Genomic DNA, 71,639 nt, shown 5'->3' with positions numbered 1-71,639 from the left:
GGGGACAGAGGAAAGTACGACCAGCCTGAGATCCCACCATGCTCTCTGCCTTGGTGTGGGAGATTTTCAAGACACAAATATTTAGTAGTTAAGCACCCAACTCCCTGCCTTTGAGTGGGAATTAGGCACCTCTCTGCGACCTGTTTCTTTGAATATCTCCCTCTTTATACAGGACAGTGGGTTGGTTTGTCCAATAGGACCAGAGAAAGGGGCCCTAGCTCTATCCATTCACGTAGGTGTAAATCAGGAGTATCTCCCCCAAAGTCAATGGAGTTACGCTGTTGTAAAAATGGTATAACTGACAGCACAGAGTCAATGCTTTGTGCCAGCGCACACCGTTCAAAGGCTCTGAAAAGTTTGCCAGAGCTATAAACGTTCTGCCTAAGCTATTCTATCCGTCAGTTTGTCTGTCTCTATGTACAGGTGGTGGACATGTACCCAGTAAGAGACAATCCCTGCCCTGAAGAGCTTGCAATCTAAATAGACAAGCCAGAGGGGGAAGAGCCTTGCCCATGGGCACACAGCAGGCCAGAGGCTGAGCAGGGGACAGAACCCAGCTCTCCTGAGCCCCCATGCAGTGCCCTGCCCACTAGCCCAACCCACCTCTCAGCCAAGCCCATAATATGTCAGTCCTCTGGGTGAGTGTCAAGCATCCTGAGGTTCCCCCTCCCTGTTGGGTGATGGGCTCACTAAGCTCAGTGGACACAGGGCCCCTCTGAGGGCTCCCTGCTCCTCCCTGGCATGTCTTTAGAGTCTGACCTCACACTGGCTCCTTGACCCTCTTAATGGTCCATTCAAGGGGAGGAGGGAGAGGAGGAGGAAATGCCAACGGGCCCTTGTTGTTCAATAATATCAATGGTTTGCTTGGCTTGGGGGGGTCACTGCTGATGTCATTCGGCTCAGCAGGATGTGTGCTTTTCCTGCACCAGCTCCCAGTAATTGGCTCACCAGCTGGGGCCAGGAAGAGCTGTCCCCCTACGGTATAGCCATGCACAATTAAGTACATGATAGCTGGGCTAATGCCTTCCTCTGAAGTATCCAGAATTGGCCACACTGGAGACAGGATATCAGATTAGATGGGCGATTGGTCTGACCCACCACGGCCATCAAAAGAATCAGCACCAGCCTACAGCTGGAATGGGGCTGTAAGTCATGCCCAAACACCTGAGAACCCCAAAGATAAAGGTGTGCCATGGCTAGCACATGTTAGGGCCAGTAATTTCATCCTCTGCATTAAGAGACCATAGAAAAATGTTTCAATTAGCTGTTAAGTACTGATTTATCAGCATCATTATTACTCTTTAGTTCCCTTTTCCCTTATTCTCCATCTTGCCTGAAGTTTGGTCCCAGCCTGTGAATCTGTGACATCTGGCCTGAGAGGGACTTAGGGAACATTTATAACTCTGAAAAGAATGCATATGAAACAGCAACATCAAAGCTCCTCGGGTCGCTTATCTAAGCATGTCTGACCATCCATAATCTTCTCAGCAGGCTGTAGTGCCTATATAAATAGCTCATTAAAAGAGACAGCCAGCACCGCCCCTTTCAGAGCATTCTCCTACACAGCCCCTACTCACATTCCCCAGCCCAAGGCTGCCCTTTTATAGGAACTTTTTCCCAGCATGCCTTGTTGAGGCTGGCCCTTTAAATTTGGCAGCATAGGCACCCTGGTTCAGGTAGGGGGAGTTTGTAACTGGTTTCTGTTTGTAGCAGCCTGCTCCATACCAGCTAGTAGGATAAGTTTTCCCTTTCTTCTTCTGGGGGTGGTAGGATGGTACAGTCTTATAAGAGGGTTAAAGTAAACCCCTTGAGAAGGTATGAGGAGGAAGATAAGAGGGCTTGGTGTACAGTGACAGGGGCATTTCATGGTCTAGCTCATCTCACATGGCAGATGAAGCGTTAAAGACAGCCATGAATCTAGGGAATGGTTAGAGATGCTGAAGTATAGCAGCTCCCTTGCCGGCCTAGAGCAGCTCTTCTCCTTCTCCTGAGGCGATTCTGCCAACCGGTTTGAGCCAGAAGCCAGAAGACCCCTTGTTCCCATTGCAGACTGAGCTATGGTAAGGGGAGTCACTGCTAATAGTCTGCTACGGCCTTGTGGCGAGAGCAGGGCATGGTTGGGAGCCTATGGTGGGTAAATAACTTGAACAGGTTTGGCTAGTTGGAGCAATACTGAACATCCATCGGTCTCTCTGATAGTGCTGGCTTTGCTAACGAGCTCTGACCTCCTTTCCTCATTTGCTCCTCAGATATAGCTGGCACACCTTACTTTACACCTGCAACAGTTTGATGTCACGTTCCCTGCTGGAAACTGTCACCGGCTGACTGGCCCTGTAAGCAAAATTGGGCTCAGCCTGGCCTGTGACGTAGCTGTTATCCCCCAGCTGAGCCTGATCTGGTGGCTTAATTACCACTAGTGAGCGCAGCTGTGACAGGGTGAGGGAGGATTACCTAGCAAGGGGAGTCTGTTCCTTCTCCCCCTGTCCCTGCCCCAGGAAGGGCCTGGTGAAAACAGGGAATCCCTGAGATCGGGCATGGGAAGAAGAGAAAGAAGATCCCTGAGAGAAGTTTCTGGGATCCCTGGTGAGGGGAGGCTAAGAAGCAGTAGCATAGAGGGACTCTGCAGGGCCAGGGACTAGGGCAAAGCACTTCAGCGGGGCCTGGGCAGGCAGAAGAGTTACTGGTTTGGGTTTGTATTTGGGTCTTCAGTTGATCTCTTGTTACTTCTGAAGGGGTCTGAGCTGGAAAAATGACCCAGCTGGAGGGCGAGGCCATGGGAGACATAGCCAGCGACAGACCATTGCAGGGCGAAGGGGGTGCTGTGGTGGCGAGTGGAACCTGCCACAGAAACACAATCGCTCGGCAGCAAACTAATCGTTAGGAGATAAGAGCAAGATGTTTGAGTCTTGTCATGCTGCGACCACCTCATCAGATGCTTGCAGCTGCTGCTCACAGGTGCTGGTGCTCCCAGGAATCCTTTGGGCTGTTTCTTGCGCCATCTGAAAGGTGTGCAAAGGATTGGTGCAATGGTTTATGGGTCTCTGACTGGACTGCAAGTCACTAAGCAAAGTCAGCTCAGGGCATGACCAGAGAAAGGGAATAGGCAGGGGAGGCATGAGGGAAGGTTAGGGAGTGACACAGAAGGAGAAAGACGCTAATTGTAGATGGCAAACTTTAAAGTTCACCCAGCTGCGTATTCCGAGCCAAACAGCCCCAAGAAAGGCCCATCACATGGTAAACAAGCGCCATCTATTGGCTTAAATGAGCGCTTGTGGATGCTGTCTGAGCGAGGCCGAATGCTGTACGGGCATGGCCAAATCATGCCCTAAAGTAAGTGATTGGGTTTTTCTCTGGGAACAGAACTGCTCATGTTCTGTTGATTTGTTCTCTAAGATCTGGGAAACCTGTTTCAAGTGCTGTGTATGTGCAGGTGTCTGTATAAAGGCTCAGAAGTAGGAGAATGTACTATGCCCAAATGCCTGCTCTTCTGAATGTGTCTATGAATAGGAAATTTTGTTTTCACACCTTTCAATGAAGACTCTTAAAGCCCTTAATGAACAGTGCCTCACTAGAGTGCATCCCCTCCTCCCACCCTGCATTTGAGTAAGTGGTTCAGTTTCTTTAACTTCTCCATGTCGCAGTGCAAACTTGTAGTCCAGCCATCCAAAATGATGGCTCTTGGATGTCTCTGTTTTCAGGTTTCAGAGTAGCAGCCGTGTTAGTCTGTATCCGCAAAAAGAAAAGGAGGACTTGTGTCACCTTAGAGACTAACAAATTTATTTGAGCATAAGCTTTCGTGAGCTGTAGGAAGGTGATTCTGGAGGCGATCGGCCGGGGTAGGATACACAGGCAGAGGGGCCTGCAGAGTGGAACGGAGGGTGGTGGATTGGGAATGCAGCCGGAGGCAGGAACTGGACCTTCAAGGAGAAGCACTGAGGTCTTGTTCATTACAAGAGCCCACAGGGGCTGAGGAGCAAGCCTGGAAGAAAAGCTACACTAGGAAGGAGTCCACAGAGGCAGCAGCTGCGAGTCGGATGGAACAGAGCTTGGCTGCTGATTATAGGGTCCTTGGACTGGGAACGGGGTGACTTGGATTCCCCTACCAGCTGCTGAAGAAGGTGGTGTGATGTCCCTGATGAATAAGGAAATTTAAAAGGCCTGGGACAAGAAGGTCTAAGGACTATGGGCCCAGACTGAGGGCAGACCCCCCAGATGTTAACAATTGGGACCATCACTTGTTAGACTTCTGGTTACCCCAAAAGGGGTGAGACCGAGTGACCTGGTTGGAATTAGGTAGACAGACCACTGCGGGGCCAGAGCCGCTGGTCCCAGGGTGCACTAAAGGAGAAGAGCCTGGTGTGCCACACCCAGCCACGAGACAGTACACCTATGCTGAATGCATTCTCCTATCGGTCCCTCTTACACTACCAGAGTGGTGGCAAGGGGCCTTGGTGTAAATAAAGATCAAGTGTTAGCGTTTAAAGGGACCATTATAATCATCAGAGCCAACTCCATCACTTAGCCCCATGTCTTTGCACAGAGTGTGGTACGCAGACCTATTTAAGGATATTTGCCAAAAATAAAATGCAGTTAAATTCCAGGAACTAAAGAATTTTAAACCCCCCAAATATGTCTAATGCCTCTCCCGCCGTGTCTGCTGTGGCGTGGCTGCTCTCCGTGGCTGTGTGCATTCCAGACAGCACGCTTGGCCACTGCACAAGTACACGCTCAAGTCCTTGGAAAAGTCCCCAAGGAAAGGGGGAATTAAGCCCTTCAGTTGTGTTCTGTTCTGTTTTCTCTCTGCCTGGCCTCACGCGAACAGACTGGATCCCGTACTTCAAGGATGGCAGCTTTTGTAGCTGGGGTGGGGGTGGTGGTCAGGAGCTTTGCCAGCTATGCGATAATGGGGGGAGAAAGCTTGCTCGCTCCAGCTCTTGTGTGTTTGACGCAATGAGTCAAAATCTTAATTTTTCGGTGGTAGCATCAACATCTGTGTGCGAAGCTGTCCTGCAAAGACCAGGGAGGGCAGGCTAGCTCTGTTTGGCGGCAGCTGGTACACGGGTGTCCAAGGTCCAGGAAGCATCCAAACACTCTGCTGCAGCCAGGTTCTTTGGTCTGGAACTCTTATGGGAAGAGATTTCTTAGGAGGTTTCTGCCCAGCCATGACAGGGTTGTTACTGTTCATAGGCTGAGGATTCCCGCTAAGCCATAAAGTGTGGGTGTGAGAGACTTGAGAGATTCTGTGGTCCCTACCATGAGGCGATAGCGGTTTAACTTGGCTGGGGGCGGCACCAATTCTACAAGGGTGAGAGCAGACAGTTGTGGTTGGGCAGGTCATGTCCCTGCTCTGTGCCTCAGTTTCCCAATCTGTAAAATGGGGTTCGGGCTGCTGCTTCCCAGCCTTAGCAAAGGGCTTGGTGTTGCCTAGAATACCCAACCACAGATCAGGCATTCTCTGTTTAACGTTCCGTGGTCTGGCAGGGTCCAACTGCATCTAGATCAGACCCTGAATTATTAGTTATTTCTAGGATGAGGACTCCAGTGTGCAAGGAGAGACCCTCTCCATGAGGGGAGACCTTGTGAATTTGTAATAGTTGTACTACCACAGTGAGCGAAGTCACAAACACACCAACCCAACCAACTAGACTGAACACAAAATGACCAGCACTGTGTGCATATTCACATCATCCATTGTGGGGACCAAACACCGGGAAGACAAACGATCCATGTCAGAAAGAGCCTAACAGCTTAAGCCATGGTTAATCCTTGTATAGGGTTATGTGGCCACCTTGAATATTCATGTTCAGTCCTCTCTATCCATATCTGAACTTCCACAGCCTAATCACATTGGGGTGCTCTTCTCCCATTATTTGCTATGCCGTTTACCTCAAGCTCATTAGCATGTAACTCCTTTGGTTACCATGGCACTCTTGTGGCAGAACATCAGCAGATGTTCCTATCGTAAAATATCCAAATCTAGCATCAAGTAGGATTTTGTAGCTCCCTGTCAGCACTTTGGCTACACTCGTTTGTGACAACATTCTGTCTGGAGACACCTTAGGAGCGAGGGCTGCTCCTTTGGGCTTAGGTCTCAATTAGTTTGGCTAAGCTATTGTCTTACAGGCTATGGGGACTGTAGGCTTTTTGTGTTACTGCTTTAACTGATACCTATACCTGGCCTAGCAAATAACTATGCCTATCAGCGATAGGGGAGACGTGTGGGAGGAAAGCTCTATAGGAGAGCTGAGTTTCATGACCAAGGAGGTTTGAATGGGTAGATGACCCCATGGCACCTGGGAAGAGGGAGGTTATTCCAGGCACATAGGACAACATCAGAGAAGGTATGAAGTCAAGAATAGGAGGTGGGACTCCATGTCTCTGAACTGGGACCTTCTGACAGTCCATAGCAAGGAGTATGATTGTGCCTTTTATTGGTTGTGGATGTTCTGTGGGCAAGTCAATACTTCTGTGCCCAAGCCTGCTCAGTCTGCAGTCCTTCCCCAATGCAGATGACCAGTTCATGCAGCGACGCCTGCAGTGCGGGGATGGTGGAGCAGAGCAGCCCTGTCCCATACAGGACTGGGTAATCCACACAGGAGGTCGGTCAGTGCCCTCTGTGCATGGATGTAGGAGGCAAAATTGGAGCTATTATGCTCTGGGCAAAACTTGGAGTGGAGTCTGTAGAGTCTTTTTGGGTTGTTTCAGCTCTGGGTGGGAATTCAGAGGGGACATGTCCTCAGGACACTAAAGGGGGAGAGGACTGGCTGGTATGTAGGCAGAGGTGGAGCTATATAAGAATACTGACCAAGCCTGCTGTGGGATATCATGTCCTTCCTCCACCTCCCTTGACTGAAACCAAGAAGAGCTAAGAAATGCAGATTTTCCTTTTAAATCAAGCTTATTGTTTCAGACTTGAAAAAGGGGGGGGGTGCGCACATGCGCGCACACAGATTCCCTACCTCAGCAGTCATCTCTTCCCATGCGCCCCCTCCCCGGTTTCCTACTGTACTCTCCAGGCCATTACACTGATTCTGACTGCCAAGCACAGTCTGTATAAAACCCAGTTAAACTCTACTTTAGCTAAGTAGTTTACTCTGATTATTACCTAGACAGAGGGGCCATGAGAAGACTCTTCCAGGAGGTGACTTTAATGAATACCCTTCCATCTCCCTGCAAATTTGGAGCTGAGAGGTTGGTAGAACTAAACGTGTCCAGGTCTCTCTTCTCTTCTATCAGTAGGTGTCAGCACTGATTGTCCTGCATGGAATGAGAAACAGCATGTGAGGAAGACTTTTTTGCTTTTGTGGATGGAAGCGTTTGTCTTTCATTGAAACCATGAGAACAAGGAAGCTTGTGAAATGCAGCTGTCTGTGTGGACTGAACTGTTTGAGACTAGAGTTGTCCTCAATCAGATGGACTGATCGGCTGCTATATCTGCTGCTGTTAACTTTCAGAGTAACAGCCGTGTTAGTCTGTATTCGCAAAAAGAAAAGGAGGACTTGTGGCACCTTAGAGACTAACCAATGTATTTGAGCATGAGCTTTCGTATGCATCCGATGAAGTGAGCTGTAGCTCACGAAAGCTTATGCTCAGATACATTGGTTAGTCTCTAAGGTGCCACAAGTACTCCTTTTCTTGTTGTTAACTTGCTTCTCCTGAAGTTTTAACTTGCTGCTTCACCCCAGCTGTGAGCATCATTCTGCATCTCCGGTGGGGCAGGTGACTTCACTCTTAGCACACCATGCCGGGCTGGGGCTCTGCATCAGCTGCCTGTTCACGTCTGGAGGCAGCTGGAATTGTTGATGACAATACTGAAAATGTTGAATGACCTGGGACTCTGTCACCTGGTAGATGCCGCTCCCTCTCCCCTTCTGTTTTCACGGCATTTCAGATCTGCTGGAAGGTTCTTGCTGTCAGGTCCTGGGACTGAACTGAGGTCTCTAGCTGGAAGGTGTATTTACAGAGCTCCCAGAACTCCCTGCCCCTGGAGGATCACCAGAGCCCCAGATTAGCAAATTTCAGGATGCAGTACAAGAAGCATTTATATGCTTAATTTTCAAGCAGGTTTTCCCCACTCCCCTGACAACATGGGTGCTTCTGAAACGCTAAGATTTAGGAGCAAATTCCCAAATGGGCATGCTCAGGCACTTCTGAAATCCCCACCGCCATAGGTGTTAACATGTGCAGCACTGGGTTTGAGGGACGCTCTCCAGAGAGCCTTCGAGGACTGGAGGAGAGGCTCAAGCGTCATGTGGAAAAGAAGGTACATCTTGAGAATCCTCTGGGGCAGGCTTTCTCAGGACATAGCTTACACAGCTAAATGAGAAGAGGATGCGCCAGGCTTTTTTTACTGCTATTCTTTCCTGGGCTACTTTCAAGGAAATCCCAAGGTTTTGAAGAAGTTGACTCCTTCCTCTTCAGTGATGAGCCATGTCATGTCACTGATCAGAGAGCCTGCTGTTCCCTGGCACAGCCCTTCTGAACTTTCAGCATTCCTTGCTGTAAAATCTTGAGGTGCGATTTTGAGCCTTAAGACCTTTTATTCTGTCTGGCTGTTCACGGCTTTTTGCGTTACTGAGCTGAGTACCAAGCCATCTCCCCATGTGCATGTGTCATCCTCTGCGCACACATCCATGCTCCAGGGAGAGACACCTGCTTTGACTGCTGCGAAGAGAATATTAATTACAGAGCATGTTGCTGCTAGTTGTCTGGGATCCAGTTCCAAATGGTTAATTAGGCAAACTATAACGTTTTGAAAGTTACAATAAGAGGCATTTGAACTTTGCTGTGTTCCTGCGAGTGTTGCCATCAGAAGCAAGGGGAGGACTTCCGGAGAAAGCAGTTAAGTGGCAGTTTGCATTTACTGCTCAGCACCTGCTAGTTCCATGGCTGTGCATTAGCAAATCACAAGGCTCTAATCACATCTTCTCTCGCAGGCGCCAGCCCTGGTAAACATTGCTCTCACAGTGCACATGATGGTAGGTTTTGTTAATTCCAGGATAAGAACAGCATAAGTTATGTCAGATACAAAATACTAACTTTGAATAAACTCTGCCTTTGTTCAGGAGCGCTCTCATGACAGAGGGGCCTGGGCACAAAACCTAGATCTGGATTTCCAACACTCCATAGCTTGGAAAAGTTCAGACCCAGGGGTTTGCTTCAGGTCCATCCCTAACTGTAAGGAACTCCTTGAAATGTGAATCACGTGGGGATTCCCAGAAGGGTGGGAGACTCTGGGGAAGCTTTGGGGTGTCACAAACTTTTTAATGCTGAGTTTGGTGAAATATTTTCCAGGCCTTTGTCTCTCCCTCATTAGAACCCCTGATCTTTTTTTCAAGGGAAAACTAACTCTAAAAGGTTTCTAATTGCAAGTCAAAAGAGGGTCCATTTCAGCCTTCTGCTACAGGAGCACATCTCTTATTTATTTTGGCTGTCAGGAGCATGCATCCAGAAGCATCCTAGCCCAGAGATGAATGCAACTACTTGCTCTGCTTCTAGGAGTAAACTCAGACCTACCGCAGCCCCAAATTTACATGTGTCTGAGCCAAGCAGAACTTATACTTCCAAAGTTTCAAATTTTCTTTGTCTAGAATCCATTTTTGGATGACAAATGAGTTCCCCCTTCCTTACCTGTTACCTGCTCCACCAGCCTGACTTCAGAGGCACAAGCACCCAGAACTCCTGCTGAAATAACTGGGAGATGTGAATGCTCAGAACCTGAGCTCTGGAACAAGAGGGACCTAGCCCCTTCAGAAATCCTCCTTGCTTCCTTTCTCTAGTCATGCTTTGTGCTTCCCGGGTCACTTACAAAGCAACAGGGCCTGATTGCGATCTTCCACTAGGCTCATGTTGGTGCAGTGTAATCTCCCCCGTTATCACTACAAAAGGTTTTTTCTCTCCTGTTGGTAATACCTACACGGCTGTTACTCTGAAACCTCACCTTATCACTCTCGTTACAGTGTGCATGGTAACACCCATTGTTTCATGTTCTCTGTGTATATAAAATCCCCACTGTATTTTCTACTGCATGCATCCGATGAAGTGAGCTGTAGCTCACGAAAGCTTATGCTCAAATACATTTGTCACTCTCTGAGGTGCCACGAGTCCTCCTTTCCCCCCTGTACATGAGCCATTCTGGGTGGGTTCACTAAGGCAGCATGTGCAATACTGGGATCACAATCATATTGCTTCCCTTTAATGTTCACCTCTTTACCTTTCTGGGCCTCGTTTGCATTGCCCACTTCAAGCTCCCTGTCCCACTGATTTTCTACAGCTATTGTGCTTGTCAGTCTGTCTTCAGTACCAACGTGGTGGTTTTGTCTCCTCTCATCCCTAACATGCTTATGTTTTCCTTCGCAGATTGAGAGCTTCTTAGTGCCATCTCTTGAAATATCAGATCACGTTTTCTCTTCCTTGCCAGTTGCGCATGACAATATTTGCTTGTTTCTTCCAGCAAATCATTTATTTTTCCCTGCCGGCTGGTTACGGGTGCGTTGTGTGTTTGTGTTGTAAGTTTCTAATGCAATGGGCTGTCTAACTCTAGAATGTTAATCATAGTAAATGGCCATCAGCAGAACTGAGTTTGTTCATGGCAGGGCCAGAACTTCAAATGCTTTAGCACAGGTTTTGGAACTTGTCACGCTTGCAGAGATTTTTCAGCTAGACTGTAAGCATTTTATGGATGATTATCTTTGTTATATGGGTGCGATGCCTAGCACAATGGGCTGTTGATGATTAGGGCTGCAAGCAATACACATAATAAACAGACCAAGGTCTCAAACTGCCTGCAGCAAGCAAAGCGGAAATAAATTGGATTTGTTAGAACTGCGGGCTCTTACCTCTGAAAGTTCAGCCTTAGGTGTTTCTCAGCCAGTCTCCTCTTTCTGCATGCAATCACTTGCACACATCATTTTTGTGCCCTCAGGTTTGCATATACATGAACGTAATCTTTTCCTCCCACAAGATCTTGTTTGCATGCCCAAGTGAAAAGAGGTGGGAAAGGTCATGCACAAGTGATCTGCATACCCAACACACACAGAATCCATGCTTTGAAAAATCCTCCCTAACGTCTACACTTCTACAAAGAGCCCCTCTCTAGGCCTGGTATCCGTGCTCGGTTGAGAAGACGGGAGATGTGTGTGTGGTTGGCTTTTTATATTTATAAGCAGTAAGATGTTTTTGAAAATTCTTTGTAAACAGCAACACTTTATACTGTGCAATTTACAGGCTTTGATGTGGCAGAAAAGGAGGGAGGTGAGGGTTTTGTCCCTGAGAAGCACAATCAAATAGATGGAAATGTTAATGAGCCCGCATTCCAGGGTGAGGAGCCTTGGTACAGGTGTCCTTGTAAGAGAGAGGCTCTGCTTTGTAGCAATGCACAGAGCAGAAATGGGATTTGGAAAGTCTTCAGAGGACATGCCTGAAACCTCCTTATAAAACACACAATCTGCTTGTTGGCATTAAGGCACAGCCAAGATCTGCCTGGGTCTTCAGTGAATTCTAATCAATGCTAGGGACCATCTTGGGAGGCCTGTTAATAAATAAAAGGGTGGTTCTTCTATTAAGGATCCATTGGTAAGAGTTGAAGGATGATGTGGTTGCTAGGTGTGTTAATAAATGGTTATTCCATTCATTTGGGTCCAACAGACGAATTATATTGCTTATAACAATCAACACGTGACTCACCTGTGACATGCTTATGAAATTAGACCCCTTTCTATCTATTTAACAAAGTAACATTAATGTAAAGTGTCACCAATAAGAGACCAAAATTCCCGAACCTGGCTGCCTGAACATAAGCTCCTCAGGACATAGACACTTGGGATGGGATTTCCAAAAGTTTGAGCGAATGATGTGCCTCCAAGTCCTTGAAAATCAAGGGATTTTGGCATTCGAGTCCTATTATTTCCTTCTGCAAATGCCACCCTCTAAATAAGAAGCCTCACTTCCAAAGTGCTGAGACCCACAAATTCCAGACTTCAGTGGGTTCAGTGCTGAGTTCTCACTGCATGTGAAAATCAGACTGCTTTTATTCTGGTGCTGAAATATGCCCTTGAGAGCCTATCTTCAGAAATCTTGGCCTGGGCATCCATATCCTCTGTGCAGCTGTGAAAATCCCACACATAGCACATTGTGGTGTTCACCTCCCTCTGCAGCTCTGGGGCCTCTGCAGGGCTTCTTCCTGCTGAACAAATCCTAATCTATATCCTGTTTCTTTACAGCCTCATCTTCTCTGCATCTGCTTAGCCTTCAAAGGATTCCCCATGCTGCCAAAGGTCCAGACACACTCTTAAGCTCATTTAAAGTCCCTAGAACAGAATTCACATTTTCTGAAGGGTCTGGCAATGTTAAATCCCACTAGTCAACAGGCTGGGCGAACTAAGTGGTGAAGCAACATTGCTCACATCTGACTGCTCTCAGATAGGGCAGCAAGCTGAGCAATCCTGGACTGCAATCTCAAAAGTAAAAGCACTCTGCATTCCGAGCTGGGGTGGGAAACTCATGCGGTCGTATTTCAAACCCTGCCTGTCTGTCAAAGGGTTTTTTCCTCCCATTGCTGTAATAACTAAGCACCTTCTGTTCATCAATAGCAATAACCAGCTCCTTAGTGGAGCTCTCGGTCTCATCTCCCTCCTAAGGTAAAACCTCTAGAGGTATTTCCCTTTTTTCCCTCTTTGGCTCCCTGCTTGGTTTTTTTTTAATGGGGTTTTTAACCCCTAAGGGGTCCTGTTTGGATAGGTAGGGGTCAGTGTTGAACATCTCTCTTGTACTGGCGGAAGGGGGTTTTTGAAGAGGAAGATTCTGCAATTTCTCCTACTGACAGTTGAATGCTGTGCCTGTCAAATATTTTTGTCTCCAAATATAAACATCGTTGTGGATGTTTGCCTGCTTGGATTCTGCTGCTGAGCTGGGGCTTTGTTTAAAAACCACTCCTATTGCTTTGCGAAAGTGAATCGGTGGCACCAGGCTGAGATGAGCAGAGTCACTCAAGCTGGAGTCTTAGTCGTATCAACGGGAGCTGCTGCCCATTGGTGGGGGCACAACATGGGTTTGGGATTTACTGCTCCCTTTGGTCCAAAATCGCTTGACTCAGAAGTCATCCAGGCCTGTTGCAAAGCTTCTTTCTCCAGTCACTTAGCAATGAGTGGGGAGGGCTGACTAGCTCTAAGGGTGGGTGTTGGAGCTGGAGGGGGATCTGAACGCTGGACCACAGTGACAGGGTGTCTAGTCTGACACTTGAAAACACTTGAAATGCACATCGTCTGTTCCAGACTAGTAACTCCTGGGAGCAGAGTGTGTTTGCCTCTCCAGTTTGTACAGTGCTGAGCAGACCTCCAGGACATCTCTCAGAATGAGGCAATGGCTCCATCCCCTTGTGTGACTGTCAGCAGCTCGTGCTGAGCGCCGAGGGGTACCAAAAGCGATATGAAACCCCGGCATGTTAGAACCTCAGCGAACTGTGAAACTCCCTTAATCTGAGTCCCACTTCTGAGATGATTCATAAATCTGGAGCTGGAGTGTATGTTAGCTCTCAGATGTCAGATTGCAGGGGCATGGGGCACACATAATTAGGAGTGGGTGGGAGGGTCAGGTTTAGAAGAGGCAGGTGACAAATTAATTTTCTTTGTGCGAGAGAGACACATTTCTTGCTTTTCCAGGCTCACTGAATTTCTCTTCTTCTATCACTCCAGTGCCCCCCCTCAAGCCCTGCTGTGTTAAAGATCCTCCATGGCATAATTACCAGCACCTCGTTTAAACATGAGGGTTGAATGAAGCCTGAGAGACCGAAGAAACAGGATTCCAATTCCTAAGTGACTCTTCACTCCCCCTTAGCTTGTTGTTTAAGCCTAGGTACGGCTGCCTAATTGGATCTGTTTGTCTGGCGATTTGTCCGCAGGCTGCAAGCATTGCTGAACTCACCTATAGCTAAATCCCCAGTGACTACAGGCATCTTCCACTGTCATTGACTTTACTGTCTGTGACGCCCTATCTGTCTGACTAGCAGGGAGGGGGACAGGATTTGTGTTAGCTGCTGAGGATTGGTAAATAACAAGTTCCCTTACTATTCCTCACCCAGGGGCCAGAGTGTAAAACCTAGAAATATAGACATGTAGGGCTGGAAGTGACCTCGAGGTCTTCTAGCCCATTCCCCTGTACTGATCCAGGATTAAGTATACCTAGCCCATCCCTGACCGATGCTTGTCTAACCAGATCTTGAAAACCTCCAGTGATGGGTATGACAGATATGGTAACTTCCTGCAATATCCTGGGCAAACCTTAATTTAATAAGTGTATGTCTCACTGTTGACTAGGGATCGTATGTAATTCCATGGGGAAGGGGGACTACAGCCCTCCAGGGACTAAACCATGGGGGGTGATTGGGCAAATTGACTTGGGTTGTAACACCTCCTCCAGGGGGGTACTACCACCTGGAGAGGCTCGCATATGCTGCTTGAAACTGGATTCTCTAGAGACCAACAGACCAAGAAAGGACTTTCAGTAAATAGCCTGAGTTAGAACTGACTCAGGACCTGCTTTCTGATCCACCAAATGGATAGGGCATTCTGTCCAAGGGAGGCCCCAATCCTTCCTGGGAAAGGATAGAGGGACTTGACCTATTCATGGGAGGGGGGCTTGTTTTCAGCAAAAGCTGTTATGAACTTGTAACCACAGAAGCACCCTGTTGTGGGGTTTGAAGGACTGTTGACTTGCCAGACCCTTGCTGGAAGTTGGGTGACCTCCTGGTAAGCTGTATGCATGTCGGCTCTTATCGTTTTAAGGTAAAAGCATTACAGAGAAAACATGAAGAATAAATGTGTTTGCTTAGAAAGAGTTGGGTGATGACTTCACTGTAGGCCATTAGGCTGTTTATCGCTTTTGAGGGAAAACGGCAAAGCAGACCTGCTTAAACAGTATGGCTCACTGCGGAATTCACAATATAGGCAGGAAACTGTCCAGCCATGGAAAATCCCGGCCAGGGGAGAGATGCACATCTGCCCAATTGAGGTGATGGTTGAGGAGACCAAGCCTGAGAGCAGGTGCCCTTGGTGGACCACAGAGGGGGAATATGGGTGCGATTGCTCTGAGCTGTGACAATGGGGATTCTACAACCTCCCTAGGTAACCAGTTCTAGTACTTAACTATCCTTCTAGTTAGAAAGGTTTTACCTAATGGCGAACCTCAATCTCCCTTGCTACAGATTAAGCCCATTGGTGCCGGTCCTACCTTCAGTGGACATGGAGAGTTGATCTCCATCCTCTTATAACAGCCCTTACCATGCTGGAAGACTGCTACATTTTATTTCAAACCCAAAGGCAAAAAATAAGATGCCATAGGCTGCATCCCCAGCTGGTTTAAGTCACTCCATTGACGTTGACACTGTTTGACTCCATTTTACACCAGCTGGGAATCTGACCCATGGTCTAATATGCTTCGTGATCATATCCCCTGGAGGCAGGCTCACACTCAGCTACTCACTCTGAGCAGCCCGGGGCTTTGGGGCGGCTGAATTTTTCCACTTGAGCTGATCTATAAGTTTTTTACATGATGATTTTATTTAAAAAAAATCTGTCCCTGTACTCTGGACAAAGGCGGCCAGCTCATCAAGCGCGTGACTGACTTTCTACCACCTTTCAAATGGCAGCTGCTTGCCACAGAAGCATCTTCCTCCGAGCTCGAGCTCAGTTCCTGGGCAGCAACTTGAAGAATACCCCCAAGGAGGAGCACTCTGTGCTCAAGAATTCTGTGCCCTTCAAGTGCTCCGATGAGGGGATATGCAACGATGCTTGATAGCTGTTTCTGAGGCTATGCTCTTTCCCATTGCACTAGTGTCTGTAGGCAGTGTTCCCTTCCTAGCAAAATGCAGAAGGGCTGCAAATGCCTCTTAATAAAGCATTTGCATAAAATTGCAATTGCATCAGTGTTCGGCGCACTGGAGGCTGAAATGCTCCCCTCGAAGTGATAGTGTTTCTGGCCACTTTTTCCCCCAAGGACAATTTAAAAAATAATCAGGCAGTAGCTGGCTGGCTTGGATCTTAAGGGACAATTATGCAATTCCAGAGGGAGGCACGCTTTGGGTACTTGGACATTTTTATGCACCTCTCTCAGACTTCCAAAAGGATGAAGACAATCTATCTAGAAACATTCCCCCTTGGTCTCGGGTTAGGGAATGACACTCACTGACCTTCCCAAAGTGTGACAACTCTAGCTAGGGCAATATAGACTTCCTGGGCCTGGTTTTGTTTTTTTTTCCCATATAGCAGATGAATGCTTGCACATGCTTTGGAGCCCATGCTCACACAACATTCACATGCAAATTATCTGCCCAATGCCTAAAGTGTGCAAGGTGCTGTACAGGGCAAATGGAAGGCCCCAAAGTGCTTATGATCCCTGTGTAGACAAAACCTGTTTAAGAGCAATGCTCAGTGGGAGAGGGGGAGAATAGGTCTCTTTCTGCCCCTTTTCCAGGAGTGGACCTTGGACTTTGTGGAGAGGCCTTTACAAGCCCCAGAAGAGGGAGTGCTATTGGGGACCCTCCATGTTTGGATGGGGAAGAGGAGTCAACACGCAGATATAGGGAGGCACAGTAATACAGTTCTCTTTACGCATGGCTGGGTCCAGACCATGCTGCGGTGTGTTCTTTCCTTGCTTGTGTGGATAGAAGGTTGTCATAAGTATGTGTGAGAACCATGCTATAACCCTGTTTGAGATCTGTGATATTGGTTCTGTGCCACTATTCTAATATGATTTGGCTAAAGGGCTAGATTTTCAAAGGTATTTAGGCACTAGAAATGCAGTAGGGGAAGGGGTGTTAGGTACCTGACCTGCTTAGGTTCCTAATGCAATTTCAAAAGCTCCTGTCTGCATCTTTAGGTGCCCAAATACCTTTTCCATTCCATAGTGACCAAATCTCAGTTTCACCAGGGCAGTCCTACTTTTCTATATGGTGTCCCAGGCCTTTCTCTCAAACCATCTGACATGACCCAGATTTTAATGTCATCTGCCCACACATTTGGGGTAAAATTTTCTAAAATGCCAAAGTGAGTTACGCGTCTTTCTGAAAGTGCGCCTAGGAGCTATTTAGAGTTTATTGCTTGACTGGAATTTGCTCTGTATTTACCTGGGTGGGTGGGACTGCAGTGGAACAAGTAAGTATGAGGAACAATGTTTAGGATGAAGCTGAAGGAGAGATCCTCTCAGAGCTGTTCTTTTGCTCCAACTGATTAACTGGACTTGTTCAGTGTTACATGACAAACTCATTCCGACACACAGTTACTGGGAGGTAGAAGCTATTGTTTGTGCGTGTTCTCCATTGCTCTAAGGTGACAATCTCATTTACCAGGTCCTTGCCCCTCTGGTATGATAGCCAGGTGCTGTCTTTCTAGCTGTTTTCCTGCATGCTGATCACTGTTTTGCCCTAGCTCATAGTGTTCCCCGTGTGACCTGCCAGGGTCAGAAATGTATGTTTCTCAGCTCCACAAAGACAGCCTGAACATACTGTCTAACCTCAGGTGGCTGTCATTACAGAAGCAGAGAATAAATTTGTAATTGCCTGCATTCTTGACACATTTCCAGACACTACAGGCACTGACCCAGTTTCAATGCAAGTTTTCTGTCCTGTGTCTCTCTAAAACAAAACAAACCCACAAGTGCAGAGAAGACAAGTGATCCAGTAATGCTTTATCCTTGGAAACCTGGAGTGCTGCACTAAGAGAGACTTGAGCATGTTCAATCAGCTGGGACCAAGCTGCTATTGGTAGAGATGGGTAGGTAAAACTATTCTTCCCCCTGGCCACAGCAAGTTCATGGTTAAGTGTCTGCCAACAACTCCCTGACTATCTAACCCACCAGTGCTTTCATGGGGTGTTCTCCCCACCAGCACCTCCTTGCTGCAGGGATGCTTCTTGGAAGGGTGGGTTTGAGGTGGGTGTTTCTCACGCTGTCATGATGAACGCCCCAGATGTCCAGCAGTGTTAACAACGTGATGTGTGCTCCATGAGGGCCCAAAGGCCCCGCTCAAGGATAAGGGCCCCTTGGTGTAGGAGCTGTACAAACATCTGTCCCTTCAGTTGAGGACTAGACTTTCAATCTAGCTCAGGACATTGGGCTATAGGTGTCACAATGGGAGCTGCTGGGGGCTGAATCTGAACTGGAGTTTGACGCCACGGCCGCTAACACACATGACTGCCACTGTCCTGTTCTCAGCCCTAGATCTCCATGAAGACACTACACCGATGTCCCCTTTTCGTTGTCCCCATTTCCAGAGGGATAGTCAGGCACAGAGAGGCTAAAGATGTTGCTACAGTTGGAAAAATTAATCTGAATTAACCAACAGTGGATTAGTTAAACTGTGTTAAACCCTTGTGTGGATATTCTTTGTTCAGAATTAAAGTGGCCTTAATTTGGTTCAGTTTAATTCGCTTTGAATTAAGGTGACTTTAATTCTGAATAAGAGGGTCCACACAGGCTTAAGAGGTGGAAATGAGGTTTAACTAATCTGCTTTTAAAAGTTAATTTAGATTAATTTTCCTGAGTGTCCTTGGCAGTTAAGAATGAAACCTTGCTCCGCTGCCTATCTGTCCCCTGCCCTATTCGTGGGCCCTAGCACGCCCACGTTGACACATCTGACACGTTCCCAGCTTGCTGCTTGCATTGATTCACTGTGCATTCTGCATCTGCCTTGCAGTGAAAACTCTTCGCTGCTTCCCCCTTCCTCCGTGACCCCAGGTTTCTAGCAAGTATGATGTCCTCTGCCTCCACTTTACCCCTGAGGACTGAGCAGTGAGGCGCTTCCACCTAGATCCCCCTCGTTCTCTCTTAGAGCACCTGGCCAATCATACTGTAATCTTTTGCTCTTTCTCATCTCTCCGTCTAAGTATTTCTACAGCTCCTATCACTGTGGTATCTAAGCTCTGGAGTCCCACCCTTCCCCTTCCCCCCAGCCCCCGGTTGGCACTGCTGGGAATTATTTTAAATCACAGTAGGAAACACAGGTTTCATGTCTCCCACAGCCTCCTCTCTGGCCAAGTAATGACAAAAGTAGTAAACTGTTTAGGGTGATTCTCTGTTACACTGGGGTAGTGTAAAAGGGCCTTAAACTGGCTGCAAACGCTATGTCAGTCATATTGGACAGCTCCCTCTTCAAAGCCACAGTACCAGCTGTTCTCTACAGTGAACTGAGAACAGCAGCATGGGAAGGGAGGAAGAGGCAGTATGCCATAGCCATGCAGCCTATTCTGTTCTGTGACACATCTAATTACCAGGGCTCTTCACTGAAAGCCCCTTCTTGGAGTGAGTCACTGGAAAGCATGAAGAGGAAAACTGCGAGTGCGAAAAGATTCCAGGCTGTTGCCACACCTCTCATAAGCAGAAGTGAGGCTCCCTTTGGCAGTGACTGCATTTCAGTGGAAGGGGCAGGCTGCACAGATGCTCAGCGCCCTGCCATTGGACTCTTTACCAGGGACCAGAGTTTCGCTGTGCTCTGGAAGTCATGGACCCAGGCACGTGCCCTCTTGACCATTAATTTAGTGGCTGTCAGGGAAATTCCTGCATTCAAAGGGTTGATTATTTTGGAATTTTGTTTAAGACATGCAGACACAGCCTGACCACTAGCGGCATATCACTGCTTCCAGGGGAATGGGCCTTGCCTGGCTACCCAAGGAAACTGCTCTCAGGAGCTGAAGAGAGTGATCAGAAGAAGCCCACGTTATTACAAGTAGGGACCCTGCTTGGGAGGCATGCAGGATGCAGCACTCTAGGGAGACATACTCCTACTGGATCTGTAAATTTATTAGTCCAAAGTGGATATGCTTGAATAATGCACAAATGCTTATTCCCCCCGGGAGGCCTTTAAATGAGTTAATTTAATTGGGCATGGCTCATTCAGACCACGCTGTATGAATGTAGGCTTGTTCTTTAGATCTTATTGGCCAAATTCTGCTGTGGTGTAAGCAGTTCCAATCACTGATGTAAATAGAATCAAGTCCTCTTATACCAGTGGTGAATTGAGCTTTGCCATATATATTCCACACTAGCTATATCCCCCGGCAGCAGCTTCCTCTGTCTGAGTTAGCAGTGTGATGGAGGCTGCCAAAGAATACATCACAGTTTCCAAGGCCATTCCACTGGATGTTTGTCTAAAAGATCTACTCTAGGAATTATTTTGGGGAAGTTCAATGCCGGGGTTATGCCAGAGGTCATGATCACACTAGTCCCTTCTGGCCTTGGAATCTATGAACCTATTCTTGTTTATGGTTCATTTTGGAAGCCTGAGACTTGCCTGTTTTTCTTATCCATGTTTTCCTCTGTCGATGCAGGGCTGCCAGGGGGCTGGTGGTTGCTGCAGGGTGGGTGATGCATTATTGTAGGGTTGCTGTGAAGAGTGTTTTGACTCGGGTACAAAAGGGCCAAGCTAAAGTTATCCCTGGGAAATGGGGTAGAACTCAACGTGCACTTGGGAGAGTTGCAAATCCCACATAAAGGCCGAAGACTTGCCACTGTGCTGTGAGGTTCATGGACAGAATATATTCACAAGTCTGGGGGCAGGCTCAGAGCTCCAGTGCAGGCCTTCTGGGCCTGCCCATGGCTTCAGTTTATGGGCTGAGAGGCACCTATTGCTTCTCACCATGCCCTGTGCAGAAACCCCACATCTTCACCCAAGGCCCCACCCCACTGTACCAGCCCGCTCAGAGCCAGACGAGAGCCAGGCCTTCCCAGGGCGTAGGAGATGTAGAAGCCTCCCAGGGCAGCAGCTCTGCCTATGCACTCCCAGGGGGACCCCATTAAGTTGAGATACTAACGGGCTGGGACCATGGAGAGAGCTTTGCAGCATCGAGGCCAACGAGTAAATTCCACAACACCAATGAGAAGTGCCTTGCTGCTCTCGCAGACAGTAGCTGCCAATGGAGGACATAGCATTCTCATTCCCTCGAATCCATGAGTTTACCATCTTGAACAAAAGCCCGGGGGCTGATCAGAAATGACTGCTGCGTGATACATATTCAGCACTGCGATGAGCACAGCACACCAAGCCATGCTGGGCAGAGAGGAGCAGGCCTAGAGCAAGGACGTTGCCTCGAGGAGTTATTAGAATTGCAGCAGATTTACCCACGGATGACACGCCTGTAACCATGTTCTCTCTCAAGGAGCTCGTTTTCACAGGCTCGCTCATCTACCAGACTGCCTGCTGCTCTGTTTGCACAAATGATGTACAACTGGAGGGTGATAAATACATAGGAAAGGATTCAGGGAACGCCCTCTTGGTTACCTAAATAACTCCCAAATCGGCGCAAGGGCCTTTCACGTCATTCTTGCTTTTTCTCCTTGACTTCCTCTTGCATACGTTTGCTCTGGGCTTTACTCTTGCTTCCCTCCATTACAGTTAAGCCCTGCTCACATTGCTTTTGCTAGCATGATTTTCCCCAAGGCCTCTGGCACCCCATTTTTCAAAGGAAAATTCCCCCTCCATACAAGGCAGGAGATCCTGCAGGATCTGGCTTGTAGTGTTTTGCTCTTGAAAAAAACAGAAAAAGCTCTAGCAGGAAGCTTGAGCAGCATGATGCTGAGGAGACTGCGAGGGCTCAAATCTCAGGGGAGTAGGCTCTGTAGCCACAGGGAGGGCTTCTCACCTGCATAAATATTTGCTAGCTCGGGACATGCCAGCTATGAAATGGAGTAATTGGGCATGGTTAACTGCAGACAACACAGCTGTTGCTGGTACATTTGCACTGCAGGGTGCATGGGCAGAGCACTGGCAGCAGAGCTGCTTTCTTTGTCTGGAATGAATGGCAGGACCGATCAATCCATGGAGAAGTGGGTGCATCCCAAGTGCTGGAAACACTAGGGGAGCTTTCAGTGCTATTTTGCCAAGCCATCTGGAGTCTCTGCGTTCGCTCATCCAACATGTTTGCTACCAAATGAATTTCTTAAGCACTTGGTGCTTGAACTGGGGGACAGGAGGGTGCTGGCTGACGATGCTGGCAGAGCCATATTCCCTGCTGGAGGAGCTTGTCAAGCGGCCCTGACTGTCCCCGCAATTAGCTCCTAGAACTGTGGATTTAACGTTTGTGGCTTGGCTGCACTAGAGTTTTACCTACATTTTCTCCAAACCTTTCCCTAGGAGAAGCCACAAACATCTGGGCAATGGGCTCTGTCCACACTAGCCCTTACAAGCATGCTGCTGACTGCCTCGAGTGAAACGTCAGTCAGCTGGCTGGAGGTAAACATACCCCTTGGGGGCTTGATTATCCACATGCCAGCTAGGAACTTCTTTAATCCATTATAAAATGGAATAATTGGGTGTGATTAACTGCACCCAGCACAACTGTTCCTGGCACGTTTCCACAGCAAGGTGCACGGGCGATGCACAGGCAGCCCAGCATTTCTGCAGCTATTTGCACAGATGCATCCTGATTGCAGAGAGGGGGCAAAGCACTGCCAGGTCAGAAGGGCAGCACTTCACACCCACTGCACGCTTGCTTTGCATGAGGGCAAAGGGCTACAGGAGGAGGCGGAACAGTGGAAAATCTGGCTCATATGTCTTTTGTTGGCCAGAGCAACCAGGTCTGGCTCTCCGCTCTCGCACACCAAGGTGAATGAGGAGTAACTCCACTGAAGTCGAAGGAGCTGGCCCGGTGCAAGATCAGAATCAGGCCCCAAGTTTTTAATATCTCATTCACCAACTTCACTAGTTAGTCACTGACTAGTGAATAAGACGCAAAGCAGGGTGTGGTCAGGATACGGGTCCTAGCGCGTCCACGTTGACACGTCCAACACGTTCCCAGCTTTCCGCTTGCATTGATTCACTGTGCATTCTGCATCTGCCTTGCAGTGAAAACTCTTCGCTGCTTCCCCCCCTGCCCCACCCCAGTGACCCCAGGTTTGTAGCAAGTGTGATGTCCTCTGCCTCCACTTTACCCCTGCAGGACTGAGCAGTGAGGCGCTTCTGCTCTTTGTCAGGGGCACGTTCAGCTGTGGCATGTGTTCGGCTCGGCCTTCGAAAAAAGACCCCCATTCAAAGTGGATCACAGCCACACAATTCCCCTCCTTGGCCTAGCCTGCTGCTGCCAAGATTTCCTTTGTTTGCTTTCTGCAATTATCTGTTGCCCTAATTCAATGGCTGTTCATAATTACAGGAGCTGGTGATAGCCTCTGTGGCAGTGCTGGGATGCCAGGTGTCTCTGAGCTGTGTGGAGATGGAAATTCCAGCTGATTTTCTGATTTCTGCCCCCCTCCCCCCCCCCATACCTGCATTGCAGTTACTCAGTGAGTATTCATGCTTCACTATGATGGGTAAGAAACCCCCATTTCAACAATATTCTGACTTCACTGGAATGGAATCCGCAGGCACAGCATGAGAGGAAGGATGGGATTCGCAAGGTGCTCAGTTAGCCACCTGGCTCTGCCACAGACTAACTGTCTGACCTTGGGCAAGTCACTTCACTTCATGTCTCTATGCCTCAGTTCCCCATCTTTATCATGGGGGGAGGTGGAACAGTGCTTCCTCTCTGCCTATTTAGGCTGGGATTTTGAAAGGAGCTAGGCTCCTTTATGTTCCTTTGAAAATCCCACTGTAAGATTGTAAATTCTTTGGCGCAGGGGCTGGAGTTTGCACTGGTTTGGCTACATCAGTAGCTAAAAAACCCATTGCAGTGCTGGAGTCCCACTTTCAGCACCAGTGCAAGTTCACCCCCACCAATGTACCTGCACCCTTACGGCTGGTCTGCACTGGGAACGCACATCACTGTAGTGACATGTCTCTCCGGGGCATGAAAAATCCGAGACCACCAATAAAGGGCTCCGCGGGATGGGGATGGGTTCGGTGCAAAGGCGCTGGCTCACTAGTGGGTGCCCATGGGGGGGCACTGCCACACTGTGGCTTCCGCAGACATCCCTCCCTATCCCAGTCATTAAGTTTTTAGGGCAGAGAGAAGACCGTTTAAAATATTAACATTGGCACAAATGTCTCACTTCCCGCTGCCAACAAAAACATCTCTCTGCCTGATACTTGTCAGGATGGGCTCGGGAGATCCCCCCACAGCTCTCCTTTCAGAAGCAACTTTGCCCTTCTCATTAGATCCTATCCGATCCCATCCTATCGGGAGGTCAGACTAGACGATCATAATGGACCTTCTGACCTTAAAGTCTAAAGTCTATGATTCTGTCCTTAGAGTAGCGTCTCCTGGGGTCCCCTCCCCCTCTCTGATTGCTCTTTTAATGACTCATTGTCTTAAGAGCCTATTGTCATTATCACCACTCTGTCTTCCTTTGTTCTCAGCAAGGATTGGGTTCAAAGTGCAATTTCACTTGTCAGAACATCTATTGCTCATTAAAATCAAGTCCCTTGGGCTCCGGACAACTCACTCGTTAGTTGTCAAAATATATGTATTTAAGACTGAGCCTAATTGTCAAAAGTTTTAGCCATACCATTGCCGACGCCCACACAAAATACATGCAGTTACGCAGGTCGGGAATTTGCACAGCTCCATACCTGCGTCCTTCGTTATCGTTTATAGATAAGTAATACGTAGTCGCCTCAACCATGTTGGGGCCCCATTGTGCTAGGCGCTGTACAAAGATAGGAAATGTCACTCCATGCCCCGAAAATCTAACAATCAAAGGTTCTGACCCTGCCAAGATGTACATGTGCAGAATTTTAACCTCCTCGATAGTCCAATGAAGGTGGCTCCTGCACTACTCCTCCATTAAAATCCAGGCAGATGGAACAAACAAGTGGATGTGGAGGAGGGAGGACAGGATAATGAAAATAAGCAAATGCTTAAACAGAGAATAGCTGTGTGAGCAGTATCTATCCACTCGCCATGGGCCTGGCCAGATGTGCAGTCTCCCAAGGCAAATATCCAATTTGCACATGCAGGCACTTTAATGGACTTCGTAATTTTTCCCTTGGTGAATGATTGATTTGGGTTTTGGTAGCTGCAAAGCTTCACTCTAATGCTCCTGCCTACACTCTGATTCTCAGGCATAGAGCACCTAGGCTGACCAGACAGCAAGTGTAAAAAATCGGGATGGGGGTGGAGGGTAATAGAAGCCTATATAAGAAAAAGCCCCACATATCAGGACTGTCCCTATAAAACTGGGACATCTGGTCACCCTAAGAGCACAGCTCTGGGGGTTGTGCTGGTGGAAACAGTCAAAGAGCCTAAGCAGAACAAATAAATCAGAACATCCAGGCAAGGAGCTCAGAGTCTGCGCCTATTCCTACAAGAGTCAGTGGGCGTTTGCCTTAACTTCTGCGGAGCTGGAAGGGACTCCTAGTTATCTACAGTCTTTCAGCGGATATGGATGGCAACTAATTAATTGAGCAGTAACTGCATTAAAGTCAGTGCTAGAAAATCAATTTTAAAATTGCTGAACAAGCCTGTGTCTTCAGGGAATCTATCCACTGCCATCTGAGACCCAGACTATCCGCTCTGTGCTTGGAAATGACCTTAATTGGGTCTTTTAGTTACTAAGTGGCTTAGCTGGTCTGAAGCTGAGACTCCCCTTGCTGCAGAGCAGCAGCTGCTCTTTGTACTTGTACTTCTTGTGTTAATACCTCACTCAGGGTGGCTTCAGCAAAGATAAGAAGGGCGTGATACGGCTCCGTGGCAGAGGGTGGTCAGCAGGGGGAGTTCAGATTTGTGCCATAGGAAATAACATTCAGAAGCATAGAATGGGCCAGAGTCGTCCCTGGTTATAAATTAGGCCTAATATATGTTTAGCGTCTGATCCAGCTACCTGGGTGTTTGCTTGACAGGGACTGTGAGAAGGCTGTGAGTATGTTCCACGTTAAAGGTGCTTTTCTGCTGCTTTGATTTACTGCATGGCTGAGCTAATCAGTGACCCATATGTCATTATTAACACTGTTTGCTGGCTGGCTGAGCTAACAGGCTACCCTGCGTGAGTGGCTAATGCTGCTGATTGGTCATCAGGATGTTACTCTGAGTTTTATTAATTGTTAGACGGCCTTAGACCAATGTCCTTTGGTGTGGACATTTTTATGTTTAAATCCAAATATGTAAATAAACTGGGCTTGATGAAGAAATGCACTGGACTAGATAATCAAGCCAGCTTAGAATGGCCGATCTGCCATGTAGACACTCACATATGATCTGTTGGCCTGCCTTTGTTACTGTGTATGGCACAGTGGTCTGATCACAGCTCTGAGAGCCAGGAACTCCTGAATTTTGTGACGCCGAGAAGGGCAATTTCCTTCTGTGCCGCTGTTGCTGAGGGATTTGATTTGTCTGTGTTTATACAATTCTTTGAAAATGCAGAGCACTATAGATGTGGTTGTCATGTTGCTGTTTCTGACCTCTTAATCTTGAGCTGTAGCTCACGAAAGCTTATGCTCAAATAAATTGGTTAGTCTCTAAGGTGCCACAAGTCCTCCTGTTCTTTTTAATCTTTCATGCATTTTTTAAGTGCCACGGATTGTTTTTTTCTGTCACCCGACTGAAGGGAAGTTAGGAGCCTCGCAGAAGGTCACAGGCGCGAGTAGCTGCAGTCTCTTTAATGAGATGAGTGCTTCTGCATGCGTTTGTATTTGTGAGCTATCCACTAATGGACAGGGAAATTATTGTCCATTATCTGAAGCAACCAAATATCTCTAGTCTCTTCCTTTCAACCAGCACCCATGGGCTATGGCCACATACCAGAGATAACAATGACGATAATACCTACTTCATAGTTAGTGCTTTTCATCCATAGTTCTCCAAGGGTGTGTCTGCACAGTAAGCAGACACCTGCGGCAGTGAATCCCAAAGATTGGGGTCCACAGACTCGGGCTCACGCAATGGCACTAAAAATAGCGTGTGTAGATTTTCAGGCTGGAGCTTGGGGTCTGACGCTTACAGAGTGGGGCTGCTTTTAGCACCACAGAGCTAGCCCTGTGAGCCCGAGTTTGTAGACCTGGGCTCTGTGACTTGCTGCGGCAGGTTTTGGCTTGGCATATAAAGGTACCCGAAGTGCCCAAGAGAGGAAGTAAGCTGTCCAACTCTCCTTGCTCCAGGGGACTTAGACTCCAGAAAGGACTGCTAGCGGCTGCCTATCTTAGAGAAGAAATAGGGCTTAGCTGTGATGGATATAAAGGGGGTTCTTTATGTAGTCTGCTGGGCACAGATCCTGGTTCAACACAGCCTAGTGCTGCCGAGTGTCACCACACCGTGTCTTCCTGGCCTGGACTCGACAGCAGCCATGGAAAGGGCTGTTGATGCCGTGGCTCCAGTCACATCTGCCAGTGACCTCTCTCCAGGACATGTGTTTCTCTGGGCACAGAGGGTGCCTTGTAACACAGGAACAAGGGAGCATCCACTGACAGGAAAACACAGCAAAGTCAAAACTGACGAAAGGAAGTGCTTTTTTTACTCGATGCATAATTAGACTGTGGAACTCAATACCACAGGAAGCAGCTGAGGAAAAGAATTTAGCAAAACTTGAAGAGGGACTGGATAGTTATATGTATAACTAGAATCGCCAGAGTTAATGTTATAATTATCCTAGTTAATTTTTGGAGGAGATATAAAGGCTCCTAATTCAGGGCTTCCACTAATCTCTAACTATTAGGGATTAGGTTGAGACCTGTATGGGGGCAGATTATGCAACATCTGCCTGTGGCAGAGTTCTCCCACCTTCCTCTGAAGCTGCCCACTGTCACTGACAGGGTCTGGAACTGTCTGGACCTGGGGCCCGATCCAGTCTGGCAGGGCCTGTGTTCCACTGAAGTCTTTGCTCAGGCAACACAGTGCAAGGGAAGAGGACCCAGTGGGTTGACATTGGGTCAAGAAGGGGGACTGAACAGGTGAAGTGGTGGGAGCCAGGGAAGGGGGGGAACCTTGAGCTCAGGCAGGAGTGGGGGACTGTCTGGGCTCGGAAGCAGGAGTGCTGGGAAGCACTGAGTTTGCAGTCCACACTGACCCCGGTTATTCCAAGGGAGTAACGTTTCCTTTTTACAGTAAAGGCCACAGGGCTCCAGCCAACTTGTCCATCGCCCCACGTCACCCTCTCGGTATTAGCTCATCATATGGCTGTGAGGGACGCTGAGATGATACAGGCCGATTGCAAAGGCTTCTTTGTGTCGCAACCATCTGCCCAACTGAGCGCAGCCTGGAGAACATTTGGCTTGTTTGTTTCATTTCCAAGAGCTGAGGTTTTCCCCCTTCCCTGCCCCAAGAAACACACGAGAGTTTACCCTGCTCCTGAGATGTGGTTCTTAAAATAAAATAAATTGGTGTTTCGAAAACAGGCTGGCATGACTGGAATGCCAATGAATGGGCCACACCACCTGATTGAAACGGACCAACAAAACAATTCTTTCATGTGTCAGGAATGCAGCCCATTGTCAGAGGGAAATCTGAATTAACGAGTCATTGCAATAATCCCAGGAGGCCAGGCAGCAAGTGACATGTCCAACTCGTCTCAATTCAGACAGCACAGTTCCACCCTCCATTTCCAGGTGCATCCTTTGCAGCCTCCTGCCATGTCCGTGTCCAGCATGCATGTGAGCCTGGCACAAACACCAGCTCCTAACCCCAGGCACATCTGGAGTGGACCTGCAATGAGGCTCTCTGTCATAGGTGGGATTGAGAACGTGGGAGTGTGACTGTGTGTAGGAGCTGATGGACCCTACCAAGGAAGGCTGGCCTTGTGATTAAAGCACTGGATTGGGACTCAGGTGATCTAGCTTCAGCTCCTGGCTCAGACACTGGCTTCCTGTATGACTCTGGGTAAGTCTCTTCGGGTGCAATTTTCAAAAGCCTCTAAGTGACTTTGGAGCCCGAGTCCCCTTTTCATAAGTGACTTGGGCCCCTGGAGCCTGAGCCTAACTGAATGGCAAGGCCTCCTAAGTCACCTAGGCATCGGGAGAATGTTGTCCATTGTGTTTCTGCACCTCAGTTCTGCAAAGCAGGGATGATGATCCTTCCTTTGTCCTGCCTTGCTGTTTAGGTTGTCAGTGCTTCGTGTCAGGGGCTGTCTCCTACTACGTGTGTGTACAGCACTAGCAGAGTGGGGCAGGGGCCTCTAGATGCTAGCGTAGTACAGTAGCTCTTTGACACACACGCACACCCCAGAGACTCCCTCAGAACCTGCCGCAGCTGTGCGTGCGGGCTGGGGTCTCAATGGCGTGCGCGGGCACACTGCCTGGTGTACCTTGTAGAAGGAGCTGGGCCTGAATCCTTGGCAGTTGGCTGGCAGATTTCTCAACCTCTCTTTACACGTCCCTTGGTTTTTGAGCCGTTGATCATGATCCTGTCCCTGTGCATCAGGTACATGATTGAAGCCAGTAGAAGCTACCGGTGCTCAGCACCTGTGAATATCAGGCTCTATATTCAGGCTCTATATTCTATATTCTAATATCAGGCTCTATTCCGAGCAAGGATTTTTCACTGACAGTAGTGATACCTAGGCTAGGTCTACACTCCCACTTATGTTGGTGTAACTTATGTTGCTCAGGGGTGTGAATAAGCCACCCCCGTGAGAGACATAAGTTACACCGACCTAAGTGTCAGTGTGGACAGCGCTATGTTGGCGCAAGAGCATCTCCTACCACCATAGCTACCACTGCTCCTTGGTGGGATAGTCAAGTTGCCTGGAGAGCTCCCTCCTGTTGGCTTAGCACGGTTACACCGAGAGCACACAGCTGCATCAGTGCAGGTGCACGGCTGTAAGCTCTCCAGAGTAGCCATAGGCCTTGCTCTTCTGAAGTGACTTCCACCCAGGAATCTCCCGGCTCGTTCTTCATTAAACCTCACAGTGCCCCAGGGAGCTGGAAAAGCATCATTGCACCCATTTCTCAGACAGGGAAACAGAGAAAGGGGCAGAGACTTGCCCAGTGCCTCCCTTGAACTCATCAGGCCCAAGGGAGTCATTAGAATTCATTATCTGTGTCGCCCAACATGGTACCAAGCACTGTTCCCTCTAAGCTGTGTGCGTGTGCGCGCACACAGACCCTAAACCCTGCACACATGGCAAAACACCGCATGCACAACAATTTGCACAGAATAAATTTTTTGCGCATACAGCCTGTCAAAAATTAGAGGGAACATCGGTACCAAGGCTCCTGTGTGAGGTGTTGAGCTCTGCTGAAATGCACATAATAGTCCTAACGCCATCGTTTCTGTATTTCCCTTGACAAGCTACAGATCACGATCCGTTGTGACTGCTGCTCAGCCAGACCCAGCGAGCGCTCAAGCCGCATCATGATAGATACGTCACATGCCTCCTGTCCTTCATGGATTGTCCCAGAGGAAGGCATGTGGTGCAGTGACAGCTGGCAAGATGTGCTGGCTATTCCTTCCTCTCCATCTGTACAGAGAACAACCCTACAGCCCAGCCGCCCCCCTTGCTGAAGGAGCCCAGTTGTCCCAATGCACACTGCTACGTGCTTCTCGACTCCCCATTCTGCTTGTTCTGTCAGGCCCTCCACATGTGTACGCCTGCTTTCATCTTCTAAGTGGGGAAAGGTTTCAGAGTAACAGCCATGTTAGTCTGTATTTGCAAAAAGAAAAGGAGGACTTGTGGCATCTTAGAGACTAACCAATTTATTTGAGCATAAGCTTTCGTGAGCTACAGCTCACTTCATCGGATGTGAAGTGGGGAAATGCAGTTTGCTTGCATCTGATATGGCGGTGATCAAAGTCATTCAATGGTGATTTATGCCTTTGAACCTTCAGACAGATGCACACTGCCAATAGGCAGAAGTCTGATTACTTGTGGGATGAAGAGGCAGCTATCACAGATGCCCTGGTGCTTGGGACGGGTTTGCTGGATTGGCGTCGTATAAACATGCCACTAGAACTCTCCAACCCTGAGCTGCGTTAAGGTGTGAGTCTGCTGTCCTTATGTTCCCTGGTACCCTCTTCTGCCAGCCCCCCCGACCCTCAAATCAATGGGACTCCAGTGAAATCCATGGGAGGGCTAGAATACCAGATCCTACTCTGTGGGAAGGCAGCAGGAATAGACCCGTAGGGCTGCATTATGCCATTTCAAATAGGACGGGGGTGTCACATTTCTAAGTTGCTGGCTGCTCTCATTTGCAAGGCCTGGTGTGCTGGGATATCAAGCAGTGAGCAAACCAGTTCAGAACGACAGGCCCCACTCCTAGCCAAGTGCAGCCAAGGTTCCAGTCTGGGTCTGGCCGGACCATATGCAAAATGCCAGTCACTAACCAGGAAATGGTATGTGCTAAAATCCTAGAATGGTGGAGTCAGGAACACAGGGCTCTCCCTTGCACCTACAGCTGCTAGTTTTCATTTGGAACGGTTTTGGAGGAAAAATGGCTTTTTTTATCAAAAACTAAATTTCTAGGGGAAATGCCCCTTTCCAGCTGAATTTCCCCGGTTCTGATCAGGACTGGTTTCAGTTAAGGGGGAGAGGGGTTGGGTTTTCAATGAATCCTGAAATTTTTTGAAGAAAAACATTGACAACACTTTTTTTTTCACATGACCAAAAACTTCGAACACCAATGTCAATCCATCGGCGTCCGTGGGGTTACTCCTGATCTGCACCAGCATGGGGCCCATTCTGTGCAATATCAATCTGAAGCAAAGGCACTGCTGAAAGAGGACCATTTCCCTCCCGCTGCGTCCCTCTGCCCCATCTCCCCTCCATCCATCTCCCTGAACTCAGTGAGAGACTGGGACAAAAAAAGGAACGGCTCAAACTACCTCCACTACCACCTCTCTGCCTGGCATTGGTCGCGCTGATAAGCCCCCTTCCCCCAAGGGCAGCAGAATTCTGCACTGCCCTGAACAGCCAGAGGTTCATTAGTATGCTTGGCTTCCCACCTCAAAGTCGTGATAGCTGCTGACCCTGAGCCTTTCCCAGCGAATCACATCCCTTCAGATGCTATTTGCACCATGGCAATGGGTTTGGGAGTGACGCTCGAATGGCAGATTCCATTAAGGTAATAGCTGTCAAACACGTAAAGTGAAAGTGAGAGCCATCAAGTGCTGCTGGAAACCCATGGTCTGTCTACACTGCCTTGTAAACTTGGGCTCAAGCTCAGCTTTGAGTCCAACCCCTCCCCCCACTACCACATGTGTAAGAACGGCCCTACGGGGTCAGACCAAAGATCCATCTAGCCCAGTGTCCTGTCTTCTGACAGTGGCCAACGCCAGATGCCCCAGAGGGAATGAACAGAACAGGTCATCATCAAGTGATCCATCCGCTGTCACTCATTCCCAGATCTTCTGGCAAACAAATCTTTCTGACTTGGCCCTCAGGTCTTAGGGGTTGGGTTCAAGCCCAAGTCCCGCTGGGATTCAGGGCCAAGCCCTGTCATTTTGCAGTGTGGATGCAGCTCAAGCCTGGGTTTGTAGGCGACTTGAGTTGGGTCTGTGTGTAGTATTGTCACTCCAGCCTAGTCCAGCAATTGTAAACCTGGGTTTACAATGCAGGGAGGACACACAAGTGCAGGCTTGGAAAGACCAAGTCTGCAGCTGTGGGTCCCACAGACCCCAGTTTATGGTGCAGTGTAGATGCACCCGGACCAGTCTCCAGAGAGTCCTCTGAATCAGCCAGTCCAGTAAACAGTCATGTTCTCATTCCCTGCTCCTCTGATTTGAGACAGAGCTGGTATGGGGTGGGTAACTCTGTGTGGACCTCAACACACCACAGGGCCAGCGGCTGTTCCAATACTGTTCCAGTACTACACAGTCCATAAGGGGAGCCCTGCATTGACTAGAAAGGAGGCTGAGTGGACTTCCCATCTCAAATTCCTGTGATACTAAGTTATAAACGAGATGTTCAATTAATTCTTTTCCTGAAGTTGTTTTAATGGTAACTCTTCCTTGCGTAGTCTGGTCATGAGTTCTAATCCTGCCTCTCTGTGCTATTCAGTATGTTACTTGGCCACTCTGTGCCTCAGGTTTCCCCAGGGCATTGTGCAGATTACTGAGTTAATGTCTATGTGTAGTGCTTTGAAAATGGAAATTTCTGTAAACATGTTCAGTGTTATTGGTCTTCATTGTTCTGCTATGTCAGGTGAGCTCTGAGGGAGGAGAACTCAGAACGTAGTACTTAACGGAGGAAGGATGGTCCTGTGGCTTACGTATAGAACAGAATTTAGGAGATCTGGGTTAAATTCCCTGCTCTGTCACTGACTTGCTGTGTGACCTCAGGCAAGTCACTTCGCCTCTCTGTGATTCAGTTCTCCCTCTGTAAAATGGGCAGGATATATCTCTTCACCGACCCTCCTCTGTCTTGTTCATTCAGACCCATGAGTTCTTGGGGGCAGAGACGGTCTCTCACTATACATTTGTACAGGCCCCAGCACAGAGGGGCCCCCAATCTCAGCTGGGACTCCCACATGCTAATATAATATTATTGCCCCTTGAATTCACACTGGACCAACAGACACTCCAGCCAGCTGATTCTGAGTTATACTAATAAACGTAGTTACACTCACTTTAAGGCCCCTTTCCCCTGCCAGAGCACTGTGAAGGGGCCCTTGTGTGAATGAGAATCAGCCCCAATCTGTCTCCAAACACATAAATCACCAGCAGTAATTGGGGAGTCTCTGGGAATGAGGAGTTGGGTTTGGATCATCCATAGGGTTGTTCTCCAAATCCCGCTGACAAAGGGCAGCATTTCCATTCACTGGGAAGAAGGTGGAAGGAAACCTCCCAGGGGACAAACCCTTCTTGGCATATGAGAGCGCTGGGGGTGTGTGTGTGTTGTCATATTAATTGAATAACTGTATAATGCAATGTGCTGGCAACAATGCAGAAAAACAACAGTTTCTGCCACTGTAGACAAAGTGATTTCAGAGGTGTTAATTAATGAGTTTCTAAAAGCCCCCTGCAGATGAGTCGATAAAGCAAGCAATATATCCAGCACTAATTGCCTGAGCATGGAAGTCTTCATACTGGATTGATTTCTGATTTAAGTAGGAACCACCCTCTCTGCACAATTGTTTTGATCCTTCTTCTGTCTGCCAAAAGAGCTAGTTATACATGCAGGTGATGTATTTAATTGAGAACAGGGCCTTTGGCTTTTCTTCCAGGAGACTGGACAAATGAGGATTAAGCTTCAAGTTTAATTTACTGGACTGCAGATGAAAAACAAATTCACAACATCCTCCCTGAATCAGTAACCTGCCAGCCATGTTTGGTATGATTGAGCAGCCAGGGGAGGCCCTGTAACAGAAACAGATGGCCTCAAGGTTTGGACAGAATCAGATGTATTCTGTGCAATTTCATTAGCAATGGCCGTGGAGAGGGTTTTCCTGGGCTCCCTTTCCCTGAGCCTCTGGCCTGAGTGGGGAAAGCTAATCCAACCTGATGTTTTATGGTGTGATCATGTGATTCAGGACACATTGGTTTCAAGGCCGCTCTTTGGTGCAGGATTCATTTTCTCCTGGAACTCAGGTTGGGGCAAAATGCAATGGTCCCTTTTGGTCTTTAATGCATATGGGCAGGAATTTCTGTTGGCATCCAGGATCTAGTTTTCTGCATTTAAATATTGAGATTCCCTGCTAGATTAATTAGGAAGGCACAGCACTAGTTTGGAAGCTCATTTTAGACTGTCCTCTTTATATTCAGTTCTTTCTGCTTCCAATCCCCTTTGTTCTTTGGAGTCCTTCCTCCATTTCTCGTTGCCGCAAATCCTAGAAATCCAGAGAAATGACACAGAATCCATTAAAACACTGTAGTGAATTTCCCTCTGTATCGCAGGAGCAAGACACAGGCGTGAGGAAAAGTAACTGATTCACAGTGTGATTATGAATAGACATGAGCTGATTTAGCATGGGCGTTGTAACTAACAGGAAATAGTTAGGCTATTGTGTGTACAATTTGCATGAGCTAATCTACATTCAAAGAATGGGTACAGATGGATCAAAGAGCACAACAGACTCACGTTCTAGCAGACCTGTGTGGCTGACGCCTGCTCAGGATGTGTTGCCAGTGAAATCTCCAAGGGCCAATCACTGGAACAGGCACACTGTGTATTCCACATCACAAGCTCTGCTGAGGGGCTCTGAAATGGCAATGCCCATGGGGGATGCCCATTGTCCCCAAGCAACCCCTGGCAGCTGGGGAGATGGTGAGGTGAGTTCTCCCCTCTGACACAGCACTGTGAATCTGGAGTAACTGCTATTACTCTAGATTTACACAAGTGTAAATGAACAGAATTTGGCCCACAGTCTTTGGTGATGTCTGTTATTCCATTGTTTCAATAGATCATTGTGTCCACAGGGGGAATTTTTGCTGAGCAAAGTGCCAAGCGGTAACAAAGTCCTAGTCCGTACTAGACGAGTGCACTGGCTGAAATAAATCAATCAGAAAATTGATCCATTATACTGGGGAAAACCCCTAATCCAGGCGCACTAAACCAGTCTAACCCTTGCCTATTTCACTGGAGCTTACTGACTCAACTGAACCTGTTTAAATAAAGGTTAAACCATCTGACGTGTATCTGTGTTAAGAGTTTGCACTTGTTGAATTAGATTTTTTTTTAAATCTATTTAGTTAAACCGGCGCATATTTCTAGTCTAGTCAGGGTCAAGGAGTAGGAATGGTGAAAAGCATCAGGAACCTGCCTGCTCCCATGCTTGACAATAAGCATCTGCTTACGTGCTCTGCTGGATTGGGGCCTAGATTGATCGATTGATTGATTTTAAATCCTTTCCGTTTTAAAGTGATCTTAGCACCAAAAGGGTGGCGTGTTTATTGTGGCACTCTCCCTGGATACAGCTGCAATTTCTTGTGTAACACTGCGGCGCTCCTGGAATGGTTCAGCTTGTGTACTGAAGTACGGCCCTTGGAAGGTTGGAAGAGCATCCAGAGAGAGACTTTGGCTGCCCCATCAGCTTTGGGATTCTCTTCTGCACATATAACAGATGGGGCGGCGCCACTGCAGGAAGAGCTTGACAGACAGCACTTTGCTAAAACAAGAAGACAAATCCTCACAGATTTTTTTTTTTTCAAATGCAAAACTGAATCCTGACCCTGTGAAATACATTTTTCCACCCCCAAAACACCACATGCTGATTGCAAGCCAAGGAAACTCTGCATGCAGTATTAGCTTTAATACATGGACATTTTATATGACAGCTAGCCTCAACTAGACACTGAAAGCGATTGACAGATATCTGTGCATCAGTAGGAATATTGAACAGCAGCCCCATGTGATTCATTGTGCATTTACAAAACAGAATATGAATAGCTAGGTACCCAGGCCTGAGGGGAAAATACTCATCACTGCACACGCATCACCGTGACAAATAAAAGTGACATTTGCAAATGGAAAGAGACCGCATTCCCATCTCGCCAGTTGTTTCAATCATCCCATGCTTTGCAGACTTTGTTCAGAGGGGTGATTTTATCAGTATCCTGCAGGTGAAGTCCCTGTTTCTGGGCCTGTCCATTCTGCATGAGGCAGGGGGATTTGGCATGCAGGTTCTTGAGGCAGATGGAGTCGGAGGATTCCCTGTCCATGAAGATCTTGTTGCGAGTGCTGAAGCCACTGGTGCTGCCCGTCACCTTCTCCAAATATGCCTTGTGGTGCCCTATGTCCTCCGAGCAAATCTGGAACTTGAAGGCTGTCTGGAAGCCCCGCTTGAAGTTCTCATTGAAGTAGCCATAGATGATGGGATTGACGCTGCTGTTGGAGAAGGCGAGCCAGTGCGCAAAGGGGAAGATGTAGCCTGTCAGCAGGTTGATCTGGTTGTCATCCAGCTTGGTGTAGTCTGTGAACAGCATCAGGGTCCACAGGGGCAGCCAGGAAAGCATGAAGAGCAGGGCCACCAGAATGAGCATCTTGATTACCTTGACCTTCCGCCTGGAGACAGCAGCACTGCAGCACTCCTGGTTCTCCACCCTGTGCTTGCTCACCGGGCCCGATGACCTGTAGAGTTTGATGCCAATCCTACTGTACATGACCATGATGAGGGTCAATGGGGCCACGTAGATGTGGGCAAAAAGGACAGTGGTGTAGACCTTGCGCATCTCGCTGTTGGGCCAGGCCTCGTAGCAGGAATACAAGGGGTAAGCCAGGCTCTGGTTGTCATTGTACACCATGTAGTGATCCTCAATCTCCACCACTGTGAGCATGACAGCAGAAGGGCACATGATGGTGATGGCCAGGACCCAGATGACCGCAATGGCGTTCAGGGCCTTGAGCAGGCTGAGCTTGGATTTAAAGGGGTAAATGATGCATCGGAACCTGGTGCAAAACCAACACACAGGTAGGTGAGTTCTATTGAGAGAAACTTCCACAGATCAAGACTCAAATGGAGTCTAAGCACAGAGCAGTACGGGGTTCTCCTGGGACATGGTGCATGATTACCTTGGGCCAAGGATACTGGTAGGTAACTCCCAGATCATGTCTTTTTGGGCCCACCCACAGAGGTGGAAAGGGGCAGGGGTCTCCACTATCTAATCCAAACACTTGCTGGGTTTTTCCAAAGCTCTTAGTATTGGCCTAATTCTGCTTCCATTGAAGTCATGGTAAAACTTCCATTGAAAGAGAGAAGGGGTGAAATCCTGGATCATTGCTAAAATGCCAGGATTGACTTCAACAGAGCCAGAATTTCACTGCTTGCGTCTTTACACTGTATCCCCATTCTGTAGTGGAGGTACTGGTTGTTGATTCCTTGTATTAACATAGCACCAAGGAGCCCCAGTCCTGGACTAGGCCCCTGCTCTGCTAGGCGCAGTACAAACACAGAACAAAGGGATGGTTTCTGCTCCGAGGAGCTGATGATCTAAGTGTAAGACAAGCACAGCAGGTGGGGACAGGCAGACGGGGGAGCACAAGGAAACACTGAGACAGTGCTGGTCAGGATGATAGGCAGTGGTCTCGGGACACCAGCAACATGACTGTTGTCAGGTTTATGTAGGCTTCACGGCAAAGGAGGTTTGAGGAGGAGGATGAGTAAGGTTTGTGGCTGTGGAGGGGACGCTCGTTCCAAGCGTGAGAGGCAGAAGGGGAGAGAGCTTTTAAATGAAAGCCCAACCCGTTTGACAAAAATGGCAATTTTTCATGAGTTTCTGTTTGATCAAAAAATCCATTTTCCACCATTTAAAAACAAAACAAAACAAAACCCACCACCCTGCCACCTTCCAGCACTGCCCCTCTTTCAGAGAAAAACTTTCAACCAGCTCTAAAAATAACATTTTTCTTAGGACAGAGGGGTTGCCAGATTAGCTCAGACCAGGAGTCCCTCTTGCCCAGTATCTCACCTCTGACAGGGGCCAGTACCAGCTGCCCTCAGAGGAAGGTTCAAAAAAACCTGCAACAGGCATTTACAGAATCATCTGCACAGAGGACAATTTTCTTCCTAACTCTGATCAGTAAGAAGCTGGCATGTGCCCGGAAGCGGGAAGGTAGAACCAGTGGCCTACCCTTCCATTCCAGTCTTATCTGGAGTTTGCAGGTTCACTCATAAAGTCGAACTCCCCCAATTATCCTGCAGCACAAGACTGCAAGCCAAGGAAACCTACATTTGATTGAGATAATTATCTGCCTTTGCCACATTGTGCTGATGTGAATGGCTGCGAGGAGGCACATGGCTCTTAATGATTAAAACGTACGGGAGTGGAAATAACCTTTTGATTCTGGCTGTTTCTTATTTGAAACCATTTCGGAGTTATTAATTCAGCAGCCCCATAACCGTTCTCCAAGTAATTGAGTTTTTAATTAAACGTAGTTGTCTTGCAAAAATATCAGCCTTTGAAGCCGTTCACGCTCAGCACAGCATCACAAATGTCAGACATGGAAACCCTGGCGTTGGGACTGGATGGCTCAGGGATTGATCAAGGGAAGAAGAGGCACCCGCACCAGCACACCGCTCTGTCCTGCCCCTTGTGCTAGCAGGTCCTAGCTGATGGCTGCTCAGGGCCCTTGTGTGGAAGGCGCTTGGGGCTTGCATGTGGGCAGGCATCTGCTAGGCAAAAGTCACCAGCAGAACTGTCCTGGACTGGCAACATAGCACCTACGGCCAGGCCTGCCCTTGGAGGGCTTGGCCAGTACCGCTCTGCTGGTGTACTATAGCAGCCAAGCGCTCCCAGTGTGGACACCGCTTACACCGACGCTGCGCTTTAGATGCTACTGTCTAGCTCATGCCTGCTTCCACCTTTTGCCAGCACACCTCTGTTGGCCACAAATCTCACCCCTGACCAACAGAGCTATGCAAGCAAAAGTTCTGTGGTATCGACCTGGCCTAAGGGCCAAATGGGCCTTGAGGCCTGAGTCACATTCGTGCACCGAACAAGGTTCCCCCTCCGCACCTTGGCAGGGCAGTGTGGGGAAGCTGCTGGATAAAGAGCCTGCTCCAGTCCCGGTGTAAATCTCTGGGAATCTTTCCCCATTGATCTTAATGAGAGTCAGAAGGGGTTTCCGAGCCCTGTGCTTTGAACCTGGCAGTTGGCACCGGATTTGCTTTATTTAAAGTCAGGGGGTGGGGGAGCTTCCGTTTATGCTGCTGCAGCTGCACTGTCCCTTGTGCAGCCCCTTCTCACCTGTCCACCGCAATCGCCACCAGCGTGAAAACAGACGCGGACACAGACATACCCTGAACCAGCCCACTCATCTTGCAGATTCCATTGCTGAAGGGCCAGCCTAGAAGAAAACAATCAGACACGGGTCAGTGTGAGTCTGGGGGAAGCAGAAGCTCATCAAACCCAAGAGGTGCAGTTTCAACTCAGGTTTCAGCGTAGCAGCCGTGTTAGTCTGTATTCGCAAAAAGAACAGGAGTACTTGTGGCACCTTAGAGACTAACCAATTTATTTGAGCATAAGCTTTCGTGAGCTACAGCTCACTTCATCGGATGCATTCAGTGGAAAAACCATGAAATGCCAATGCAGTTTGCTTTCCCCAGGGGAGATCACATGATAGAGAGATTGGGAGAGGATGCTGTGACAAATGCAGCACTAATTGCAGGCTGCAGCTGAAAAGCGTCCCTGCAGCTTGCACATTAAGCCCCTACCCGTCAGAGAAGCTGTTGGGGGTGATTTCATCGTTAGCGGCTCTTCTCTACCAAAGCAGCAGTCATCTCACTACAGGAACTCAGACAAGTTAGCATCTTATACTTTTTTCAGAGTAACAGCCGTGTTAGTCTGTATTCGTAAAAAGAAAAGGAGTACTTGTGGCACCTTAGAGACTAACCAGTTTATTTGAGCATGAGCTTTCGTGAGCTACAGCTCACTTCATCGGATGCATAGCATATCGTGGAAACTGCAGAAGACATTATATACACACAGAGACCATGAAACAAAACTGCCAGCGGGGGAGTGGGGTGGGAGGAAGTTTTGTTTCATGGTCTCTGTGTGTATATAATGTCTTCTGCAGTTTCCACGATATGCTATGCATCCGATGAAGTGAGCTGTAGCTCACGAAAGCTCATGCTCAAATAAACTGGTTAGTCTCTAAGGTGCCACAAGTACTCCTTTTCATCTTATACTTGTATATGAAATGTCCAACTGAGAACAATTGGCAGATCTGGGGAGTGATGGGGTGCGGGCCTGGGCAATCATGGGGTGCTGCAGGTCAGGATCAAAGGGGACTGGCAGAGCCATGTGAGGGGGGCTGCAGGATAGATATTAAAGAGCAGTGTGGAAGACCAGACCTGGAGCAGCAAGCCCTGTGGGCACTGTTTCCCCTAAGATGTGCGCGTGTGTGCGCACACACAGATCCTAAACCCCGCGCACACGGCAAAACACTGTGCGCACAAAAATTTGCACAGAAGAAATTTTTTGCGCCCACGGCATGTCAAAAATTTGCACAGAAGAAATTTTTTGCACACACAGCCTGTCAAAAATTAGAGGGAACATTGCCTGTGGGTCAGGATTGATGTGCCTTAGCAGGGCTGTGTGGGAGCTCTGGACTTGCAGTAGCAGAGATTGTTCACTGGCAGAGCTGCCAGGGTCCCTGGGTTGGCAGGGGTCACAGCAGGTCTGGACTGGTGTCGCTTGGCAGAGATGTGTATGTGGGAAGTTTATACAGCATCTCCTCTCCCTGCACCTGGGCGGCACTGTCAGTCCCTCACTCCAGCGAGCCGAGAATTCATTTAGCAGTTAGAGAAAATGAGAGACATTTCTGTGGCCCATTTAGCGAGCGTGTCTCAGAGCAACCCAGTGTCCTTAACTCTCCAAGGGCTTTGCGTGCCAGCAACCATAAAAGCTTCAATGTGTTAGACAGTTCTTGTTTTGTCCAGGCTCCGAGCCTGAGACCACACAGATGCCAGCTGCCTCCTGCCTGAGCCCTCTGGCTAGGGCATTATTCCAAGGTGCTCCTGGGCCAGAGCAGGAAGTGCTGAGCCATTCACCCCTAGCCAGGCCTAGGCAGCACGGCAGAACAACCCCTGGCTGCTCTAGTCTAGAGGGGAGGGAGCTGCTGTGCTCAGCAGACACGTAGTGAAGCCTGTGGGAACAGCATTGATCCCTGAGGAGAGTCCTGGCCTGGGGACAGGCCCAGCCATCACTGGGCCAGCTCGGGACTGGAAGAAGAGACTCTCCTGACCTGTTCTACCATATGAGAGGCACTTCCAGCAGCAGCCCCACACCTTTCCGTAGAGACCAAGGGCCTGATCCAGACAGGGGGCTCATTTTTCAAAGGTGCTGAGCAGCTGCTGATCCCATGGAAGCCAGTGCGAACTATAGAGACTCCAGCCTCCTTTGCAAATGAGGCAGCATCTATTTAGGAATCTGCCACGAGGCACCCAGGTTTGCAAATGTTGGCTAGTTTTGCACCACTCGCACAACCCTAAATGATCTCTGTCTCTCTCAGGTGTTTACACCTTTGGATGCTCCCCATGGAGCTGCATTGCCTGTGTTCCTAAGGCTGCTTTAGGTCTTAGTGGTTTCCTTACACTTAGCATTTATAAGCAATTTCCTTCTTCAAAGGAATGAATAAGTATTAGCTGACACCTCCCCTCTGAGGCAGGTGTGTATGTAAATGGCCCAGAGCAGTGAAGTTATGTGCCTGACAAGCCAGAGGAAACTGGGATTGGGTCAGTCCTGTGCTCACAGCACTCAGCAGTGTCTCTCTTCTCATTTCAGAGTAACAGCCGTGTTAGTCTGTATTCGTAAAAAGAAAAGGACTACTTGTGGCACCTTAGAGACTAACCAGTTTATTTGAGCATGAGCTTTCGTGAGCTACAGCTCACTTCATCGGATGCATAGCATATGGTGGAAACTGCAGAAGACATTATATACACACAGAGACCATGAAACAAAACTTATGGTCTCTGTGTATATAATGTCTTCTGCAGTTTCCACGATATGCTATGCATCCGATGAAGTGAGCTGTAGCTCACGAAAGCTCATGCTCAAATAAACTGGTTAGTCTCTAAGGTGCCACAAGTAGTCCTTTTCTCTTCTCATTAACTCTTGTAGGTGGGACACTGCTGGGGGTCTGGCCAGCACAGAGAGAACTCGGTGTCACCCTCTCTCCTTACCTGTGATTAAATTGTCCACGAGTGTGGTGGGCACACAAAAAATCCCAACCAGCAGGTCGCTGATGGCTAGGTTGAGGATAAAGAGGTTGGTCACTGTTCTCATCCGGCTGTTCTTCAGCACAATGAAGCAAACGAGACTGTTCCCAACCATGCACAAGGCAAAGATAAACAAGTAGGAGATTATATAGATAGCGGCAACAGGCGGGGAGTGCTGGTAGTAGGGCGAATATGTCAAGTTCCTTTTATGGCTCGTTAAAGAAGAGATCGTTTTGTTGATTCTGCCTTCTGACTCCATCCTGGGGTCATCCATGGCCTGGCAGGAATTTTGCTCAGCTGTGAAAGACAATAGGAGAATTATGGAAATTTCAGTGTTTTGACAACAGAGAAGTTTCAAGTTGGAAGAAGGTTTGTGACAAGACACTCAGAAACAATGGGTATCAGTGTGGTGCAGATATAGAAACTGAGATAGGCATGTGCATAGATAGATAGATGTGCCTGGGGATTGATGCAGAAACGGATATAGGTGGATCAGTGAAAGATAAAGAAATGAGAGCGGGAAAGATAGAGAAATGAGAGAAGGAATATTTGTACAAGACTATTTCCCTAGATATGTACAAACCAGCTTGGAATGTGTCAAATGAAGTAAACAACTTATTAACTCATAGGCAGAACATTAATGGGAGAGGCAAGGTTGAAGGGAAAATCCACCCAGCAGAAAAGTCATCTGCGTAATTGGCATTTCATTATTGCATTTGTGTAATTAGTGTAGGAACATAATGAGGGTGAGGACAATGACACCATGGGAGCGGGCGGTGCAGCTCGGCTGTGTAATTATCATGCCTTTTAATGTGCAGGTGCCACAACAAGGCAGATCCTCAGCTGGTGTGAATTGCCAGAGCCCCACTGAAGTCAATACAGCTCTGGCCGTCTACACCAGCTCAGGATCTGCCCTTCTGTTTTCAGACTAATTCCATCCCTTGTGCTTCGAGTGTTTCTCTTCCCTAAAGGAGATTTGCATGCAAATTGGCTCTCAGTGCCTGAGTTTTCTGCTGATGTCCTTGCTCAACAAGAAAGAGAGTCAGACTCGCACAACAGCACAATGTCTTCTGCACAGCAACCAGCAATGAGGCACCCGTCAGTGTTGTCTGACCTCATGAGGGGATGGAGCAGCAGGGGCCGTTGAGCTCTGAAGGAGCAAAGGGCCTTGGGTTTGGGGTTGGTAATAAGGGCATGTCTCCACTGCAATAAAAGACAGGCAGCAGAGCTGAGGCTGGCCCGGGGCAGCTGACTTGGACTCGGGCTGCAGAGCTATAAAATTGCCGTGTGGACGTTCAGGTTCAGGCTGTGGATATGGCATGGCTCATCCTTTCTGCAGGGCTTGTCCCACTTTTATTGCCACTGCATGTTAAAGAGCAAAGGACTTTTACTAAGAGGCCTGTAGTGAAGAAAGGAATGCAAGCATCCTGCTCTAGTCCTTCATCAAAAGAGAGAGTGCCTCACTACTACAGTGAGAGATGATTTACGGAAGAGGTAAGTAGCTAGGTAGATATTTTTTGTATTGCACATATCAGCCTCAAACAGTAATCAGGGCTCCAATGCGCTAGGTACTGACAGCCCCTGACCCAAAGAGCTTGCAATCTAGATAGATAAATCTGTATGGTGAGGGAGGGAGGCTAGATAGATACTGGAACAAATTATTAATCTGTCTGTTCAAACATAGAGGATAACAGGGTTATAAGGAATAGTCAATAGGGATTTGTCAAGAGTAAATCATGTCAAACCAACCTAATTCCCTCTTTCACAGGGTAGCCAGCCTAGTGGGTAGGGGAAGGAGTAGCTGTGTTTATCTTTCAGAGTAACAGCCGTGTTAGTCTGTATTCGCAAAAAGAAAAGGAGTACTTGTGGCACCTTAGAGACTAACCAATTTATTTGAGCATGAGCTTTCGTGAGCTACAGCTCACTTCATCGGATGCATACTGTGGAAACACAGTATGTGTTTATCTTGATTTTGACCCAGTCCCACATGACATTCTCATAAGCAAATCAGGGAAATATGGTCTAGATTTAGTGTCTATAAGGTGGGTGCACACCTGGTTGAAAAACCCTACTCAGGAGTAGATATCGATGCTTGTCTGTCCCTAGGTGGGAGGACTTCTCAAGTGATGTCCCACAGGGGTCTGTCCGGGGTCAAGTGCTATTCAATATTTTAATTAATGACTTAGATGAGGGAGTAGAGAGTAGGCTTATAAAATTTGCAGATGACTCCAAGATGGGAGGGATTGCAAGCACATTGGAGGACAGGATTAGAATTCAAAAAGATTTTGATAAATTGAAGAATGGGTCTGAAATCAGTAAGATGAAATTCAATAACGACAAGTGCAAAGTACTGCACTTAGGAAGGAAAAATCAAATGCGCAGCTACGCGAAGAGGAATAACAAGCTAGGCAGCAGTACTGCAGAAAACATTTTGGGAGTTGGAGTGACTCTCATGTAGAAGGAGTCAGTTTGGGGCTGTATTAACAAGAGTGATGTCCCATTGTTCCTGTGTGTCAGACACGGGAGGTAATTATCCCAGTGTACTTGGCACTGGTGAGGCCCGCGCTGGAGGACTCTGTCCAGTTCTGGGTACCACATTTTAGGAAAGATGTGAACAAATTGGACAGATTCCAGAGGATAGTAACACAAATGATAAAAGGTTTAGAAAACCTGATCGATGAGGGAGGGTTGAAAGAATTGGGAATGTTGAGTTTAGAGAAGAGAAGGCGGGGGGGAGGGGGCTGCTAAGTCTCCAAATATATGAGGTTGTTATAAAGAGGACAGAGATCAATTGTTCTCATGTCCACTGAAGGTAGGACAAGACGTGATGGGCTTAATCTGCAGCTAGGGAGACTGAGTTAGATATTAGGAAAAACTTTCTAACTCTCAGGGTAGTTAAGCTCTGGAACAGGCTTCCTTCCAAGGGAGGTTGTAGAATTCCCCTCACTGGAGATTTTTAAGAACAGCCTGGACAAACACCTGTCAGGAATGGGCTCGCTTCATCTGGTCCTGCCAAGGACAGGGGGCTGGACTCGATGACCTCGCGAGGTCTCTTCCAGCCCAGTATCTCTGTGATGGATGGATGGATAGATGCCTGCAATCATTTGGATGAGATTTTCTGCGTTTACATCCAGCGAAAATACAAACTGGAGGGGATGAACAATCCTCTCCTGCCCCTGCCCCCTTTACAGGAGCTGGTCTACGTGGGACATAATAGGCCTTTTTAATCTCTAATGTCTCTTATTCGCCAGCTGAGTTGCCCCTGAGCAAAGCACTGTGTTACAGTGGGAATGTTATGAGCATCCTACTAGAGGGCAGCTCTGGGTGAATGCCCTGAAAGCTTTGGCCAGACAAAGGGCAGGTTCTGGGCTGTCTGGTGCTGTCGCTGTCAGGTCTGAATGTAGGTTTTTAGCTGTCAGGCTCAGTCCAGGGAGATTTCCAGACACTTACTCTAAGCCCTGTCCAAACTCCCTCCCCCAGCCATTCCTAAAAGCTGAGGGCTGGGTCACACTTTCAGGCACAGCCCTGAGGAACAATCAGTGGGGAAGCACAAGGAGCCTGCTCCTCAGAGAGGTTCCTCCATGGCACAGACTCTCATCATTCCCCGCTGGGGCTCTGTCAGCGACAGCCCTTTCCAGGGTGCAGCGTATCCACGTGCAGCCAGCCAGCTCCCATGGGTTCCACGGGGAACCAGGGCTTCGCCCCCTTGCCCACTCTCTATCCAGTTACTCCCAGGGAAGCATCCCTGCATGCCAGGGCCCCAATCCATGTGACCCTATTGCAGGCCAGGCACAGGGGGTGTGATAGTCCTTACCCCCACCCCCCACACACGCACACCCTTGTGCAGAAGGCCCTGGCATGATCAAGCCACTGATCTTTAACTTTCCTGGCCATCCTGGTACTGCCCACGTGCTAAGAATTGTCTGCTCAGCACCTCATCCAGATGGCTGAATTCCTGGTGCGGACCATCCCAGGCTGACCCCCTACTGTCTGGCAGTGTGTAATTCTCCCCCACTCTCTGGAGCGACAATGCTTTACCCCGGGAAACACCACACACCCCACTCTGCAGGGGAAAGCCAACCAAGCAGGAGCCTCTTCCCCTTCATGTGACTGGCTCCTCCTTATACCTTGTTCCAGGTCACTCAGGAGTTCATCTAGGCTGTCCAAGCTACACCCCTTGTTGAAGTATCTCCCGCATGCACACATTTCCCTCCCATTGGGAACAGAATCGCGGCACCAAAGAACAAGGTTACAGGTGGCCCGGAGATCAAGACATGCAGACAGTTATCTGTTTCTGCTCAGCCACCTGGAGGGAAAATGTTCTGCGGACATAAGCCTAATCGATAAACACAGAGCTGTCATTGTCACATCCTTCAGGGCCCCGTTCAGCTGCACAAGAATACGAGCAGTTCCCTTCATACTCCTTCCACGTCTAAGGCTATCGCTATGCTCCCACAGCAAGCACCAACACTCATGCTTCAATTCTATGCACAGGCTGAATGATCCAGAGCCCTGCCGTTAACTGGTTGCTCCAGTGAATTGATTTTGACCATTAAGGAAGTAGAAATAGATCATGTTAATCTAATAGAGCTTTCAAAGTTCCCTGCAACATTTAGGGCTTGTTTTTGTCTGATCCAGGGAGGGGTTTGTTCTGGGTTTGAGAAGTTATTAGTGCAAATTCTTTCCCTGAGTCTCTTTCTGCTTTGTTGATCAATGATCCATCACTTACTGGGAAACATAAAACACCTACAATATCTATTTCTTCATCATTCTTGATATTGGGGGGGAGACAGATTTTGCATCCATTTCAGATGCCAGGAGAATAGCACCACTTCTCCCTAGGGCAGCTCTGCACAATATCAGGAATTATTTAGTTCTTACCTGCGTCCTCTAGGAGTTGAGGGAATCTTCCTTTCAGGCTGGCAGAAGAAGCTATCAACTTCCCATTTAAAATCTTATATTTCCAGCACAAGAAGAATGGCCAGTAAAAAAAGAAAAAGAAAGGTAGGTCTGATCTCTAAATTATCTAAGCTTAACCCCTCAATCCATGGTGGAAATAAAATGCCAGACTGTTCTGTGGTGATAGATGGGAGGTGCTGTTGTTTCTAATATGCTTATCTGCCTGAGCTCAGACTGAATGCAGACTCCTAGGTCCCCTTTATTATAAAGACAAGAACAGTGATGTCACTGAAAAGGCTTCAAAATGCAAAGAGACCAGTTGGAAGAACCTCTTGGTATGAGTCTCTCTGTCACTCTCTCGCTCCTCCCTCCTCCTCCTTAAAGACCCCATTCCTTCTCACTCTGCAGTTGTTCAAATCTTTTGGTCTAATAACATTTTTTTTAAACATCCCCCTTAGAGAGGCAAGATGGTTTAAATCGAAGCATTGAATCACAGTGGGTTAGAAAGCCCAATCCTGGCTCGATCATGCTGATACGTTTATTTTGGCATGCATGGAAAGCGTGGGGATGTACAACCCCTTGCCTGCCTCTTCGTCCCAGCCTCTCAAAGCACTTTACAAACACTCATCGAGCTCTGCAGCCCCTCGGGGAGGTAAGTGTTATCCCCTAATGTACAGAGGGGGAACTGGGGCACAGAACAGTGCCTTGCCCAGTAGAAAGCAAAACCCTTCCCTCCCAGCCCCTTGCGCTGAATGAATGAGCTCATCAAGCTTATGATTGATGATGGGCCAAACAGCTCCATGCAGCCTGTGCAAGGTGCAAGTCCAGTATTTTCACCCCCTGATAAACGCAAGCGCCCCTGTTTCTTCCTCCCCCACAGCCCCACCCAGGAGTGTTTCAACAGCATTAGCTTTTGATTGAAATCTGCTGTACGTTAAATGTTGTTTGTTTAAATGTTGCACAGCTTCACAGCATCCTTGAGCTTGTCTAGCACACAGAGTCACAGCACGTTGTTCACTGTGATTTCGGATGCTAATTGAGCCTGGGAAGATGCAGCCGTATCAGTCACAAATTGGGACATGCAGCTCGGAAAGTTCCTTCCACCAGGAACGTGCTGAAGAGGAATGCAGGCTGAGTGGCGGCAGCTGGGATGGGGAAAAGGCACATTTAAAATGTACACATTCCAAGCCCTCTAGAATATGTACCGAGAAAACAAACACACTTAAAGGTTTCCTTTCCTTGCTGCCTCTGAGTCTCTGCATAGTTTTGCACCCAGCCTTCTGTCCCTTGCAGTGGAGTCATTTATGGACTTAGGTGGAAGGGAAGCACTTAGGACAATCGTACCAATGGGTGTTATTTAATTAGGTTCTGCTAGCCTTGGCAAGGCACGCTAATGCTTTGGCTGGTCATATGGGCATTTCCCAGGGGAAGTTACAGCCAGACCTGTCCTCTTAACCTTAGTATATACTGGGATGAAATTTAGCAGATAAATCTGAGGCAGGTTAGGCACAAGACTAATTTCTCTCCTGGATGTTTTAACAACAGAAGCCTGTGTACTGAAGTGAAATATCTAGGCGAGAGAGATGCTATTTGTCTCTAAACAAATGCAAGAAGTATGATGAATAAACAGGAAGAACTGGAAGTATTAGTACAATAAGATAAATTATTACTTAACTGTAAAAGCGGCAAAGAGTCCTGTGGCACCTTATAGACTAACAGACATATTGGAGCATAAGCTTTCATGGGTGAATACCCCTTCGGCGGATGCATGTAGTGGAAATGTTCATCTGATAGAGCTTCCAAAGTTCCCTGCAACATTTAGGGCATGTTTTTGTCTGATCCAGGGAGGGGTTTGTTCTGGGTTTGAGAAGTTATTAGTGCAAATTCTTTCCCTGAGTCTCTTTCTGCTTTGTTGATCAATGACCCATCACTTACTGGGAAACATAAAAAACCTACAATATCTATTTCTTCATCATTCTTGATATTGGGGGGGAGACAGATTTTGCATCCATTTCAGCTGCCAGGAGAATAGCACCACTTCTCCCTAGGGCAGCTCTGCATAATATCAGGTATAAATATGCAAGCAAGAATCAGGCTCGGGATAATGAGGTTAGTTCAATCAGGGAGGATGAGGCCCTCTTCTAACAGTTGAGTGTGAACCCCAAGGGAGAAGACGCGGCTTTTGTTGTTGGCGAACCAGTCACAGTCCTTGTTTAATCCTGAGCTGATGGTGTCGAATTGGCAAATGAACTGAAGCTCAGCAGTTTCTCTTTGAAGTCTGGTCCTGACGTTTATTTGCTGCAGGATAGCTACCTTGATATCTGCTATTGTGTGTCCAGGGCTGTTGAAGTGTTCTCCTACAGGTTTTGTATATTGCCATTCCTAATATCTGATTTGTGTCCATTTATCCTTTTACGTAGGGACTGTCCAGTTTGGCCGATGTACATAGCAGAGGGGCATTGCTGGCACATGATGGCGTAGATTACATAGCTGGATGTGCAGGTGAATGAACCGGTGATGGTGTGGCTAATCTGGTTCACACCTCAACTGCTCGAAGAGGGCCTCATCCTCTCTGATTGAACTAACCTCGTTATCTCTAGCCTGATTCTTGCTTGCATATTTATACCTGCCTCTGGAAATTTCCACTACATGCATCCGACGAAATGGGTATTCACTCACGACACCTTATGCTCCAATACGTCTGTTAGTCTATAACGTGCCACAGGACTCTTTGCCGCTTTTACAGATCCAGACTAACACAGCTACCCCTCTGATATATGACTTAACTGGCATCCCAGAGGCTTGGTGGGATAAATCTCATGACTATAATATAGATATAGAGGGCTATGGCTTATTCAGGAAGGACAGGCAGAGAAAAGAGGCTGGTGGTATTGCATTATAGGTCAAGAATATATACACTTGTTCTGAGGTCCAGAAGGGGGTGAGAGGCAGACCAGTTGAAAGTCTCTGAGCAAAGCTAAAATGGGGAAACGCAAGGGTGACATCCTGGTAGGGGTCTACTATAGGCCACCAAATCAAGAAGAGGAGGTAGATGAGGCATTTGTAAAACAAATAGTAGAAATAACCAAAACACAAGACCTGGTCGCAATGGGGGGACTTTTACGTTTCCAACAGATGTCTGGGTAGTTATATAGCACAATACAAAATCATAGAATCATAGAATATCAGGGTTGGAAGGGACCTCAGGAGGTCATCTAGTCCAATCCCCTGCTCAAAGCACGACCAATCCGCAACTAAATCATCCCAGCCAGAGCTTTGTCAAGCCTGACCTTAAAAACTTATAAGGAAGGAGATTCCACCACCTCCCTAGGTAACGCATTCCAGTGTTTCACCACCCTCCTAGTGAAAAAGTTTTTCCTAATATCCAACCTAAACCTCCCCCACTGCAACTTGAGACTATTACTCCTTGTTCTGTCATCAGCTACCACTGAGAACAGTCTAGAGCCATCCTCTTTGGAACCCCCTTTCAGGTAGTTGAAAGCAGCTATCAAATCCCCCCTCATTCTTCTCTTCCGCAGACTAAACAATCCCAGTTCCCTCAGCCTCTCCTCATAAGTCATGTGTTCCAGTCCCCTAATCATTTTTGTTGCCCTCCGCTGGACTCTTTTCAGTTTTTCCACATCCTTCTTGTAGTGTGGGGCCCAAAACTGGACACAGTACTCCAGATGAGGCCTCACCAATGTCGAATCACATCCCTCGATCTGCTGGCAATGCCCCTACTTATACATCCCAAAATGCCATTGGCCTTCTTGGCAACAAGGGCACACTGTTGACTCACATCCAGCTTCTCGTCCACTGTAACCCCTAGGTCCTTTTCTGCAGAACTGCTGCCGAGCCATTCAGTCCCTAGTCTGTAGCGGTGCATGGGATTCTTCCGTCCTAAGTGCAGGACTCTGCACTTGTCCTTGTTGAACCTCATCAGATTTCTTTTGGCCCAATCCTCTAATTTGTCTAGGGCCCTCTGTATCCTATCCCTACCCTCCAGCGTATCTACCTCTTCTCCCAGTTTCGTGTCATCTGCAAACTTGCTGAGGGTGCAATCCACACCATCCTCCAGATCATTTATGAAGATATTGAACAAAACCGGCCCCAGGACCGACCCTTGGGGCACTCCACTTGATACCGGCTGCCAACTAGACATGGAGCTATTGATCACTACCCGTTGAGCCCGACAATCTAGCCAACTTTCTATCCACCTTATAGTCCATTCATCCAGCCCATACTTCTTTAACTTGCTGACAAGAATACTGTGGGAGACCGTGTCAAAAGCTTTGCTAAAGTCAAGGAACAACACATCCACCGCTTTCCCTTCATCCACAGAGCCAGTTATCTCGTCATAGAAGGCAATTAGATTAGTCAGGCATGACTTGCCCTTGGTGAATCCATGCTGACTGTTCCTGATCACTTTCCTCTCCTCTAAGTGCTTCAGAATTGATTCCTTGAGGACCTGCTCCATGATTTTTCCAGGGACTGAGGTGAGGCTGACTGGCCTGTAGTTCCCAGGATCCTCCTTCTTCCCTTTTTTAAAGATGGGCACTACATTAGCCTTTTTCCAGTCGTCCGGGACTTCCCCCGATCGCCATGAGTTTTCAAAGATAATGGCCAATGGCTCTGCAGTCACATCCGCCAATTCCTTTAGCACTCTCAGATGCAGCGCATCCGGCCCCATGGACTTGTGCTTGTCCAGCTTTTCTAAATAGTCCCAAACCACTTCTTTCTCCACAGAGGGCTGGTCACCTCCTCCCCATGCTGTGCTGCCCAGTGCAGTAGTCTGGGAGCTGACCCATAAATTCTTGGCATTTACTGCGGACAACTTCTTGTATCAGAAAGTGAAGGACCTGATTCTGACAAACAGGGAGGAATTGGTAGCGAATCTGAAGGTGGAAGGCAGTTTGGCTGAAAGTGACTGTGAAATGAGAGATGTCATGTTTCCAAGGAAAGGACGGAGTGAGAACAGCGGAATAAGGACAATAGACTCTGACTTTAACAGACTACTGGCATGCAAGATCCAAAGGGAAGAAACTCTAAGGCATAAGGAGCTCAGGAGAACCGGCAGTTTCTCAAGGAGACAATATTAAAGGCACAACTGCAAACCATCCCAATGCAAAGGAAAGACAGGAAGAAAGTCACAGGCCAATATGGCTCCATCCGGAGCTTTTTAATTACCTGAAAATCAAAAACGAATCCTACCAAAAGTATAAATATGCATGAATTGCTAAGGAGGAGCACAAAAAAAAGAGCACAAGCTTGTATGGACACAACCAACCTGTAAGGCACAAAATGAGTCATGCATAGGAAGGGACATAAAAGGCAGGAAGAAGAGGCTCTTTATACGAACCGAGAACATGACAAGAAGTCCTCTACTTAGCTGGGAAGGAGAGCTAATGACTGAGGATATGAAGAAGGCTGAGATGGTCAGTGCCTATTTTGCTTCAGTCTTCACGAAAAAGGTTAATGGTGATCAGATACTCAACACAATTAATATTAAAAACAAGGGGGAAGGAACTCAAGCCAAATTAGGGGAAAGATCAGGTTCAAGAATATTTAGATAAGTTAGATGTATTCAAGTTGGCAGGGCCTGATGAAAGTCATCTGGGGTACTTATGGACTCAGAACCTTTAGAATCTTTAAGAACTACTGGAGGACAGCTGAGGTCCCAGGGGACTGGGGGAAGGGAAAACACAGTACATCTCTTTAAAAAGGGGAACAAAGGGGACCTGGGGAATTGTAGACCAGTCAGCCTAACTTCAGTACCAGGAAAGATACTGAAACAAATTATTAAACAATCAATTTATAAGCACCTAGTGGATAATAGGGTTATAAGGAATAGCCAGCATGGGTTTGTCAAGAGCAAAGCATGTCAAACCAACCTTATTTCCTTCTTTGACAGGGTTATTGGCCTAGTGGATGGGGGGAAGCCGTAGATATGAGAGACCTTGATTTTAGTAAAGCTTTTGACACAGTGCCACATGATATTCTCATAAGCAAACTAGGGAAAAGTGGTCTAGATTAAATTACTTGGCTAATGGAGGGGAGAGTTGGCTTATAAACTTTGCAGATGACACCAAAATGAGAGGGGCTGCAAGCACTTTGGAGGACAGGATTAGAATTCAAAATGACGTTGGCAAATTAGAGAATTGGTCTGAATGCAGTGTGAAGGAGGGAAGGAAGGGAAAATCAAATGCAAAACTCCAAAGTGGGAGATAACTGGCTATGCGGTAGTACTGCTGAAAAGGATTTGAGGAGTACAGTGGATGACAAATGGAAGATAAGTCAATAATGTGATGCAATTGCGAAAAAGGTTGCTATTCTAGGGTTTATTACCAGGAGTCTCATATATAAGACACAAGAGGTAATTGGTGCTGGTGAGGCCTCCGCTGGAATACTGTGTCCAGGTCTAGGCACCACACTTTAGGAAAGATGTGGATAAATTGGAGAGAGCCCAAAGAAGAGCAACAACAATGATATACGATTTAGAAAACCTGATCTATGATATAAGATTTAGAAAACTGGGCATGTTTAGTCTTGAGAAAAGAAAACAGAGGGGACCTGATAACAGTCTTCAAATATGTTAATGGTTGTTGTTATACAGAGGACAATGATCAAGTGTTCTCATGTCCACTGAAGGTAGAACAAGAAGTAATGGGCTTAATCTTCAGCAAGGGAGATTGAAGCTTGATATTAGGAAAATCTTTCTTTCTAACTCTTTGTTAGACTTTCTAAACTTTCTAACTCCAGTTAATCTCTGGAACAGGCTTCCAAGGGAGGTTGTGGAATTTTTGTCATTGGTGATGTTTAAGAACAGGTTGGAGAAACAGCTGTCAGGGATGCTCTGGGTTTACTTGGTCCTGCCTCAACACAGGGGGGGTGGACTTGATAATTTCTCGAGGTCCCTTTCAGCCCTACAGTTCCATGATTCTGTGCTATTCTTATTCATCTGTTTCCACACCTTTCTTGAATCTTGCCAAACTAATTGTCTTAGTAATATTAATCCATAACCCTCTCAGTGCTGACTCTGGTATACTTCATTCTGAAAATATACTGACCATCAACATGGTAAAAATAATGGTCCTGACTTTCAAAATTGCTCAGCATCCAGCAGCCCCCCCTGAGAACAATAGAGAGCTCCCCTAACAGACACGCCCCCGGCCCTACTGGGAACAATGGGAGCTGCTGGCCGCTCAGCATTTTTTAAAATCTTGCCATATGTATAATTCCCCATCATGATAATACATGCCACAAACCTGAACTAACCTAGTAACCTTCCTATGCCCTTGTAAACTGGGCATTTTACAGATGGGAAAGCTGAGGCAATAAATGGTTAAGTGGGTTGCCCAGAGTCACAAAGTGTCATTCAGAATCAGGATTAGAACTCAGGAGTTCCTACAGCCTAGTCCTGTGAGTGGAGCGCTTAGCTGCCATTCACACATAGAATACACACATGCAGGTAGGCTGGATTCTGCCCCCTTTACACATGCCCCCCACTCCATATGAAATACTGTTGAACACACATCCATCCCTCGCCATGTCTAGTCTGGGGTCTGAGCCATGGGTAGCTAGTGACCAATACTTTTATAAAGTAAGTGCATAATTGCCATTTTTCAAAGCAGGAAGAGCTTGTGCTAAAGGATCCAGAAACCAAAGGAAGCCCAAAATAATGAAAGAGCTCATCTGCATACTGCATTGCAAATGCAAATCACCCTGGCGTCCTGGGATTTTTCGCTTAGACCATTGGCAACACCGTCCATTTGTCAGGTTCATAATTAAAGTTCAGCTGAGATCTGCATGACAGGGATGGGCTACCAAGTCACAGAGCAAATCGACACAGCCTTCAGTGTCTGAGGGGTCTGACGCCAGCCAGATGCTCGGACTCTGGCAGCAGTTACTCTCAGCCTAATGCCTGTGGATTGCTAGAATCAGTTGCTTTAACTGCTTCTTGCCCAAGGGCCCTCTTCCTGCAAGGCAGAATACACTAGCCTTCTGTATAACCACACGTCATCTTTATTCCTTCCCTATTCCCCCCCTGAACTCTATGCCCCTGATGTCCTGGTCTTTACCCGGATTCTATGCTCTGTGTGGCAGGACAGCTGTCGTTAGCTGTATGTGAGGTCTGTTCTCATTAGATACGACTGGAATTTGTAATGCCGATAGCACTCAGCTGTCCTAGGTGAGCTCAGACCCCGTTGTGCTTGCTTGTGGTGTATACACTTAGTGAGAGACAGTCCCTGCCCCCAAATGGCTCACGAGCTAAATAGACAAGACTGGGAGAATTGAAGGATTATCACCCCTATTTTACAAGTGGGGAGCTGAGGCACAGCTAGATTAAGTGATTTGCCCAAGGTTGTGTGTGTGTGTGTGTGTGTGTCTCACACACACACACACACACACACACACAGAGCTATCATAGCTCAGTGGAGCAATGAGCACTGCAGTCTTTCGTGCTTCTCCAAACCAAACCGCAAGCACTGAACCTTCGTGGTTCCCCCATCACGGGTTGCTAATGGCTGCTTGAAACCGTGGTTATCAAGGGGCTTTACAATAAACAATTTGTTCCTAGAACCAAAGTGTCCTCTGATGGCTGGGAAAGGCCTATCACGTAAAAGGTGCTACTACAAATAACGAATGTAAAAGTGGGGGAGGAGGGAATCCCCCAACTCTGCAGCACATGGCCCTCAGTCTGCATGGCTGCACCAAACCACGCTGCCCCTGCTTGCTTTACTATGTGCTGCCGAGGGACTGAGGTTTGCACTCAGGTGTGTGTGTGAGATGAATGCAAAGCTGATTCCGAGGACATGTGTGGTGCCTGGATGCTGCGGGAGATCAGGCAGGGAGGCCTGAGGCTGGCAGGTGCCATTTGGGGCTAATTGGCATTAGTGGAGTGGGTGTCTAAATGTGACTGACTGGAGCCGGGCTCAGTTGTATTTTCCAGCAGACTCAGAATGCCCCTGGTGGTGGGCAGGACGTGGTATGCCTTAAATCACCAAGGATGAAATGCAGCCTGGTACAAAAGTCTGCTTGAGGCCCATGAGCCCTGTGTAAGCCTTCAGACTCCAAATCTGTTCCAGTCCCTGCACATTCTGTCACTGACTCCCACGCTACCAAAGTTTGGCCTTCATTGCTGGGCTCAGCTGCTTCCCAGAATCTTGGACTGGTTCTTGGGCAGGGGTCGCTCAACCCCATCTGCATGGCCTGGGTCCCACTGAGTGTAATGTTCTTGTGGAGAGCAGGAAAGTGGAAAGGAATAAAAATGGCTATTTCTCCTTTACAAAACCTGATTCTGTGTGTGAGGAGCAAACATGTCCCGGATCCAAGGGATTTAACCATGTCTCTTGGGGGTCACAGCTGTGGCTTCAGTTTGGGATTAGCTGGGAAAGAACAGACACAAATTCTTCAGGCACATGAAGCAAACCCCTGCCTGCAGGTTGCTACTTCCCCACCAATGTGAGATTTGCATTAAGTGTGGGCGCGATTCCTCCCAGCCTTATGCCTAGGGCCTGTGTAAATGGGTGTAAAATGCTCCCCTTCTGGTTTGTGCACATTATGCACAGGTGTAAACGCCTACCTCAGGGGCAAGCCCCAGGTGCAAGGCAGGCTAGGTGCAAAGCCACCTCCTTGTCCTCCTTTAACTCCCTCCTTAGAGTCCTCCTCCAGCATGGGCCCTACAAAAAGCTGGGCAAGGGACAGGCAGCTGGTGCTTGCCATGCTGACTGGTACCAGCTCATTGGCACTTTGTGCCCCCTTTCATTTGTTTGTATGCTCCCAATGTCCACGGTCTCACACTTCGATGGCAAGCTCTTTGTGGGAGAGAACGTCCCTTTGCTCTGTGTTTGTGCAGCGCCTGGCACAATGGGCCTCTGATCCATGACAGGGGCCCTGGGTGCTACCACAATACGGGGAGAATCCGACCCGATGTATGCGCTTGATGTTCGTCCTGGTGCATTTTCACTCTCCTATCTGAGGGAAACAAGACTGCAAATGCTTCTAAGGGCCACGATTGCATGACAGTGCATTAGCTTATTTAACTGTACCCACTAACAAAGGGAAGTTAGTGTTATGTTTTGCTAGCCAGCCTGTTGCTCAGGTGGCTAACTACAGTTATTTCATTCCCCACCCCGTGCTAGTGGGGGAGAGCTCACTCCATCCTTTAAGTCATTTGGATTTGAGTCATTGTTTTCTTGATGTTTTTCTTTCTGTAATCTGAAAGGTGCAGCCAGCTCCTCTAGTGCTGAAGCTCCCTCATAAAAAGATTGCAATAAATAATAATTAATCCGATCATATTTCAATGCTGCCTAAATCCTACAGGATTTCAAAACTGGTTATAAACATAGGTGCGAAATACTAAACACCCTCCTACAAAGGTGTTCCGGTAGGATAGCTGGCATGCCGGACCATTTTACAAGTGTTGTTATTTATCGGCATTTCCAAGGCACCCACCATCAGCAGAGGACAGAGCACCTCACACACAGCTCCCTTAGCCCCAGCCAGGTACCATTACCTCCAGGCTGTCGTTGGGGTAACTGAGGCCCTGGGCAAGGCAATGACTTGAGCAGAGTCTAGAGTGCCTGACTCACTGGCCTCCACCTTAAACACCAGGCCCTGCTGTTTCCCCAGGAAGGTCTGATTCATTTTGAGAGTCATCATTGACGTTTCTAGGACCTGATTGTCCATATCCCTGCACCTTGTGTCATCATTGAGACCAGTGCAAGGTGAGTGTAAATTCTACCATAGCATTTTGCACAGACTGTGCACTGGTGTAAATGACTGCACAAGGCACAGGGCAATGGAGACTCAGGCCCACCGTGTTCAGAAAATGCTGCAGCTGCAAGAGAAGATTAACCCGACTGTATTATCCTGGTAGCCTAGGGCCCTGCTAAAAAATACAGCAGAACCTCAGAGTTACAAACAGTAACCTCCTCGGGACTGGAGGTTGTCCATAACTCTGAAATGTTCCTAACTCTGAACAAAACCTTATGGTGGTTCTTTCAAAAGTTTACAACTGAACATTGACTTCATACAGCTTTGAAACTTTCCTATGCAGAGGACAAATGCTGCTTTTAACTATGTTAATTTAAATTAAACAAACACAGAAACAGTTTCCTTACTTTGTCAAACTTTTTTTTAGACTTTCCCTTTATTTTTTAGTAGTTTACATTTAACACAGTACTGTACACTACAGTATAGTATTTGCTAATTTATATCCTACCTGTCTAGTGTGTTAAGCTCAGTTTGCAGTTTTGTTTATTTACTTAGGTACTCTGCTTCGATCTGTTTGCTGTCACTTATAATCACTTTAAATCTATCCATTTGTAGTTAGTAAATTTGCTTTTATTTTGTATAAAAGCAGTGTGTGGAAATTATAACTCAGGGCAGAAAGCTGTTGCATCTCTCTCTCCACATTGAGGGAGGGGGCGAATTTTATGAGCTTACACTGTATAGTTCCCTATGCAGTGCAAGACGGTATAATTTTGGGTTTACACTCCAGAGGGGGGTGCGTGCCTTAGCAACTGGGAGGTGCCTTAGCTGAGCCTTCCCATGCAGAGCTGATCTCAACATCTTTGTGAAGCTGCAGCTGGGTGTGTCTCTAACTGTGTGTATGCTGGTGAAAGAGCAAGCTTGGAGAGCTTGGCATCTTATCACAGCACCACAGTGTGAAAGGGAGAGCAGGCTGGTGGGTCAGGTGGGCTCAGTGGCAAGTGGCACCCTGGGGGGAACCTGTTACAGTGGACCCCCTTTAAAAAAGCCCAAAATACGTCTATCGATTATGTGCAGGCCGACAAGGAGTGAGTGAGATATAGATGCATGGAGGCAGAGGAAGGGAGCTGGCTGCCCTGGGGGAGTATGTGGAGTATAGACAATGAGGCTACATTTATGCAGCAGCTGGGAGGGTGCTTCCCAGCTCAGGTGGACTTACACGCGCTAGCTCCGCTCGAGCTAGCGCCTAAAAATAGCAGGGTGGCCACAACACCTGCGTACAGTCCTGCCTGACCCTCTGGGTACGTGCATGGCGGGGGCTAGCCCCAGATGCAGACTGTGCTATTTTTAGGTGCTAGCTCAAGCAGAGCTAGCACGTGTGCGTCAACCCACGCTGGGAATTACACCTCTCAGCTGCAGGTCAGATGTGCCCAGGCAGAGCTGCCAGCCCTGGGAGAATGTGCAGAGTACAGACGTATCGAGGGACCGCCTGGGTTCCAGTCCCAGCTCTGAGAGACAGCATTAGAGCACGGTACTGGGAGTCAAGACGCCTGCTTTTGATTGCTGGCTTTGCCACTGGCAGCATGACGTGGGCAAGTCAGATAAACACTCTGTTTACTTCTTTGTCAGCTGAGGATAATGACACATACCTATCTCCAAGGGCAGTTGTGAGGCTCTGTTAATCAATGTCTCCAATGAGGTACTTGGGTGAAAGGCCCAATAAGCATGCAAATGAAATTACTGTTCTTTTATTATCTTCAAAGGCACCCTAGTCTGTGCACAAACCTAGGCTTGTGAGTGAGAATAACTTCTACAGCTCACACTGACTCGAGTGGACCCCACAGTATTTCAGACCCTGGGCTAAATCATTCTCTTGTCCATTGCCCCATAAGGCCATGTGAATCCTGTGGTGGAGAAATGACAAGAAACTTCTGTTTGCTCCAAGAAAAAGCAGTAGTTACCGAGCTGTGTTTCAGTGCAGAGCCATCCCCAACCCACAGTAGCTCAGGAACCACACAGAACGATCCACTCCAAGATAGCGCAACTGGGGACAAGCGCTTACCTGAAAGAGCTGAGTTCAATTGGATTGCTCTGAGTAATGAGACAAATGAATTGGAAGTGCAAGCTGGTCTCGTAGGGCAAAGCGCTGACGGATGGAAAAGGCAGCTCCATCTGATGCTTTAATTTCCTTTTAAGTGTTGTGCTAGCTGCATAATGTTAAAAGCAGAAAATGCTCTTGTGTGTTGTGAAGGGGGACTGTGAAAAGTAAATAAATCAGGCCAGGTGGAAAATTCCCAGCACCACAGCAGTGCTGGCAGTTATCTGCTGATGGGGGTTTGCTGTAACACCACTATCCATCCGCCTCTCTGTCTGAACCCCTTGGTCCAGGTAGCGCCAGAGTTTCCCTCTCTGCACTACCCGGACAACAGTAGGACAGCACTATTGCATGAAACAGAATAATTAATGTTAAAAAAAGAATAATCAATGTGTGACTCCGGAACTTTTCGAGAGAGCAGAATCAATTATTGAATCTCTTACATCAGACACACACACACACACCCCACAGCAGTGACTCCATCTTGCTAATGCTCTCTCAACTTGCTGCTGGAGTATTACCCTTTGCGTTACCCTAAAGCACAGGCCCTCCTCAGCTGGGCACATTCCAGTGGGACCATAAACAACAACGAAGGCAGTTAATAGTTACTTTCAGATGTGGACCATTATATCTGAGGACCATTTTCCTTGCATCAGTAAGACACAATACCAGCTGAACAGAGACTTCAAAACTCTTTCCTTCCATCACACTTTCTAGCAGTGATTCTTCTGCAGAAAAGGACCTGGGGATTACAGTGGATGAGAAGCTGGATATGAGTCAAGAGTGTGCTCTTGTTGCCAAGAAGGCTCCTGCATTAGTAGGAGCATTGCCAACAGATTGAGGGAAGTGAGTATTCCCCTCTATTCGGCACTGGTGAGGCCACACCTGGAGTATTGCCAGCTTTGGAGTACTGTGTCCAGTTTTGGGCCCCCCACTACAGAAAGGATGTGGACAAATTGGAGAGAGTCCAGTGGAGGGCAATGAAAATGGGGCACATGACTTACGAGGAGAGGCTGAGGGAAGTGGGCTTGTTTAGTCTGTAGAAGAGAAGAGTGAGAGGGGATTTGATAGCAGCCTTCCACTACCTGAAGGGGGGTTCCAAAGAGGATGGTTCTAGACTATTCTCAGTGGTAGAAGATGACAGGACAAGGAGTAATGGTCTCAAGTTGCAGGGGGGGGAGGTCTAGGTTGGATATTAGGAAAAACTATTTCATGAGGAGGGTGGTGAAGCACTGGAATGGGTTCCCTAGGGAGGTGGTGGAATCTTCATCCCTAGAGGTTTTTAAGGCCCAGCTTGACAAAGCCCTGGCTGGGATGATTTAGTTGGGGATTGGTCCTGCTTTGAGCAGGGGGTGGGACTAGATGACCTCCTGAGGTCCCTTCCACCCCTGATCTTCTGTGATTCTCAGTGGATACAGGATCTTGTTTTCTGGCTACCCTGAGAGCCCTGAAATTGACTGAAGCACATGTATCACCCCCAATGGGGGAGAGAGTTGGGGGGTTCTTCAGAGACACCCTGGGAAATAAAGTTGTAAGTTTTGATCTTCCAGCTTCCATGAGCTTAGTGTTAGAGAAAGTCAGGAGGGAGCTGAGACAGGGCACCAGGAGCTGAAGAGACAGACAAGAGTTCAGATTTCCACAGGGATGAATGCTAAGAATGGACTGTGACAAACAGGAAAGCTACAGCACACTGGGGAGATTTTGCCCAGTGCAAGGTGGAAAATTGGGTCCCCCGAGTTTGCCAACAGACTGTGCTTCTCACTGTATCCATTTTCATTGCTCAGTCTTTGCAGCATGGATCAAGATGGATCCTCACTGATGCTGTTCCAGAATCCACCTCCCTGGTCCATTGAGAGAGTGCATTAAATACTTCTTAGACGTATCAAGCCTGAAAAATCTCACCAAGCCAATTAAAACTGCTCCCTGATTGCTGAATGTAAGGGTTTCACTTGGAATTTGCATAATTTCCAACCTTCTCTCATCAAACTAATTCTCTTCAGCTAATGCATCTTCCCCATGTCTGCTGCTGTCTGACAGGAATAAATACGTGTTTGGGTGACATTTCCAGCACATAGAAACGGATTACAGAGGGAATTTACACTTAGAACATGAGAAGTTATTTCCAGTCTGTAGGGCAGTTGCTTCGGATTTGCTCCTTTGGGACACATAGGGCAGAACTCACTCACTTGGTCTCAGCTTGGCACCTTTTTTCTTTGCTTTAAGGACCTCTTAGTGATCATTAAAAAGAAAAGAGCTTTTCCATATTTTTTTTTCATGTCAGGACTTGTGCAAAGAATTGCAAGGGCAAATCTTTGTGTCGCAATCTGTATATATGTATTCAGTAGAAAATCTCTCTGGTGAGAGTCCTGGGTTTTTGGGAATGAGACTGTTGATTTTATTACGCCTTGCTGTATTTCAGCTTGTTTCAGAAGTTACATGACACTGCGTTTGGGTCTGAGCACATCAGCTGCTTTTGAAAAGGTTGCCAGGTCCATAGAGTTCAGATTGTCATATGTGTAAGAGTGGGGAGAAGAGGCATTGGGCCAAATGCACAGGACTGTGTATCAGGAGAACTGGGTACTGTTCTAAGCGCTGACTCACTTGGACAAGGTACTTAACTTTTCTTCTTCCTTATCTGTAAAATGGGGACAAATTCGGCCTACTTCACAGGCGTGCCAGGAATCTAAAATTAATTTATTTGTTCTTATTACTTGTATTCCTGTGTTCCTGCTAAGCACTGTCCAAACATATATAAACATATAGTGCCTGTTCCAAAGAGCTTATAATCAATGGCCCTGATCCTCCAACCACGCCCTTGTCCTCTGCAGAGAACTAATGAATCTGACTGTAGGGTGGGGGCCAGGGTTTGTAATGGGCTTTGAGATCCTCAGATGGAAGGCTTTGTACACTGCAAGGTAGGGCTGCTATCTTTATCATTTGTACACATCTGTATTGCAGGGTGAACTCTTTTTGCATTTTGCAAAACCAGGTAAAGAGCATGAAAAGCAATTTCTCCTGGGTCTTGGGCATAGACATTGAGAGAGAAAGTCACAGAAAAATCTCAAATTTATTGTAGGTGCCCTCAGGCACTTCACTCTTCTCTTACCACTCTTGATATTTTCCTCTGGCACACATCTCCGTTTTAGCACACACAGTGCAGTGGGGGAAGTGGACTCAGGAAGCAGCAAATCCTGTAGCTGGTCTCAGTTCCAGTTTATCTCCTAATTTCAGGGCAGCGAGACTAATCCAATGCTATTACTAATGCATCTGAAACGTTAATAAACTCGGGGGTGTACTCACACTTTTCCTAGTAAAGGCTAGAACTAAAAACCCGTGCCAAGGTTGAGTGTGGTATTTTATATTCTAGGTACACAACAGTAGCAAGGGATTGAGGATGTTCCCGAAGCAGAGCAGATGCCCAGCTGCACCAGGGGACACAGGAACTCCACATCACAGGATCACCAGCACAGCCGGTCTGCACCTGCTCTTTGAACTGCACAGTGTTCTCAGTGGAGGGTAGACGATCAATGAATCTTTGCAGCTCAGCCATGAAGTAGGTCACTAGAATTATCTCCATGTTATAGAGGGGGAACAGGAGACAGAGGGGTTACGTGACTTGCTCAAGGTTATAGCAGAGCAGTCTATGTCGGAGCCAGGACTGGGACTCAGGAGTTCTGACATCCGGGCGTGTGCTCCGACTGCTAGTCCAAAAAATCAGTGGAAGTTACATCCTGCAGAGTGAAACACCAGGTTCCAGGTCTGTCTCCTCCCACCATTTCCAAACTACGGGAATCACAAACTTCCACTCGCACAGCGAGTGGGGACCTTGGGCTTGACACGCAGTCACACTACAGCCCCTGTCCACCGCTCTGGCAGGGTAAAGTAGGAGTGTAGGATTTATTTTAATGTCTCATCCTTGGGCCAGCCTCGCTGACTGTGCGCCCTCCCTTCCAACAAGCACAGCATTGCATATTGCTCTGGGGTAGGTATGCGTGTCCCAGGGGGTAGCCCGGAGCCCACAACCCAGCTTTCAGGGAAAGGCTGCTACTTGCTGAACATTGATACCCGCCATCAGCCAGCACAATCCCAGCAGCCGAATAATGTGGAGTGTGGGGAGAGCTGGTGGAGACGTGGTGTCTGGGGAGAAGGCAGCAAGCATGGGGAGACAATGAAAGCTGGGGCTCCTTGCATAGAGAGGGAAGGTCAACCATCTGGCCTTCTCCTGATTGCCAGCTCTTAGAGGATTTCTTCAGGCTCAGATTTGAATAGGACCACCCGAGCTATAATTAAAGGGACTAAACACTGTTCCTCGGCTTTATAGCTTCTCCAAATGTATCTCTATACACACACCCACACACACACACACACACACACACTCCCTTTAAATTGCTCTCAGCTGTTCAGGCGGGTGCTGTGCCCGGTGGGCTGGCGCTGCTCAGCGGGAAGAGCACCGCGCAGCATTTCAGAGGCGTCTCTCCCTTGTCTACGTGCTCTATCCTGCTTTGTGTTGCACAAGTGTCATTTGTTTAGCCACGAGGTGCTGTGTTGGTATGCCAGAGCATAGGGGAGATGCCGTCCCTCAAGCACAGATGGGAGTTTGCCCCACCTAACTCAGAGCATAGGGGAGGTGCCCTGCTGGGATCAGACTTGGAGGAAGGGGTACGCAGGGACTGGAGAACCCTTACAGTCTGGAGCTTTGTGACCTCTGCAGTAACCCCTTTTGGGATATGTCTACGCTGCAGGTGGAACGACACATGCCAGCTCTGCTCGGGCTAGCGTGCTAAAAATAGAAGTGTAGTGGGCTACAGCAGCCTGGGCAGTGGCTAGAGCGACAAGCCCACCCGAACCCCTGAGTACCTATGCAGGTGGCCACAGCCACATTGCTATTTCTAGCCTGTGTCTGTCTGCCCGTGCTGAGAAGCACCCTCCCAGCTGCAGTGTAGACATACCCCAAGTTAGTTACAGCTCAGGCTCCTTACGCCACTGAGAGTCCAGGGGATGAAGAGTTGTTTGAACCTTTAAAAGAGAATGGAAGGTGAGACTTTCCCTAAAGTGTCTCTTTCAGATCAGCTACAGGACACCAGCTCCATTGCAGGTGAGAGGGAGCGGAATTGTCTCCTATTCCGATTACTGTGTGCCTGTTTGGCATCTGCACGCACGAGCTGGGCTAGATACCCATTGCACGGGTAAATGGCCAACTGGATCATGCACATGCAAAGCAGGTGAGCAGCTGCACACATATAAATGCATGTGGCTCACCGGCCTCGATTCCCAACCCAGTAAGTTATCTCCCTCCTGAGCCTGGTTAGAGTTTGGACAGCAAACAGCTCTGCCAAATCAATCCGTGGCGGTCACAGGGAAATGAGTTAGGGCCGATGCACCATCCTGGCAGCATGGCAGGGGAGGCGTTCCAGAGAGCTCTTGACAGTGGTTTATCATGCCTCACCTTACAGCATGGGCTTTGAAATCAGCAAGAGAGAGATGGTGGAGTCATCATGAGACTATTTCAATCATAAAGCGTCCACGTCCCTAAAGCGCTTATGAGAGGCCCGAGGTGGGGGGGTGGTAAGGTAGATAGGGTGCTACACTGGGACTCAGGAGACCTGGGTTCTAATTCTGCCCACTGACCTGCAATGTGAGCTTGGGCAAGTCATTTTCCTTCCTACCCTTTGTGCCTTGTCTGTTTAGGGGTAAGCCCTTTGAGGTAGCGGCTGTTTCTCAGCGTGAGTCTATGCAGCGCCTAGCACAACTGAGCCCTGAGATCAGCTGGGGCTTCTAGGCACTACTGTCAGATAATACCACTGGCCCCTGGTCCGATATGACAGGGTAGTTACAAAATTGTCATGCAAATGTATGAGGCCCAAACCTCTTCACGCCCCCCAACCTCCGGCCGTGACAGCGACAAGAACAGAAATGACAGGTTTCAAAGTAGCAGCCGTGTTAGTCTGTATCCGCAAAAAGAACAGGAGGACTAGTGGCACCTTAGAGACTAACCAATTTATCTGAGTATAAGCTTTCGTGAGCTACAGCTCACTTCATCGGATGCATTCAGTGGAAAATACCTGAATGCATCCAATGAAGTGAACTGTAGCCCATGAAAGCTTATGCTCAAATAAATTGGTTAGTCTCTAAGGTGCCACTAGTACTCCTAAGAACAGAAATGCAACCCTTAATCTCCCTGCCAAACCACTGAGATGCCCCCAGGCAGGGGGGTGAGAGGAGGGCTGCCGGGCTGAGCTAGGGAGCAAGACCTTCAGAGTCACTTCAGCACGGGCTGTGCATCAGTAAAAATCTTAAAGGCCGGTGCGAGATGCTGCATGCGACTGCCCTGCCCTCCCAGGGGCACTGCCAGGGCCAAGCAGAGGCAGTGGTGACAGGGGCTTCCCAAACATTCCCAAGGAGAATCCCCAGAAGAGGAAATCCCGTCCTGGGGCTTGATTCGTTTCCCTATGTGCCTTTCTCTGCCAGTTCAGATGTACGATCCCCATAGTCCACAGGCCTCCCTGGCACAGCAATATCCACCTAAGCCTGAAGACTAATACAATTTCCTTCCAGCAATCTGTTGCTAATTCCAGTCCCATGCTCCTGACTGTTCTGCATAGCACACAAATGATGAGAGTCTGCTCCAATGAGCAGTTCTGTTTCCAGGCATGGCAAAATCCCTCCTGGTGAGCTCTTCTCCTCCTCTCTCCTCTCCCTCTTGCTATTTTCTCAGGCTGCTCAGGAATACAGAGCGCTGATCTGTAATTTCCTTGCTGACTACATCTCTCACCTTAATTATGAGTGCCTCTGCTACACTTTCCATTTAGCATTTGTCATTCCCTTCATCCGGCCTGACGTCTTGCCTCACCTAAATTGCTGCAATACCCCCAGCGTTCTCAGCCTGTCATTTCAAGGGGCTAATTTTCCTAGTAATCAAGCATCCCGGTGAGTTTCTTGTCTAAGTGAAAGGTACGCTTATATTCTAGGAGAACGGGTGGCAGAGGAAAGGAACGGATGCAATGCAAAGCCAGAACAAGCCAGGAAGTACTCCATTGCACGGCACATTGCACCAGCCTTTTATGGAGGCTTAAGCAATCTGCCACGTAGCCAGCCTCATCTTAAAGAGCTCCAGTTAAATGAGACCCATACAGTCAGTCATTCTAAGACCACCTTCAAGAATGATGAGATTGAGTGTTCATAAGTGTCTTCCCCTGCCTCAGCTAACATACGTTAATAGTTTGGTCTGCCTGAGTAAAGAGCCAGATTTTCTGCTAAATCCTTGCTTATAAAATAGTGCTGGTCCCAGCCAGTCTCGGCTTCCCCAAGGGTCTGTGGGTATGCACAAGAGGGGGCAAACAAATTCATTGCAAAATCCAAAACTGGTCACAATTCAGCGCGTTTGCATTACGTTACAGTCGCAGAGTGAGGCCTGGTGCCGCCAGTGGGTCCAGTCCACTGCTCCCTGCAGCGGTTAGCAGGACTCCTTCAGCTGCAATTCTACGTGGGGGTGTTAGTGCTGGCGGGAAGGTGCCAGCCTGACAGCCATGGAGACTGAAGGCCTCTCCATAGTCACAGGCCAGACAGCACAGTGCAAAGCTTCCCTCACTGCCTCTCAGTGAGAACAAAGGGCAGGGGGATGCCTTTGACAGGCCTCACATTGTAACTGGGGCAGCTAACGCTGGCTCTAGAAGAGCTCATGGGAATGGCTGTCCAGAGCTCACGCGGCACTTCAGAGACGAGGGCCCAGAAGCGGGTGACAATGACCCAGCCTGTCCCCGGTCAGTGCAGCAGGCCATATGCTCTGGAGCACCATGTCTCATAGGCCTATCTCCCCCCGAGGCCACCGTTCGCCTAGGAAGGGCAGCTCCCTGCAAGACACCTGTGTGCTCATGTGATCTCCCGATAACGTGCATCTCTCCCATGCAGCCCCCTTCAATCTAAAGCTGCTTAATTCAGAATCCCCTTTGACAGGACCACAGAGTGTGAGCTTTGGAGAGTGCAAAGGAGACGCCTTGCTGCACTGACGGAAGGATTTACTACCGCAGCCAGGCAGAATATGAATGGGCTTCTCGGAACAATCAAACCAAGAGAGAAGTAGCCTGCTGGGACATAACACTAGGCCTGTTTGTGCCTATGCCACAGCCCGTGAGGTGTAATTTGCTGACATGACCCCTTTCCATCCACAGAACCTTGTGAGTTCTGTTCCCTTGTCTCAGTGCTCATGTCCTTAATGGACGTTCCCTGGCAGAGCATGCTGAGGCCCTGATTCTTCAGAAGCGGCCCAGCTTAGCTTCCAGTCCGATGCCTGCTTTTCTGAGTGCAAAGAATTGCAGCATGTTATAAACTGTGCTCAGCTCCCAGTCAGGGAGTTATAAAATGTTCCTGAAATTATTTGAAGGCACAAACTTGGGTTCTTATAGCAGAGACCTCTTACTTGAATCAGGCCCTAGACACACATTGCATTAGGTCATGAAAGGGCTTCTGAACCCACCAGGCCCTGAGTATTTATCCCACATTTTCTAACAATTAATAAGATTTTACATTTCCCTAGGGCCGTGCACCCAGAATAACTCCAGTGTGCTTTACAGCTGGATGCAAACATCACTTCTCTTATTCATGAAGTGCAGCCCCACCTGTGGTGGAATACCGTAACTAGTGAACAATGTACAGCAACTCTGCACAATGGGTTGGGGCAAGATGTAAAGAAGAATCTCATCTCCAATTGACAGTGCAGGGAGCACGTGCTGGCCTGCAATTAACAGAGCTGAATTTGGCCAGAATCATAGATTTTAGGCCAGAAGGGACCACTGAGATTATCCAGCCTGACCTGCATAACCCAGGCCATAGAACTTCCCTAAAATATTTCCCGTTTGAATTACGGCAGATCTTTTAGAAAAACATCCCATCTTGATTTTAAAATGTCCAGTGATGGAGAATTCACCACAGCCCTTGGTAAGCTGTCCAAATGGTTAATTACCCTCGCTGTTAAAAATAATGTACACCTTATTTCCAGCCTGGTAGCTGCAATTTCCAGCCATTGGAACATGTTATACATTTTTCAGAGTAACAGCCGTGTTCGTCTGTATTCGCAAAAAGAAAAGGAGGACTTGTGGCACCTTAGAGACTAACCAATTTATTTGAGCATGAGCTTTCGTGAGCTACAGCAGCTCACGAAAGCTCATGCTCAAATAAATTGGTTAGTCTCTAAGGTGCCACAAGTCCTCCTTTTCTTTTTGTTATACATTTGTCTGCCACACTGAAGAGCCCTCTATTATCAAATTTCTGTTCCCCATGCAGGCACTAACAGGTTGTGATCAAGTCACCCCTTAACCTTCTCCTTTGTAAGCTCTTTGGATCTATCTCTATAAGACATGTTTTCCAATCCTCCTTCAATCATTCTCTTGGCTTTTCTCTGGACCGTTTCCAATTTATCAACATCCTTCCTGAATTGTTGACACCAGAACTGGACGCAGCACTCCAGTAGCCATCAGATCTGTGCCAAATACAGAGGTATATAACTCCCCTACTCCTACTTGAGATTCCCCTGTTTATGAGTCTAAGGATCACATTAGCCCTTTTGGCCAAAGCGTTGCTCTGACGAAGTGGGTGTTCACCCACGAAAGCTTATGCTCCAATACGTGTGTTAGTCTATAAGGTGCCACAGGACTCTTTGCAGCATTGCTCTGGGAGCTCGTGTTCAGCTGATTACCCACCAGGATCTCCAAGTCTTTTTCAGAGTCTTACTTCCCCAGGTAGAGTCCCCCATCCTGTAAGTATGGCCCACAGTCTTTGTTCCTGGATATATAACATTACATTTAGCCATTTTAAAATACATAGTGTTTGCTTGTGCCCTGCTTACTAAGTGATCTAGGTTAACGAAAAGGGCCATTGCATCTTTAATGACCTTGGTTTAATATCCCCTTCAAAAGATGCCTGGCGCAGCTCCGTTCTCTTCTGTTCATGTTCTAATGTTGCACTCTTCATCACCACATCTGAGCATCTATCAGGCTGGCATGGGGAAAGTGACTCCCCACTGAGACCAGCTCCACCAGGGGAAGGTAACTTTCCACTGAACCCAGCTCAGCCTGGCTCTTCTTGGCTCACCAGAAGGCAACTTCTTTACTGCTTGTTGATTTCAGTCCACCAGGGTTCCAGACCAAGTGTATAATAATAGGTTTGCTTGCATTACATAATTCACTACTAGATGTCTCTGTGCTATATGGAGTTTCAAACAGCATGTGGTCCCTGATAAGCAAGAGACACAAAGCTGGAGCTGCATATGAGTCTGTACTTTGTGGTTGTCTTTAATAAATTTGCCCTGCTTAAAATGGACAGTGATTACACGTATCATGACATTACATACAGCCTTTGCCTCCTCTGGATCGCACCAAACTTCACCCCCCTGAAGCCTGATTACTTGGGCTTTATGTAGGTGACGTACTTTGCACCTCTGACCCATATATAAAGGTTCCTTAGCTGCATACACATTTTGATTGTCTATCTGGATTATTCAGGACTGTAAGAGTCAGTTAGAAGGCAGAACTTGAGGCTTTCACTTCACTATTTATTATTTTGCAGGTTTAGTTGCCAGAGTCAGGCTAAATGTATATTTGTTAATTCCTGGCTAATTTTCATTTGCACCCATGTTTTCCTCCCATATCAAAGCTTTGGAAATGAAGCCTGGCACCCAAGTATTTCTTGTTCCTTGTACTCATTAATCTTAACACATGGAATCAGTAGAGTGTTAATGCTCCCAAGGAAATATGCTTGTTTGGCTATGGGGAGGGGGAACCTTTTATAACATTGGGATTTTGGGGCAGTCTGAATAAGTATAGTCAATTTATATAAACTGGCATAATTTCCTAATGAGAAATGTGATCTAATTAAAAGCAGAAAGCTAAGTAAACAGCAATTTGTTAGAGCCTTGCCTCGCTTTCTTTCGTATGGAAGTAGATGGCTGATTAACCCACCCACATAGATAATTTCCTGTGATTACAGCCTACTACAAAGAAGTATTGTTGGGTGCTGATACAGTATTTGTGTAAAACAAAACCCAGGGACAGGCTGCAAAATTGATGGGGAGAGGAGTGTTTGTGGGAAAGGAAAACAGAATGAAAAACTTGGATTCTTGAGTCTGGAAATTAAAAGAATAAAAGGGAATAAAAATGTCTGAGTTAATGAACGGGCTAGAGAAAGCCAGTTGGCTGCTTCTGTTCCCTTCACCGCATGGGACTTTGCGGTAATGAAACAGGACTGAGACTCCTGGATTCTTAACCTGGCCTCCCTGACCAAATCTCTGTGTCACCTTGAACAAGGCAATTCACCTCTCTGGCTCAGTTTTCCCCATCAGTACAAAGAGGATGATACTTACCTACTTCGCAAGAGGAGTGGTTGTCAAGGATTAATTCCACTGTAAATTGCAACACACCTTAATAGCCCCAGACAAAAAGTACTAGACAAGGGCAAAGTGTGATTCTTGATGCTAGTGCCAGAGGGTGCAAGATGAAATTAAGATGC

General features: G+C 47.8%; 1 protein-coding gene across 1 annotated transcript; it reads right to left on the bottom strand.

The window, feature by feature from the left end:
• Window positions 1-35,621: 35,621 nt before the first annotated feature.
• LOC102929870 (neuropeptide FF receptor 1) lies at window positions 35,622-47,563 on the bottom strand. Its single transcript, XM_027824484.3, has 4 exons — window positions 47,315-47,563; window positions 42,398-42,730; window positions 39,462-39,561; window positions 35,622-37,164 (listed from the first exon to the last, which is right to left on the bottom strand). Exons 2-4 carry the CDS (start codon window positions 42,705-42,707, stop codon window positions 36,279-36,281), a joined length of 1,296 nt encoding a protein of 431 aa, XP_027680285.2. The 5' UTR covers window positions 42,708-42,730; window positions 47,315-47,563; the 3' UTR covers window positions 35,622-36,278.
• Between the last annotated feature and the right edge of the window lie 24,076 nt (window positions 47,564-71,639).

This window comes from Chelonia mydas, chromosome 26 (genome assembly GCF_015237465.2).
Source record: "Chelonia mydas isolate rCheMyd1 chromosome 26, rCheMyd1.pri.v2, whole genome shotgun sequence".
Lineage (NCBI taxonomy): Eukaryota > Metazoa > Chordata > Testudines > Cheloniidae > Chelonia > Chelonia mydas.
Note: the sequence above shows the minus strand (reverse complement) of the source record. Positions and strands in the feature narration are given on the sequence as shown.

Bases quoted from the DNA above. Each gene is read 5' to 3' on its own strand.
- LOC102929870 (XM_027824484.3), bottom strand. From the start codon at position 42,707: ATGGATGACCCCAGGATGGAGTCAGAAGGCAGAATCAACAAAACGATC. The intron at 39,562-42,397 runs GTAAGGAGAGAG...GTTTTCTTCTAG, and splicing joins CGTGGACAATTTAATCACAG to GCTGGCCCTTCAGCAATGGA. The intron at 37,165-39,461 runs GTGAGAAGGGGC...GTTTTGCACCAG, and splicing joins GTGGCGATTGCGGTGGACAG to GTTCCGATGCATCATTTACC.